This window comes from Pleurodeles waltl, chromosome 8 (assembly GCF_031143425.1).
Source record: "Pleurodeles waltl isolate 20211129_DDA chromosome 8, aPleWal1.hap1.20221129, whole genome shotgun sequence".
Taxonomy (NCBI): domain Eukaryota; kingdom Metazoa; phylum Chordata; class Amphibia; order Caudata; family Salamandridae; genus Pleurodeles; species Pleurodeles waltl.
Window position 1 is genome coordinate 307,917,376 of NC_090447.1, and position 72,089 is coordinate 307,989,464.

The 72,089-nt window shown below is 42.0% G+C and overlaps 1 protein-coding gene across 1 annotated transcript; it reads right to left on the reverse strand.

Moving 5' to 3' along the window:
* Positions 1-2,290: 2,290 nt before the first annotated feature.
* Positions 2,291-59,686, reverse strand: VGLL3 (vestigial like family member 3). Its single transcript, XM_069204146.1, has 4 exons — positions 59,355-59,686; positions 39,408-39,666; positions 33,925-34,428; positions 2,291-4,473 (listed from the first exon to the last, which is right to left on the reverse strand). The coding sequence occupies exons 1-4, from the start codon at positions 59,466-59,468 to the stop codon at positions 4,430-4,432; spliced, it is 921 nt and encodes a 306-aa protein (XP_069060247.1). The 5' UTR covers positions 59,469-59,686; the 3' UTR covers positions 2,291-4,429.
* Between the last annotated feature and the right edge of the window lie 12,403 nt (positions 59,687-72,089).

Here is a 72,089-nt window from a genome sequence, read left to right on the forward strand (position 1 = left end):
AGTAGCTTTTACCCACTTTACCGTCTGAACACCCATACGCAGGAGCAGCTACGCCAAATAGGATAACTTTCAAAACATGAAAATCATATTGGCAAAACTCACGTGAACTACTTGAACGCATTCATCCTACAATCTGCCTACCGTCCTAGATTGTATCCTTCCTGCTGCCTCACTGTGATGGTTTTCCGATTCTAGAGCATTTTATGCACCTAATGTCCTTAGTTCACATAGTAAATAATCCTGCATGACGTCTGTACACAAGTGTTGGATACATACCCAATCTCGTTAAATAGACCTTGTTTGATTCATGTCGTCATAATAGGTGGCAACATACCCTGGAAAGCAAGCACTAGCAAAGCCAGTAGGTCTGGCCTGCATTTGAAGTTGTGATGTTAAAATTAAAATTGCCCTTTGTCGTAAAAAAAAAAAAAAAAAAACAATAAAATGTTTGCCTTCTATATACAACACAGTTATGTGATGAAGAATTTACTGTTATTAAGTTTAATTTATCTGACGTCAAATAATCCCTCATGCAATGCAAGCACTCCTTAGGCAGTGGAATTATAATGCAAATGGCCTATAGCAAGGGAGAGAGAGAAACCTTTCTGGGTGGAACCAGGCTTTAATCTGTATATTTTAAAGAATTGATAACAATAAGTTGTGTAGATAGCTGTGCTGTCAAGCCAGACCTCAAAATCAGATGACAATATTTCTTGTGGTAACCACACAATATTTATTGTTGCAATATTTGACTCAAAGGCACCTTTAAAATTCATTTGAACAATTTAAACAGAAATATTTGAAATGGGCCTAGAAATATGGGCATTTTAGCACTAAGAAAGGCAGCTAAAAGTTACACACAATCATTATGTCACCATATATTTGAGATTTCCCAGCAGCAAAAATTACATACAACATAGAGAATGCAGCAATGACTGGAAATAGTCAAACTTTAAAAGCAGTGGTAGATCACGTCTGAAGTTCACCTTTTTAGCCTACTTTTTTGCATAAATACTATGGGATAATGTCCTGCTTATGGACCATTTCTATAAATCAGAAGGATTATTGGTCTAACTAGTGAATGAATTGTAAAAAAAAACACCCTAGATATGAAATGGCGATTGCACAAAAGTTATCCACCTCAACCAATGACAATCCAATTTCCCACTCGGCCCTGTGCATGCTTGCCTGTGATGACTTATGGTACACAGTCAAGGAGTTAAACTTTCATCCCAAAGCACCGAAGGATGTGCAGTGCCCGGTTGTGACTTTGAGACTGTGAAGAAAACATATTCTGTCCACAGTCAACCAATCTCATTGATGTATTGCTTGGCTGATCAAGTCATTGCACATAAGCAAAACATGACAATATCATCAGCCTAAAACCTCAGTAGAGATCGTTTGTTTCACAATGTGCAGAAGAGGATCTAGGAATAGGATGGTGTGCACTTTTTTGGATGCTCACATATTGTTTCCTTTACCTTTTCAAACAGTCTGTTTCTAAATATCGAATGTTTTTGCTAAATGAAATCCTTTCTGTTTCCTTCGGTCTGTTTGTTTACAGCGCATGATGTATTTATCATTTTTGTATGTCTTTTCTTTGAATTTGGACATAGTGGAACTTTATCATCTCACTTTGCTGATTTGATATTTAATTCCGTGATAAAAGTCTAGTGCTGTTAGCCTCTCATTGTGCAGAAGACCAAGAAAACTAATAGATCACAAAAAAACAAATACAGTTTCAAAAAACAAGTCCATTCAAAACGGCTGGCTCAATTGGCTTGAATGCATGGCACTAGGGAAAGGACTGAAGAATCTTCCCTGAAACGTATTTTTGTAGTCGGTGCAGTTGTTTCTTGTTTGTATGGTTTTGCTAACAATGCATAACGCAGGTGATACTTGTTATTTTATTAAGAGAGAACAGGCGCAAATGAAAGCAGCAACATTTTGTTTTGGGGAGGCTTATTTTAAGTCAAGGGTAGGACTATATTATCGGCAAAGGAACAATAGAGACAATTTATGCAGAAGTTCTCTGCATCTGTGTAATAGTTGCCGTAAACATGTAATTCTGTCATTTTCACAGGCGGGTAGTACTGCTTTGTTTAAATAACATTTTTTAACATGTCAGCTTTTCTACATGATTCCTGTTGCATGTAAATAATAGTTAAGTGCATGAGTAGTGCTCAGCCCGCCATAATTTTTCGGTGCTCCCTCCTAGCTGACATGCTGTTCTAGGGCATTCAAAATGTGAATTAATGATAAAAAGTAGTCAAAAGAAGCACTTAGAGGATAGTTTCAAAGTATATTTATTTCAATGGGCCTCTCAAACCATCAATATACCACAATTATAATAATGAGCCATGTTTTGAGATATACAATGCCAAAAATACACTTTGAATGTTCACTCGGTGCGCGTACAACCAATTTTGCAAATTCGTATATGGCTGCTCGGTTCACAAACACGCTACTGCTATTCCTCAGTTTTTAACTAACAATTTTCTCTATGTGAATTTGTATGGGACTAGCACATTGAACTAGAGAAAAAAGCACTACTTCTCTGAAGATCTGACAAGTGATATTGAAATTGCAGGCTATAGTGGAGCTCCAATGGCTCCCTATTATGAATCGAGTGTCCTTTAAGTCACATTGTTTGGCGTATAAATCTCTTCACGGGCTAGGACCAGACTACCTGAGTAAGAAATGTAGGTGGTACACACCAAGCAGAACCTTAATGTCATCGGCCTCCAGAACATTGTTAGTTTCCAAATGTAACAAGATCTTTTGGGGGCAGAAGTTTTGTGTGGTCCACTTGCACACTTTGAAACTAATTTCCTGGGCATCTGAAAAAGCAGCAGAATATGACCAGCTTCAGAAAACAAAACAAATCTTGTTTTTTTTCACTTTCCCACTAACTTTCTGTTGCTTCTAACCACTCAGATGCCAGATGCCAGGGCCAAACGATGCTAAACGATGGATTATTTCACAAAGTTATGTATAATTTTGCAAAATGTACCCAAAATTTTGCATAAATTGCACATCAGCAAATTACACAAATTTCGCACAACCCTTGTCAATTGTGCCACTTCCATGCAGTGCAAGAACGAAATATATCAACAGAGACAGTACAATAAGCTGTTCTTATGATTTATAATGTTAAGATTCAGATTACAAAGCAAACAAAACACTCAGATTGTCAAATGAAATAACCACGGATAGACAGATGACCTAAAATGTACGTCAATGTGTTGCATCTGACCTTTGCTCTCGCACCAAAGGACCAAATTGTACTACTCAAAAGCATTGGAATGATGCCACAACAATTAATTATACATAATATTTTCCCAGCACCACATCTTTCACACTAATACCGTTTCTTTCGACCAAAGTAAATCCCATGAATTTTTTAATGTAGTATAACAGTAGGTGATGGCTTTATGTATATCATGACACAATACCTCGATATTGGGGTTTTATTGATGCTTTAAAAAACAGCTTTGGCTTCAGTTTTTTGGTTCATCGTCATGTTTCTGGGAGTGAAATACATGGTCCACCCTTACATCTCCTCTGCATATTTTGCTGGCAATGCCTTTATGCTGCACAATGAAAAAATCCCTGAAATAAGTGTAGAGGTGCCAATACTTCCTTACAAAGATTCTGAGGGCCCTTCGATTTTCTTCAAAAGAAGAGATTATATAAAACATCCACAGGTTGTTTTATTGACAGAACACAATTATGCTGGCAGGCTTCGAAGTTTGGTTTTAGCTTAAAAAAGTATACAACCTTCAGTTCTAGGTAAAATAAAAATGAACATATTTTCACCCTTTAAAACCACTTACGCACTTGAGGTAACAATAAAAAATAAACAAATACAGACAACTTCATGTGACCGACAGCTAAAAAACAAGCACTTTTTTAATTGAAACATCCCTTTTTTTCATAGCCAGTGCTTGTCTGAGAGTAAGTTCTTTAAACAGAACTTTTGCATCCAACAAACTTTTTTTTTTGTGGAAAAAAAAGGTCCTTTTGAAAGAGCCTGCCACTGTTGAACTACACTGCCCGCATTTCTACAAAAAAGATACACACAGGGGTGGCAATACTTCATTGTAATTCCTTTTATGAAAGAAACAGAATGGAGGCCTTGGAGTGTTCCAAAAAGACATGGAGCTGGTCCATAAACAGCTTGCAAGCTGAGGTAAGTCAGAATGCACTGGTAAGGCAGGCTCAGGAGAGAAAAGGTACGTTCCCTTCCTTGTTCCACCGGCCACAAACGGCGTCTTGAAGAATTCCTACAATAGTTTCAAAGCCTGAATGATCCACCTCCGTGCTAGGGAACGGCTGTAATTGCAAGCTCAAGTCACGATGACTGCAACATCTCCTTCCTCGCCATATTGATTTCATGTTGGGCCATTTTGTAGAACATTTACGTACTTCAAAACCAAGGGGAATCCTTGCACTTGTCTTGCTGTTGTAAACCTGATAAAAAATTGGAAACTTTTTTTAGCAAAAAATTAAACGCGTACTACATACACAATTTCACAAGCTGCATCAAGACAAACACACCGTATTTGATGTGTTATTATTGTTTTCATTTCTACTCAATTGTAATTTCTACATATTTTCTGCCACTGCCCAGGACAGATAAAAACATATTAATAGTTTAGTCTCAAGTGTTGCTGTTGCACTTACATTATAGTTACAATGGAGATACGTGGAAAGATCAAACTTCAAACACATCTAATTGGTGGTAAACAGTTTTAATGTTTCCTTAAGTCACTAAGTTGTATTTTCCTTTTCCACAGTCAGTAAATTGATTAAACACCTTACAGCGCTAATGTAGATCTCTCTCTGAAAAGCACTATAGAAATGCAAACATTGGCAAAGCCAATAGGTCTCACCTATGTGAGATCGATTGGTGAGACCTATTGGCTTTCTCAATGTTCTAAAGACATACTGCCACATGGCTTAAAGGCAAGAAAGAAAAGTGCTATGATGTGGCCAGAGCTGACCACGACATACAGCTTTTCTTAAAGCCATATTGCACAGCAGCTTGCCATTCTATGCAATATGTTACAAAAAGAAGGGGTGGAAGCAACACGGGAGCGGGAGCAACAATAACTGACATTGGGAGGAGGGGGTACAGGGAAAACAAAATAAATGAGGGGGGAAGAGAGTACCAGACAGAGCCAGGTGGAGAGGGGGGGAAGTAGGAGTACCTCGATCACGTCAGTAGCAGCAAACAGACACTGCTTAAGTTGAGTCTATCTGTACTTAGTCTCTGCTCCACAGAAAGGAATGGATGTTATACTTGGCCGGTGCTAGCCAATTAGGAGGCTGCAAAGAAGAGTGACACTGGGCCAACAAATGGTAAGCAATGGTCAGGCTCAAAGCCCTTTTTTTTAAATACTAGTTTCTCACAAGTGAGAGGGCATACAGTGCATGTGCTCCTAACTAGACAAATATGTGAATAAAACTATGCAGGGCCTGACTGGCCATTAACTCTACTGGCTAATGCACTTCCTTGATCGTTCAGGGCATCTTCGTTGGAGGTGCTCACATTTTTGCTGGCATATCTAAAGGTGGGATGATGGCTTCCCATTTATATGCACACTGCAGAAGACTAGGACATCATGTGGACTGCCAGTTGGTCCCAAACCTCGTCTGATAAACCTCTCTGAGCTCAGCCAGTCCCTCATCTCATGTTGCCCTGGAAGATGGGCAAAATGTGAGCCATTAGGCTTCTCTCACTAGCATGGTAGGGACATGAGCAGACTCCTGGAAAGCAGTACACTCCTGCCAAAATAGAGACAGTTATCCACCCTAGCAGCCTCCTCAACAAGTAAAAAATCTTAATCTACAGTTTGATATTGCAGAGAGGGAAAATACTTTTCTTAGGTACTCAGCCCACATGGAAAAAATCCCCTCACAGTGACAGGAGACGTGGGCCCTTTTTCTACTAGCCCCATGAATCCCCAAAATTAATATTGGTCATAGAAGTACTAGTATTGCAGGATTTGTTTGTTTTTTTGCAAGCACAAGGCTGCCCTGCATTCTGACCTGCCAATTTGAATAACTTTTCCCCTCTCTTGACCAGTGAAAGGATTTCCCAACACAAATTTATTCAGGATTTCCATGGCAAAATTGGGGCTTGGTAGAACCACTGCGTTTGTGTGGTCAGTTTTTATTTTATAACACATTTTATTTATTTCTATGCCAGACATAACAGTGGTTGCAACAGCTAAATAGGAAAATGCTTGTCGTCCAACATGCTCACCACAGCATAAGATCAACATTCTCCAGATGGACCCCTGTGCTGTGGTCAGTTTTGACAAGATATAATCTCGATTCAGATATATCCTTGTCCTTAAAACAGAATATGGATTATTGGCCCATAGGAATGAGGATATGTTTATCATTAACATAGGAAAGGACTTTAATTGGTAAGCAAAATATTCGGCCCTAGGCATCAATGCAGCACATGCCCAATTGGTAATCCAGTTCATTGTGTGCTATGTGCATAATGCAAGGCACCTGTAAAAGAGGTTTGTTTCTCTTGTCTTTGGCAATGACTCACCCAAAATGTACTGCGGTGCACAGTTTTTTTTTTTTTAAAGACGCTCTTTTCAAAACGATTAGGTAACTTTGTGCATTTGCAAATCCCTGCAATTATGTGGTTTAATCTTCAAAATGCCGCAATAAAACTCACTCTGCCAAAGCTCTAGCCAGAAATGTTTCCATTATTTGCATTGTGTTAATTTCGGATAGATTTTGAGTTTTTTCTCTTATGTTGTGGGACAGAGACAACATCGTGTGGAACAAAGAGATGCGCAATAGTACCACTACTATGTATACCTGCATAATAATCTGTAGTTCTGCCTTATTTATGTTTAAAAGTTAAGTGGAGTATTCGTGAGAACTGCGAAGGCGTGGGTGTCAGTTGCACTTCTACTAATCTTCCCAGGTTTTAAGTTGCATGTGTTGAGACTGACAGGGTACGCGTGCAAGCCTCACTAGTGCGCAGTGTTTCACTATGTCCTTCTGGCTGACCCTTGCTTTTCTGTGGAACAAACACGCAGCTTCCAGTTCATTCCTTAGTTATTGCAAGAACAGCTGTTAAGAACAACACGATGATGTGTTTCCTCGGGACTGTCAAAATATTTTAGAAAACAATGGGGATCGCAGTGGTAACTGCGGACACAATTACAAGTGTAAGAAAGTGAGACAGAGAAGGGAGAGAGACGCAGGCGCTTCCAACTGGCTCAGTGAGCTAAAACATCTGTTGCAGATGCCAGCTCCCTGATACAACTCAACAGCCAGGCCCTGAGCTCTCACAGTCCTTGCTATGACATTTCACGACACTCGAAATCCTTAATGAAAGGGGGACCCTCAACTGTTCTGTTCAGTCAATCAGCTCTGCAATTCCAAACTCAATAGGCAAGCAGAGAGGTCAAAACGGAAATGTCAACCTGACAACTTAGAGGCGCAGACAAGAGAGGGGTCTCTTGACCAGGGTGAAGGAGGGAATGATTGTATGATAAACAGGGGGTGATTTGCTCCCAGAATATCGTGTTATCTATAGGGACACGGAGTTCACTTCGGAAAAATGTGCCTTAAATATTCGCACTCCCCTAAAACAAACACATTTTGTTAAGATAATGTTGATGTGACCAGCAGAATGTGCAAGTAACAGTTCTTCTCAGAGCTCAATTTATTGAAAAACACAAGTGCAGGTGCCTAAAATCTTTCATAGGCGGTCGCAGTCCAATTCCACCATTGGCACCATGTAAAGCAAAGTGAGGGAGTAAACTTTATTCAAAGTAGATTCATGCGGGATTCCCCCCCTCAGAAAATATGAAAAAATAGTTGAATTTGTGCATAGGGAAAATTTGAAATCCTAGAACTTTACAATTATAAAAAATAAATGTATTCTGCACTTATCACAGTAGATAGAATTATTTTAGCCCCCCGCCCCCCCACCACCCTCCAGGGCATGGGTGTCATAACTGGGGCCAAAGTGATGTAACAGACCAGTAACAGGTCAAGTCGGCAGGCAGGCCATCAGCTATGCAACAAGGAAAGGTGGGTAATTGCCTGGGCCTCTCTCAGCTCTGTCTCTGAGGGCTCCCTCTGCTCTGGTGTCAGTCTGCCAAGGTCAATTACGGGTCAGCCCAGAATCTGTTTGTTCCCTTGCCTGCTTTGAAGAAACAGCCTGTTTACATTTGCTGCCTACTATGCAGCAGGTTACCGCGGTATACAAGCTACCATGAGGTCACATGACATCGCAGCTCAGTGCCACCCACACAAAGAAATGCATGGGCAAAATGCAAACATGGCTGCAAGAAACACCGACAGGCATTTGACCTTGGGCTGCCCAGTATGTTTTCCATTGAGATGAGTGGACTTAGGTGCGATTCCATACTAATTGTGCCCTCCAAAGGGATAAAATAGGTCCCAAAAAGAACGGCACCCAAAAACACAAATTCCTATTTGGCCATAACTACTAATTTGCACCTGAATCAAATTCTGAGTTCTGTGAGACCATCTCAATCATGAGTTTCTTTCCCCACGTACATGTCTCTAGGAAAAATGTGGTTCAGAATATAAGAAAAACATGCAGCAATGAGGGTGTAATTCACCATTCCTGAGTGAAAAACTCAAAATGACATAGTAATTCATCCTGCTGTACTTCAGAATTTTTATTTTTAAATCGGCAGGTTTGTTGACAATGGACGATTTTAAAAAATAAGTTTCCTTAAAGAGTAATTATTCTTCCACTCTAAAAATAAAAGCGTTTTTGAGACTTCGGGAAAAAAGAAGCTGTTTCCAATTTGTACTTGGCCACATTTGTGTGTTTCCAGCTAGGGCTTTCTGCGGGGACAGTGGAATGGACATGTTTGTTTCCCTAAGTAGTATGCTTACTTGTATATTTTACAGCATGGATGATTGGTACAAGAAAACTCAAACAAATGTTTAGTAAGTTAAAAAGGTAAGTAGATGTAGGTGTAAGGCCCTTCGTGTGAATGTATCAATGTTCAGTCGATATTTATGGAAATTAATTTGAGCACCTTACATCTTGAAGAGGCTCATTGCTCATGGACGAGTATTAAATAAACGTGCCTATTAACATTTAATAGCACATATTTTGTCAACACAGACCCTGAGTGAAAAATGACCAATGACTACTTATAATGAGTGGTAAAGAATGAGTCTGACATGGCCGTTAAGGCTTCTTCTTGAGGTGCAGGAAGGACTTTGAAAGTTGTTGATGACGACTGGCAAGACATATTCATCAACATTTAGAATGTAGGCTACCTTTGGGATGGCTAAAAAGTAACTTCACTGTCTTATTGTTATTTGAGATATGGATAACAGCAAGCACCATACAATCAAATGCAGATGTCGGGGTCAGGCCATAAAAAAGCCTAGTGCTGACAGCTACACATGGTCGATTGTAGGTAACAAGAAAGCAGGCTGAGTTAAAGTGCTTCGTACAGCATGGGCACAGTCTACAATATGTGAAGTATCCTATGAAAGGAGAAGAGCCAATCAGGTGAAATAAAGCAACTGATCACCCTTCAGAAACTACCAATTTAGGCTTTCACTCAAGTTGTTGTGGCCACTGCAGGACGTTTGTGATACCAGCTGGGAAGCCACCACTTAAGAAAGCCCCCCACTTGTACACTTGGGGCCTGAGGTGACAGAGGCCAAGGTTCTATTAAAAGTTGAATTATGCTAGCACAATGAAAGAATGAAGCTGACAAGATCTGGCAATAGGCCCAATAAACCACTCAGTGAGGGGGAGGGGCTTGTTAGAAATGCCCATCAGAATCCAACTGACACCACTTTTTCAAAAGTCATGTACTGAGTCACACCATTTGTTTGGAGATGCGGTTTGTACACAGAGGTGAGGGAGTTGCATTTCTAGTCCATAAAGATTAACCAATTGTTTGGCGTCAATCGAGTCTCCCATTAACTTGAGTAAAGGCAGGAAAGTTTTCTAACTAATAACAACAAAGGCTACATTTTGCTGACTTGAGGGGCCAGGGAAAGGGTGGGTTTGAGGAGAGGAAAATTTCATGGAAAATGTGCATCAAGGTGGCAGTATTTTTCATTCGGAACATGTGACATGCATGGTGTCAGTTTTAAAAAACGTTCTCAACTTTTTTAAAGTGCCTATCTTCAATAATATCTTATTACAATACTTTGATTTTCTACTTAAATACCGTTTATTACTTCATAAAGGCAACTGATTGGTTGTGTTGGAATCTGTAAACATCAGATTTTTACAAGTTTAACAATAGTTAGAATTGTTTGCTACAGTGTTATAAACACGAACTATTTCATCTTCTAAAAAGTTGGGATTGTATATTTAAAAAGTTAGGCAAGTCATTTATAAGCTTGAAAATGCCGACAAAGCTATGAATGTTTTCTAAACGTTTCAAAAATGCTGTCATAAGTTTCTAAAATCGTTGTTAAAATTACGATAGGATAGGATTTAAAAAATAATTCTAAAACTGTTTAATAAAACGTTTACTGCAATGTTCTAAACTTGGAAAGAAAAGGGGAATTGTACAATAAAGAAAATCGGAATACAGTTTAATGACAAAAAGTGTGTATAATTGTTAAAACGAAATGAAATATATTCATACCATTTTAACAATCCTCGGTTTTCAAAGGTACAGAATGTAGGTAAGATGGTTTTACCAAAACCACTCAGCTTTGTACATCTCCTATTTAACGTTTATAATGTATTGCTATAAGAGAACATTTGTATAGTAATAATTAATTCCCCTGTGTGGTGCTGGACTTTATCTACTTTTTCAGATGTGGTTCCTGCCTTATGTGTAGGAAACTTATTTTGTTTAAGAGATTTGCTAAAGGACAGATATTTAGAATTTGACCCTACATCTGGGAATGAGAACCACTGGTAAGCAGCCAGTATCCTGAGCCTGGTCTCTCGATACATAAAAAAGAGTTTCTACCCTAGTGCAAGCAAAGTTTAACGCCTAGCTTAATCTAAGATTTAGTACATAATCTAATAACCATGTCTAACATTATCTGAGACGTTTTCCAGCAGCATGGTAATAATGTTTTCTTCACCTCTACTAAACTCCAGTATCATGTGCAACCCTCCTACAGATGATTAGGATCTGTAGCATGTGTGAACTAGACATGTGTTGGATGTGACACTGAGATGAGATGGTTAGGCGGCCATCTATGAAGAATTTAAAATATCTGAGCAATGGATGGGCAAACAATTGTGCAAGAGTCCTTAATCTCTCTAGACTTTTACTGCTCCTCTTTCTGCAGCGGGATAATACTCTAGAGTCGGCCCAGATTTCTTGTTGTAAGATGAAACCCTTCCCTTAATGATATATATTTTTCCAGTCATTCCACACTCTCTCCCAGCAGCACATGGAGTCTTAGAAAGTGTCACAACAAGCTGATATCTGACTATAGTCACTTCCAAGTGTGTATAGTCTTAGAGAGGTGAGTTTATGTTATTGTCTGATGAGACACCACATGTAGTGGACAAGGTTGTCGTTCAATTTAGGAAAATGACTGTTGGTAATAGAACAAATATTATCATTGCATTGAAGATAGATCAGTGAAGGGAAGAGCTGCAACCACCATTGAAGGGACAGTCAATCTGATTTCTTCCATAATCAAACATGTTTAAGAAGTTACAGTAAGGAACACTAGCAGATATTTCCTTGCTACACTAAAGTGTCTCGCTCTAGTTTCCATGAAAAGTCAGAAACAACACAATTGCTTGTATCCAATGAACAAGCTAGAAACTTGAAGTACCTCAACTCTAGTGGATCAAGAAAGAACAACGTGTTGGCTTGCTACACACCTTCTAGTCATGCTGCTGCCATTAAACTTTTTCCACAAAAAGACAAGGGTTGTACAAGTACACCCTGTAGTAGATTGTTTGCTGCAAACTGGTAATGTGTCCTCTTGACCACTCAGGGCCTGATTTAAAGTTTGGCAAATAGGGTCATTCCGTCACAAATATGATGGATATCCCATCCGCCATACTCTAAATCAGGACCTTAGTACTAGAACTGGGTATGCTGTTATCTTGCAAGTTAACTTTCAAACTGTTTCAAGAGTGGATAGATCTTTGCAATCTTCATTTTTCTAACTACATAAAAGCACATTAAAATCCTGGTTTTAACATGAAAACCATTCGGAAAACGTAGCGACCACCAGATAGTAATTATGGTAGTTGTGAGCATTGTGGGAAATTCGAGAGAGAGAAACTGTGCAACTCCGAACACCCCAATGGGAACCCACCCATGCCAACAGAAAAGTGCATTTGTGGACTACACTGCAGGTGACACAATTGAGCCTTACCAATCTATTTTACAGAAAAAGGCCTGTAATGAACATCTGCGAATTGAGCAATCTATGTGGTTTTTCCTTTGTAAAGTAACTCTGCTATTGTTGTGTGACTCACTTTTTCCACATTTGCAGAATCTTGCTATTCTATGAAACTCCAGTTCTGCATCTAATTATTACCACAGTAATGGTCAGCTGTTCTGGGGAAATGGGAAATGAGCATGCTGGGGTTCTAGTTGGATGAAAGAGCGGGCCTGCACGCAAACTGCTTTTTCCATTGGAAGAGTTTGGAGCAGATGGAAATAGTGTGATGCAGGCTGCAAATATGTGATCCCTTTCACTCTATAAGCTACAGAATTCCCTTTGAGACAGTCGGTATGCAATGGAAGCGAATTTTCTTATTCATAGGTTGACATTTACTATCTTTCATTTACTCATCCACATAGGCCTGAAAGATTTTTTCAGATTTATTTTACTATTGCAAATGCAGAATCGCATTTACAAAGTCTTCTGATTCTTCAATAATGTGAATTGTAAGTTTGTCCATCACATTACAAATTTCAAATTTCATAATGTGGTTCAATAAAGACATTTTTTGTATTTTTGTTCAAGAGGAACTTTATTTTTGTCATTGGTGCATTGTTTATGAAGATTATTTTTTTGCAGAAATGGATATTGAGTTGTAATTTACAAGTTTAAGTTTTGGATTCGAAATCTGCTGCTTTCGGCTAAACATTTACATGAATGCTATGTCTACCTAGGTACTGCCACATACCAAATACAATGCAGGGTATATTATTTATCTGCCCAGTACTAGACAAAAAAGTGTCATGAAAAAATCGGCTTTAGTGAGTTTCGTGGCTGGTAGCACTTGAAATAATGGTTGGATGTAACTGTAACAACAATGGTTCGGGTCCCCTGCACTGCCCATGCCAAGTGCATGAGCAGTGCAGGGGCCCCCAGGGGCCCGTGACTCCCCTTCCCGCCAGCCTTTCCATGGCGGTCTCTACCGCCATGGACAGTCTGGCGGGAAGGGGAGTCGTAATCCCCTGGGCAGCGCTGCAAGCAGCGCCGCCCTGGCGGATTGAAACCGCTGGGACAACGATGGCGGGAAACCGCCGGTCCCGGCGGTGCGACCGCGGCGCTACCACCACGGTTGTAATACGGCAGATTATACTGCCAGCCTGTTGGCGGTACAATCGCCAAAACAGCCCTGGCGGTCTTTGACCGCCAGGGTTGTAATGAGGCCCATAGTTTCACTTATTAAGGAAATTAACACTTTGGTTTACAAAACCCTCCCTTCTACCTACAAACACCTTTTAACCCATGGTATTGAACTGATAAAATGTAATTTTCTGAACCACTGACAGAAATATGCCATACATTAAACCGCATATTTGGGCTGTTGAATATTCTGCCAACTTAGTGCTATCAGCTAAGACGTTAAATGCTAAAGTGGGTCCTAGGGTCAGACTGGCCTTTAGGGCAATCGGGATGTGTCAGAAGGATAGTCTAAATGTCAGCATGTGGGATGTTTCTTTCTGGTTGTTGGCCTGTTTTTTCCTGTTTAGTGGGGCAGTTTTCACTGATGATTTCCCTGCTATTACCTCAAATATTGCCTGCAGCAAGCACAAATGCATTCAATCTCCCATACCTTTCAGAACACCTGTACAGTGAGTATTGCAAAGGCCGCCCCCAAAGGGGGCATAAAGGGCCGGCACCATAACGTCTGCCTTGGACCTGAAAGGACCGGTTAGACCAGTTTTGGGGGCCAGTCGTGCCCCCATCAGGAGACACCTGCCCCACAGGTAACTGGGGGGGAGGCGCAAAGCAAAAAGTGCCAATGGGTGTGTTGGAGTGATTTGAACCCCCCCTAATGAGGTCGTGGGGGGACACCCACAGATGTTGGGGGGTGTCTAGTGTGGGTTGTTGAAATGCGCACTATCCCCTCCAACGGGGACAGCATGCAAACAAGGACTGAAAAGAAACCCACCCTCCCACCCCGTTAATAAAGCATCTAGTTGCGATGCAGGACAGACAAGGGGCAAGCGGTTATTGAGACACAGTAATTAAAGGAGGTTTTACTAATGTTGATGGTAAGCACACCTAGTAAGATGGTGTGCTATTGAAAGGCCACTCACCTGGGGATGCCTTACGGCAGGGTGAAAAGGGGCCAGCAAAGGGGAGTAAGCAGAACATGGCTCAGAGACACGCAAGGTAGCGAGTTGAGCCTAATCCAAAAAACAAGAGGCTACCCCCTCGGAAAAGCATGGTAAAACGTACATTATGGAGTGAGCCCCCTCCAAGACAAAATGTGGGATTGCCTACAGGAAAGTGTGTCAAAGAGACATGACAAGCAGAGGCCACGGCTCAAAGGCCGATCAATCAAAGGCCGATCAATCACTATTACTCGTAGTTTATGACCTGAACGAATTTTTGATTTATGATACCAGCAATAGCTTGTGATGATGTGTCAAAAAAGATTGTTTTTATGATTCAGTGATTTGATTGGGGGATATGTTACAGAAATCGATGCCTCACCATAATAATGATTAATAATTTATTAATAAATAAAAGTGGTCAAGTTATATTCCGCAAAAAGAATTGTGGAGTATTGGTTGCTTTTAAGAGTGGTAACTGGGAATCATGGGCTCAGAAAGAAGGTACTGGGGTGAGACACGTGCGGGAGTTAGGTACAAGTTGAAAACTGCCCCAATTTGGAAATGTGGGGCGCTTTTTTAGCTCCCTCATTTGATAGTGGTGAATGTTTTGATTTTGGTGCCGGGTCCTATTTCCTGTCCCAGTCCGATCCTGCTGGGCCCACGCAGGACAAGCATACTGTATTTATCTACACTGACGACTTAACTGCTGAGAGACCTAAATGACAAATTTGCAAATCATTAATGGCTTGCCAGCAGAACATGGCTGCATACAAAGAAAGGTTCACGAAGCACATTCATTTCTTCATACAATGTTTCATGTAAAGAAATAAATTGGAACAATACACAACTTCAATGCAAATATGTCCATGTGATATCCAGAAATATACATGCAATTGTTGATTGCTTCGTCCGTTTTATTTTCTGGTCACATGATTAGCCTGGAAATAGCCATGTTTATGAAGAAGGTGTACGTATGTAGAGGACACCACAAAATGAATAGTCGAATGGAGCTTCAATAATAATGTTATTAATACCCACATCAATGTTTTCCTTTTATTGCTAAAGGGAAATGAAACGGCGAGTTAGCTCTGCTGGGGCTAATACCAGCATGCCACATTTCCTTCTGTGTTTTATGTACGTTTTAAGACTTGCTGTTATATGAGGTAGAGATCCAATGCACAACAAGAAGAAAAATCTATGATATTTGATATCGTCAAATCTATCATAGAATCTCATCATACTTGATTTATATTTATGTTACTTCTGTTGAATCTGGAAAGTGTAAAAATACTACAATATTGAGACCTGTAGTTATTTTTAACTCCACTTATTTCTCATGCTTCCTGGTCGCCCTGCAGCATGCATCACAGCAGATGGCTCCGTGCTGTTTTCAACCTCTCAACTTTTGGCATCTGCCCTGGACTTGTTCTTTTTTGACATTTGGTACTGCTTTTTTCTACCTTTTAGGAATCCCACTTTCACCCCAGTCAAATTACCTTTACATGGGTGGAAAGGCTCATTCCGTGGTAAGTTTCATTTCTCCCTTTAAACTGCCTCCTTTGGTGGTATTATGTAATTATTTGGGTCCTCCAATCACCTTTAAATGGATGATGCTTGCACATTTTTCTCATTTAAAACCTTCAACCCCCACCACCAAATGTGTATCTTTAACAGCCGCCTGTCACCGGATCTCTCTTTAGTCCACTATGCAAATTCTCTAAAAACAGAAATCTTCTTTCCCAACTACTCTGTTCCCATCTCCATCCCAGAAATCTCGTCCTGCTCAAACGTGCTTCTTGAGTCATTCTTATCCAGCATAATGAACACCATGTGCCGGGTGTTAATAGTATGAAAATATCTGTCCTTTCTCTACCTCCACAATATTAAAGCCTCAATCAATGTAATAGTGATGTTTACATTAATCACTGCACAGACTTTTAGCTGGCCTTCAACTATGCCCCCATTAAACAATGTTATAAATGTTGCCCTCCCCACGATATTTAACTCCAACAGGCACAGTCCTCTTCTTACTGTTAACAGTTTGGCTGAATGTCTATCAAAATGTTTTGCTCTCTATATCTGGCCCTAGGCTTTAAGAAAGTCATGGGAACATTTCCCAAATACCTCTTCCACACACTCAACTGATATGTCTTTATATAAAGCCAATCTACCCATACTTGCTGTCCCCAGGCATCCAAGAGCTACTTCCAAATTCAGGCCCTTCGAAATGCTGGAATCCTTCATCTGAACCCCTGTTACAGCTAACCTGCAAGCTAGTTCTTTGCTAGTTTTGATTCAACGGTAACTGGCCTTGGAGATGGAGCGAATCTTTACTCCTTGTTCGAGCTACTTTAAATATTGGGCCTAAACTGAACACTTCTGCTATTCTCTCTTTAGCAGCAAAATTCGAAATCTCGTCTCCTAATTTGCAGTATAATGCAACCAAAAACTGAAAATAAGTTTGGTTTCCAAAGCAGGTGTAACTCTCACATTTATATCTAATCACTGCTTTTCCACCCACAAGAATGACAAGTACTAAATGATAACCAAAATCAACTGCTTGAGATGTTGTGTTATAGCCTAAGGAACTCACTAGAAGAGTCCTGGTTAATTCTAGTTCTCGCTTTGCAGCAACTACTATATACCCCACACTTTTTCGCAAGTCAAGTTTGCCGAAAGTTTCTAGGGAATAAATGCTCATTAAATATTTAGACATGCAGGATTTGATGAAAAAGCATGAATTCGGTATGTCATTACAAATGATAGTGTTGATACTCGAATTAAAAGTAATTATCAAACCCAGTAAATTTTGAACCCAGGCTATCGAATTTCACCTGATGAGCTATTTAACACAACTTACTGCGGTCACTGGAAATGAAGGCCTGCGTGCTAAACCAGCATTGATCTAACAGTCAAATTGATAAGTATTTTACCACTAAAATAAATAAATCATGAAACTTGTTTTTTTGTACTTCGTACTTCAGTTTTGCCACCTCAAAGGGATGGGAACTTCATATTAAAAGTATCGAATGTAATGAACTCCATTTATGAATTTAAAAAGGATGACAGACTTAAGTGGTCTTGCTGGGAATTGAACTTGCGATCTGCAGGGGACCTCAGTAGTCTGCACCAAGCAATTATCTTGTCACTAAACTATTTATTACGAAGGTATGTATGATATAACATTTAGCCTTTACTATACATTGGAAGAGTATAGAATAGTGGATCCTAAAATGAAGATGTGGTGTAATTGGCAAAGCTGCTGACTTTGGAACTGGGGAAACAGGTTTGAGTTTTGCCGTCGGCTCAACATCATGTGGTTCTGGGCAATTCCATTAATCTCCCCGTGCCTGAAAAAAATGAATGAATTCTTGTGTGATGTAACTGGTGCTCATGTAAAGCACCCCAATACTTTCGGGTCCAGTTTTCACTATCTAAAGAAAACACACACTTAGGAAAAAGATACTGCATGATGAGCTTTCTTGTGTTTGGCAAATCTATCACACCATCTTACTTGGCCCAATAAATACTTCATCGTCAAACCCAGCCTCAAATGTTGTCACCTGCTAGCTTTACCAGTAGTGACAAGAAAAGATCATTACATATGTCTGTAAACAAAACCATCCTGTATAAGTCAAGCCTATTTAATGCAGTTTGCAAACATGGAATTTGAAGTGGAACCCCAGAAGAATGGCGGGAATTCTAACAGTGCAGCAAAGGTGAAGGGGCCTCCAGTACTCCTAGATTGTAGATTTGATTTACAACCCTTCACATACACCGCTTTCCTTGTTCATAGGCATGCACTGCATGTGGCATACAAAGACCAAGAAGATGTAGCTGAGGGCCAATCAATTTTCTTGACCTTAGTCAGTAAGAAAATTTGGTAGTCTAGATGCGATTAAGCAACTGTGGCCTATTGTCATCTGCTGTTGGGGAATAGATAATTTATTAAGCCTCGACCACAACTACCTTTTTAACTGAGACAAAGTTTTAACCGAGTATTGTCACAGACATCATAATGTGCACATATAATCTAGAATCCAACTATATTACATGTGTTATATCACATTAAAATAGTATTGCATATGCATCATTTACAATAATGGTTTTACCATGAAATGCCTTTGCCTTGAAGGTAAATATTGGTGCCTTTATCAAGAATTCCTTTAACATGATGGGTGGGATGTGATAGCGGTTGGTAATGATAGTTTTAGGGTTTAGGAGTGGGTAGCGATAAAGGGTGGTAAGGGTAATTTCAGGGTTTATGGGTGGGTAGTAATAAAGCATGGCAAGAGTAGGTTTAGGGATGGGTATTTGTAAAAGAAGGTAACAGTAATTTTGGGGTTTATGGTTAGGTAGTGGTCAAGAGTGGTAAGGGTTAATATAGGACTTAGGGGTGGGGTAAGGGCAATTTTAGAGTTTAGGGGTAGGTGGTAGTAAAGAAAGTTTAGAATTAAATTTAACAAGCATTGGTAAACGCAATAGGTCTCACTTATACTCGAGCTATTGACTTTGTCAATGTGTTTTGCCATGTTGTTCACCAGTGTGGGTGCTCCTGAGCATGGCTAAAAGCAAATGGTGTGGAGTGTCAGAGTGGAGTGGGGGTGTCATAGAGTGGATTTGTTGGAGTGTCATAGAGCGGAGGAGTAGAGTGTTGTAGAGTTGAGTAGAGGGGAATAGTGGCAGAGAGTGTTGTAGAGTGGATTGGGGAGGAATAGGGTGGAGTGTATTGGAGTGGAATGAGGTAATGGGATGGACTGGATTGGAGTAGAGTGAGGTGGATTGGAGTGGGGAGGATTGGATAGGGCTGGGTGGTTTGGGTTGGAGTAGTGTGGATGGGGTTGTGTGGGTTGGACTCAAGTGGGGTGGATTACATTGGAGTGGGGTGTGGTGGAATGGATTACATTGGACTGGAGTGGGGTGGATTGGATTCACTGGAGTGGAGAGGGGTGGATTGGTGTAGGGTGGGGTGGGGTGGATTGGATTGGTGTGGATTAATTGGGGAGGGATGGACTGGATTAGATTGGAGTAGATTTAGGTGATTTGGAGTGGGGTGGATTGGACTGAGTGGGGTGGATTGGATTGGAGTGGATTGGAGTAGGTTGAGCTGGATGAATTGGATTGGTGTGGGGTGGACAGAACATGGATGGGGTGGGTGGATTGCATTGGGATAGAGTGGGGTGGACTGGAGTAGAGGGAGGTGGATTGGAGTGTGTGAGGTGGGGCTTCAGATGGAGTGGGCTAGATTGGATTAGAGTGGGGTGGTTCGAGTTGGGGGATTAGATTGGGGTGTGGTGTGTTGGATTGGAGTGAATTGGAGCTGGGTGGTTTTGAATGGGATTGATGTATTGGATTCAATTGGGGTGGAGTGGACTGAATGGGATAGGGTGAGGTGGATTGGGATGTAATGCAATGTAGGCAGGTGGTTTGGAGAGGATTGGATTGGCTTGGGCTGGATTGGATTGAAGTGGGGTGAATTGGAGTGGAGAGGCTGGATTGGATTGGAGATAAGTGGGCTGAACTGGGGTGGGGTGGATTGGATTGGGGTAGAGTGGGGTGGGTTGGAGTAGAGTGGGTTGGAGTGGATTGAAATGGGGTGGATCTGGGGAAGGTTAGACTGGAGGAGGTGGATTGGATTGGGATGGCATGGCATGGCATGGCGTGGGGTAATTGGGGTGGCATGGAGTGAATTGGAGTGGGGTGGAGTAGGGTCAGTAACAGTGGGGTGGATCAGATTGGAGAGGAGTGGATTGTAGTGAGACGGATTGGATTGAGTGGGGTGGATTGGATTGAGAGGGGTGGATTTGGGGAAGGTTGGAATGGAGGAGGTGGATTGGATTGGGATAGCATGGCGTGGGGTGATTGGGATGGCATGGGGTGAATTGGAATGGGTTGGAATAGGGTCAATTGAATTGGGGTGGATCAGATTGAGTAGGGTGGGGAGAAGGGGATTGGTGAGAAATGGAGTGGATTGAGAGGGGCGGATTGGATTCAAAGGGGTGGATTGGATTGAGCAGGGTTGATTAGGGTGGGGTGGATTGGATTGAGTGTGGTGGATTGGATTGGGGGTATTGATAGGAGTGTGGTGGACTGGATTGGGGAGGGCGGATTGTACTGGGGTAGATTGGATTAGTATGGCATGGATTCATTGGAGAGGGATGGACTGGATTGTACTGGAGTAGATTTAGGAGGTTTAGAGTGGGGTGGATTGGACTGAGTGGGTAGACTGGATTGGAGTGGGGTGAGCTGGATGGATTGGGTTGGAGTAGAGTGGACTAAAATGGGATAGGGTGGGTGGATTGGGTTGGGATGCAGTGGGGTGGGGTGGACTGGACTAGAGTGAGGTGGATTGGGGTGGGGGTTGGGATGGAGTGAGGAGGATTGGAGTGGGGTGGATTGCAGTGGGGTAGGGTGGATTGGAATGGGGTGTGGTGTGTTGGATTTGAGGGGATTGGAACTGGGTAGATTGGAGTGGGGTAGATGTATATTATTTGAGTGGAGTGGAGTGGACTGAACTGACATGGCATGAGGTGGGTTGGATTGGGATGCAATGGAATGTAGTCATGTGGATTGGATTGGAGTCCAGTGGGGTGAACTGGGGTGGGGTGGATTGAATTGTGGTAGAGTGGGGTGGATTGGAGTGGGGTGGAGTGGATTGAAATGAGGTGTATTTGGAGAAGGGTGGACTGGAGGAGGTGGATTGGATTGGGGTGGGGTGATTGGGGTGGCATGGGGTGAATTGGATTAGGGTGAAGTGGGGTGGAGTGGAGTAGATTGGAGTGAGAGGGAGTGGTTTGAGGGGGTGGATTGGACTGAGGTGGGTGGATTCAATTGAGTGTCATGGATTGGATTGGGGTGTGTTGGATAGAGGTGTGGTGGATTGGTTTGGGGTTGCGTGGATTGGAGTGGAGTGGATTGGGTTAGTGTTGGGTGGATTATTTGTAGAGGGTTGGACTGCATTGAATTGGGATACATTTAGGTGGTTTGGAGTGGGGTGGATTGGATTGGATTGGAGTGGGTGAGCTGGATGGATTGGATTAGAGCAGGGTGGACTGAACTGGGATGGGGTGGGTGGATTGGATTGGGATAGAGTGGGGTGGACTGGAGTAGATTCAGGTGGATTGGAGTGAGTGGGGTGGATTGGCGTGGGGGTTGAGATGGAGTGGGGTGGAATGGATTGGATTGGAGGAGGGTGAATTGCAGTGGGATAGGGTGGATTGGATTGGGGTGGATTGGAGCTGGGTGGATTGGAGTGGAAGTATTGGATTTGAGTGGAGTGGAGTGGACTGAACTGGGATGGGGTGAGGTGGATTGGATTGGTATGCAGTGGAATGTAGTTAATGGATTGAAGTGAATTGAATTGGCTTGGGTTGGATCGGATTGGAGTGGGGTGAATTGGAGTGGAGAGGCTGGATAGATTGGAGTGTGGTGGGCTGAACTGGGAAGGAGTAGGGTGGATTCATTTGGAGTAAATTGGGGTGAATTGTAGTAGAGTGGGGTGAATTGGAGTGGGGTAGATTGGAGTGGGGTGGAGTGGATTGAAATGGGGTGGATTTGGAGAAGAGTGGACTGGAGGAGGTGGAGTGGATTTGGGGAGAAGGGTCATTGGGATGGCATGAGATTAATTGGAGTGGGGTGGGTTGGATTGGGGTGGGGTGGGGTGGCATGGAGAAGAGTGGATTAGAGTGAGATAGATTGGATTGAGTGGGTGGATTGGGTTGAGAGGGGTGGATTGGATTGAGTGGGGTGGATTAGAGTGGGGTGGATTGGATTGAGTGTGGTGGATTGGATTGGGGTGGGGTGGAATGGAGTGAATTGTGGGGGATTTGATTGTGGTAGATTGGATTGGAGTAGGGTGGATTGGATTGGGGTGGGGTGGAATAATTGGAGAGAGGTGGACTGGATTGGAGTGGGGTAGATTAAGTTGGTTTGGGGTGGAGTGAAATGGAATGGAGTAGGGTGGATTATTGTGGAATGGATTGGACTAGTGTGGGGTGGATTAAAGTGCATTGTATCAGAGTGTGATGGATTGAGGTGGTGTGGGTGGATTGAGTGAAGTGGATTGGGTAGCAATGAACTTGATTGGAGTGTGTTGGATTGGATGGATTGGTTGGATTGGATTGCAGTGGGGTGGGTTGTATTGGAGTAGGGTGGGTTGAACTGAAGTGGGGTGGGATGGATTGGAGTGGGTTGGATTGGAGTGCAGTAGATCAGAATGGAGTGGGTGGATTGTGGTGGACAGGAGTGAGGTCAATTGGGATTGCGTATGGTGAATTTGAATGGGGTGAACTGGAGTGAGTAGATTGTTTTGGATTGGAGCGAGATGTTTGGGATTGAATTGAATTGGGATACATTTAGGTGGTTTGGAGTGGGGTGGATTGGAGTGGGGTGGATTGGATTGGAGTGGGTGAGCTGTGTGGATTGGATTGGAGCAGGGTGGACTGAACTGGGATGGGGTGGGTGGATTGGATTGGGATAGAGTGGGGTGGACTGGAGTAGATTTAGGTGGATTGGAGTGAGTTGGGTGGATTAGGGTGGGGGTTGAGATGGAGTTGGGTGGAATGGATTGGATTGGAGGAGGGTGAATCGCAGTGGGATAGGGTGGATTGGATTGGGGTGGATTGGAGCTGGGTGGATTGGAGTGGGGTGGATGTATTGGATTTGAGTGGGGTGGAGTGGACTGAACTGGGATGGGGTGAGGTGGATTGGATTGGGGTGCAGTGGAATGTAGTTGATGGATTGAAGTGGATTGGAATGGCTTGGGTTGGATCGGATTGGAGAGGGGTGAATTAGAGTGGAGAGGCTGGATAGATTGGAGTGTGGTGGGTTGAACTGGGAAGGAGTAGCGTGGATTAATTTGCAGTAGATTGGGGTGAATTGTAGTAGAGTGGGGTGAATTGGAGTGGGGTAGATTGGAGTGGGGTTGAGTGGATTGAAATGGGGTGGATTTGGAGAAGAGTGGACTGGAGGAGGTGGAGTGGATTTGGGGAGAAGGGTCATTGGGGTGGCATGAGATTAATTGGAGTGGGGTGGATTGGATTGGGTGGGGTGGGGTGGCATGGAGAAGAGTGGATTAGAGTGAGATGGATTGGATTGAGTGGGGTGGATTGGATTGAGTGGGTGGATTAGAGTGGGGTGGATTGGATTGAGTGTGGTGGATTGGATTGCGGTGGGGTGGAATGGAGTGGATTGTGGGGGATTTGATTGTGGTAGACTGGATTGGAGTAGGGTGGATTGGATTGGTGTGGGGTGGAATAATTGGAGAGAGCTGGACTGGATTGGAGTAGGGTAGATTAAGTTGGTTTGGAGTGGAGTGAAATGGAATGGAGTAGGGTGGATTATTGTGGACTGGATTGGACTAGTGTGGGGTGGATTAAAGTGCATTGTATCAGAGTGTGATGGATTGGGGTGGTGTGGGTGGATTGAGTGAAGTGGATTAGGTAGCAATGAACTTGATTGGAGTGTATTGGATTGGATGGATTGGTTGGATTGGAGTGGGGTGGGTTGTATGGAAGTAGGGTGGGTTGAACTGAAGTGAGGTGGGTTGGATTGGAGTGCAGTAGATCAGAATGGAGTGGGGTGGATTGTGGTGGACTGGAGTGAGGTTAATTGGGATTGCATAGGGTGGATTGGAATGGGGTGAACTGGAGTGAGTAGATTATTTTGGATTGGGTGAGTTGTTTGGGATTGAATTGAATTGGGATACATTTAGGTGGTTTGGAGTGGGGTGGATTGGAGTGGGTGAGTTGGATGGATTGGATTGGAGCAGGGTGGACTGAACTGGGATGGGGTGGGTGGATTGGATTGGGATAGAGTGGGGTGGACTGGAGTAGATTTAGGTGGATTGGAGTGAGTGGGGTGGATTGGGGTGGGGGTTGAGATGGAGTGGGGTGGAATGGATTGGATTGGAGGAGGGTGAATCGCTGTGGGATAGGGTGGATTGGATTGGGGTGGATTGGAGATGGGTGGATTGAAGTTGGGTGGATGTATTGGATTTGAGTGGGGTGGAGTGGACTGAACTGGGATGGGGTGAGGTGGATTGGATTGGGATGCAGTGGAATGTAGTTGATGGACTGAAGTGGATTGGATTGGCTTGGGTTGGATCGGATTGGAGTGGGGTGAATTGGAGTGGAGAGGCTGGATAGATTGGAGTGTGGTGGGCTGAACTGGGAAAGAGTAGGATGGATTAATTTGCAGTAGATTGGGGTGAATTGAAGTAGAGTGGGGTGAATTGGAGTGGGGTAGATTGGAGTGGGGTGGAGTGCATTGAAATGGGGTGGATTTGGAGAAGAGTGGAATGGAGGAGGTGGAGTGGATTTGGGGAGAAGGGTCATTGGGATGGCATGAGATTAATTGGAGTGGGGTGGATTGGATTGGGGGTGGGGTGGCATGGAGAAGAGTGGATTACAGTGAGATGGATTGGATTGATTGGGGTGGATTGGGTTGAGAGGGGTGGATTGGATTGAGTGGGGTGGATTAGAGTGGGGTGGAATGGATTGAGTGTGGTGGATTGGATTGGGGTGGGGTGGGGTGGAATGGAGTGGATTGTGGGGGATTTGATTGTGGTAGATTGGATTGGAGTAGGGTGGATTGGATTGGTGTGGGGTGGAATAATTGGAGAGAGGTGGACTGGATTGGAGTGGGGTAGATTAAGTTGGTTTGGAGTGGAGTGAAATGGAATGGAGTAGGGTGGATTATTGTGGACTGGATTGGACTAGTGTGGGGTGGATTAAAGTGCATTGTATCAGAGTGTGATGGATTGGGGTGGTGTGGGTGGAATGAGCGAAGTGGATTGGGTAGCAATGAACTTGATTGGAGTGTGTTGGATTGGATGGATTGGTTGGATTGGATTGGAGTGGGGTGGGTTGTACTGGAGTTGGGTGGGTTGAACTGAAGTGGGATGGGATGGATTGGAGTGGGTTGGGTTGGATTGGAGTGCAGTAGATCAGAATGGAGTGGGGTGGATTGTGGTGGACAGGAGTGAGGTCAATTGGGTTTGCGTAGGGTGGATTGGAATGGGGTGAACTGGAGTGAGTAGACTGTTTTGGATTGGAGTGAGTTGTTTGGGATTGGAGTGAGTGAGGCAGTTTGGAGTGGAGCGGATTGTTTTAGATTAAAGTGGACAGAATGGAGTGGGGCAGATTGAAATGGATTGGAGTGGGGCAGATTGGAGTGGGTTGGTTTGAAGTGGGACAGATTTTCTTTTAATTGGAGTGGGGTGGACTAGAGTGGGGCAGATTGTTTTGGATTGCAGTGGGGCAGATTGGAGTGGGGCAGATTGTATTAGGGTGGATTGGATTGGAATGCAGTGGATTGGGTTGGTTTGGGGTGGATTGGATGGTAGTGGTATGTATTGGATAAGAGTAAGAGAATTGGAGTGGAGTGAATTGGTATGGAGTTGGGTGGATTGCACTAGATTGGGGTGTGGTGGATTAAATTGAAGTGGAGTGTATTGTTTTGGATTGGAGTGGGGCAGATTGGAGTGGGACCAATTGTTTTTAATTGGAGTGGGGCAGAATGGAGTGGAGCCGATTGTTTTGGATTGGTGCAGATTGAAGTGGGGCAGATTGAAGTGGGACAAATTGTTTTGGATTGGAGTGGGACCGATTGTTTTGGATTAAAGTGGGGCAGATTGGAGTGAGGTAGATTGGAATGAGGCATATTGTTTCGAATTGGAGTGGGGCAGATTGTTTTGGATTGGTCTGATTAGAATGGGCAGATTGCTTTAGAGTGAGGCAGATTGGAGTGGGGCAGGTTGTTTGGGTTTGGAGCGGGCAGATTTTTTTTCAATGGATTGGAGTGGGGCAGATTAGATTGGTTTTTTTTGGGAGGATTGGAGTAGGATGGGTTGTGGTAGATTATAGTCGGGCCAATTGGAGTGGGTTGGGGTGTACTGCACAATTATGTATTAAAACATAATTTCAGGAGTAACACGTAATAAAAAACAATGTTGTTTGCAAAGTAGAACAAGATAATCATCATCTTTTCAGAATAGATCCTACGAGCAAAAAATAAATAAAACATGAGTGCAAACTGAGAAAAGATGACTTGGGAAAATAAAAGAAAGTTAGCTATAAAAAATAAAGCTCTGCAATTTAGTTTGACCTGCTGGGCACATTTTTGCCATTTACAAGCCTTCTGTTTCCATGGCACTAGAAGTAAAAAAGAATAAAATAGTACCTCAATCATTTGGAGAGTAGTGGATGGGCACTGATTAAATTTAATCAATCAGTGCTTGACCCCTGCTCCTCTGCGAAGAGAGGAAGTTATACCATTCCTGCAGTGACAAATTATGAGGCTGTAAAGAAGAGTGCCACGCAAACCAACAAATTGTAAGTGACAGCAGTGGTGGTTGCCACTGAACAGGGGTGGTCGGGTGGGGCAGGGTGCGAAAGAATGGGGTAAGAGGGGCATTTAAAAAAAAAAAAATACTTACCTTTGAGGGGAGATGCGTTTGTCTCCCCTCCCTCCTCTTCCCGGCTGCACAGGCTACCTGCCAATCATGACGCTGCTGGTTGCAACGTCGTGATTGGTCTGAGTGGCGGGCTTCACTACTCAGTCTGGAAATGGGAGCCTGGGCATGTTCTCTACCCTGCTGTGGTATACAGCTGGGTAGAGAACATGCAAAGTGCGTATGTCTTTTTGGCCTGCCCAACACGGCTGGTCAAGCAGACATGCACACTTCGTGTGCACATAGCCCTCCTCCGGCCTTCTTCCTCCAGTCCAGCCCCACCCCTCCCTGCACTGCAGGGAAAAATAAAATGATAATAACATAGTGTACGTCATTATCATTTTATTTTTCCTTTTTGGAAAATCCAACGGGGCGATGCTCCTCCGCCTTAGCAGAGGAGCCACCCCTGAGTGACAGGTGGGCTGTAAAACCCTTTACTGTACACAACAGTCTCGCAAGCAAAACGCATGCACTAGCACATGCAACTGCAAAAAAGTTAGTTTTAGGGTTCACCACAAAACCAAAACAAAATGACTTCAAAAATAAATTAAACAGTTTATTTGTGGGCTGTGGTAAAGGAAGATATGGGTAATTTTATGGTTTAGGGGTTGGTAGTGGTAAAGTCAGGTTAGGAGAAAAATGTAAAAATGGGGAGGTGCATGGTAAAGGCCTCCCTTTAAAAGCATTGTACAACTGCCAAGAAGAACTTTCACTCTCCCTTTCAAATGAAAGAAGTGTAGATTCAGAGTACCTGGCAGTATCTGCCCATTTAAAGCACAGATTATGCCAGTGAAATGGTCGACCATAGACTGGATACAATTTTACTATACTATGAAATTATCAACCTCAATATAGTATACAACCAACCACATCAAGAGGCTCAAAACTGTTAAAAGTGGATAGGTCGTATTTTTAGCTTTAAACCTAACAAATGCATTTATGCTGTGAAACGTTTTGGACACAGAGGTCTTCTGCCTAGTATTTTATAGAATCCTTTTACATAGTATCCTCAATAGGTTATGTAGTCACAGGTGACACTTGCTTATGGTTGATCTCAGTGACTGTCATTTCAGTATTGTTCCATGGTTACTGTGAGCAGGGGCAGCTCCTCCATCAGGGCGGAGGAGCGTTGCCCTCCCCCACCAGCAACAGAAGCTGCCAACCTTTCCAAATGAAATGATAATAAACTATGTTTATTATCCTTTCATTATGAAAGGGGCGGGCCATAGTGGTGACTAGTAGTGAGGGGAGTGCACAGCACTCCCCCTCAGAGCCATGCGTGTTTGGCTGGCCGTCTTGTGCCAGCCAAACACACATGTGCAGTAGGCTCTCTCCAGCCCAGCAATACAGTTGCCAGACTGGATAGAGCATGCACAGGCTCCCAGCCAAACCTGACGCGGCTCTAAGCAGTGTCAGGATTGGCCGAAGGCAGGCAGCGAGCCTGTGCCTGCAGCGATGATGGAAAGGAGGGCGGCGCGGATCAGCGGATCAGGTAAGTTTCTTTTTAAGAAATTTTAAAAATGAATTGTACCCCCACTCTTGCATCCCTCTCCACCTCCCTCCCCACCCTTTTACTGCACCCGCCCACCCCTTTTAACGCAGCAAATTGCAACTGACTCTGAGTGTAGGATTTGATTAAACTTAATATGTGTGCTTCCACTGAAAAGACTGATTGTATTGCACGTTTTGGCTTGTGGCAAAGTTTATACTCTATTTCGCAGAACTGAGTTGGTTATGGTGGCAAGCAACTAACCATGGCTATAGGCCTGATCTGTTTATTTTGAAATGGTATGATAAAGACACTAGGCATATTGTGAAAACCATATACTATAGTTGGTAGGCATTTAAGTGTTGATTATCAGTACCCTCTATTATGACACTTGCTCACTGTTGATCTCAGTGAATGTCATTTAAGTATTACTCCATGGGATGGGTCCACTAGAAGTTAGAATATGCATTCTTAAGAAGTAAGAATATTTAACTGTAGGAAAGTACCATCTTTCTTGGCATGTTACCCCCAATTTCTGCCTGTCTGTCAGTGTGTTTTTACTGTCTCACTGGGATCCTGCTAGTCAGGAGATCAGTGCTCTTAGTTTGTGGCCTATATGTCAGCATGTTTTACTGTTTGCATGTTTTACTGTTTGTCAGTATGCTTGACTGTCACTGGAGTCCTGCTGATCAGAACTCCAGTGCTCATGCTCTCTCTGTTTCTAAATTTGTCATTATAGTCTAGTGACCCCATATTTCACTCAAAATTGGCATAGTAGACCCTGCTTATAAGTCTGTAGTATATGGTACCTAGGTACCCAGGGCATTGGGGTTCCAGGAGATCCTTACGGGCTGCAGCATTTCTTTTGCCACCCATAAGGAGCTCATACAAACACTTCTTCAGGACTGCTATTGCATTAAACACTATTTCACAGCCATTTTCACTGTATCAGGTAACTTATAAGCCACCTATATGTCTAACCTTCGGACCCTGAAGGCAAGGTGCAAAGTTTCTGTGTGTGAGGGCACCCCTGCACTAGCAGAGGTGCCCCCACGTTGTCCAGGACCAATTTCCCAGGCTTCGTGAGTGCGGGGACGCCATTATGTGTGCACTACACATAGGTCTACACATATATGTAGCTTCACAATGGTAACCCCGAATATGGCCATGTAAAGTGTCTAGGATTGAGAAATTGTACCCCCAATCTGATTCTGGTATTGGGGGGCCAATTCCATGCACCCTCGGGGCTCCACCATGGACCCCCCATACTGCCAAACAAGCTCTCTGAGGTTTCCACTGCATCCCCAGCTGCTGCCACCTCACAGACAGACATTGTATTTCCTTTAGGAGAGAGGTGTTACACCCCCTCCCTTTGGAAATAGGTGTTACAGGCATGGGAGGGGTATCCTCTCAGAGCCTCTGGAAATGCTCTGAAGGACACAGATTGTGCCCTCCTTGCATAATCCAGTCTACACCAGTTCAGGGACCCCCAGACCCTGCTCTGGTGCGAAACTGGACAAAGGAAAGGGGAGTTATCACTCCCCTGTACATTACCACCCCAGTGGTGGTGCCCAGAGCTCCTCCAGAGTTTCCCTGGGTTCTGCCATCTTGTTTTCAGGACGGTCAGGGAACTCTGGGAGCATCTGAGTGCCCAGTGCCAGCAGGTGACATCAGAGACCCCTCCTGATAGGTGCTTACCTTGTTCGTTGACCAATCCCCCTGTCAGGGTTATTTAGGGTCTCTCCTATGGGGGTTTCCTCATATTCAGTTTTGCAAGACTCCAACAGGAATCCTCTGCAGCCTCTGCTTCACCTTCTACCATCGAATCAACTGCAGAACTGCTCCAGCAACTCTACAGCTGCAGCAAAGTATCCAGGAAAACTACTGCATCTCTGTAACTTCAGCTCCTGCCAGCAACTGCAACAGTTTCCAGGTTGTGCATGCTCTGAGGACTGCCTGTCTTCATCCTGCACCAAAAGGACTGAAGGAATCTTCCGTGGAGTGATGGAGTCACTTCCCTGCTTCAGAAGGCACTTCTCTGCAGCAACGACCGGTATTCTAGGTCCCCTCTCCTGACAACGAGTGTGGATCCTGGAACACACGTGGTGGACCAAAGTGACCCTGACTGTCCAAAGGTCCAGATTTTGTGGAGGTAAGAGCTTGACAGTACCCCTGTGCACCGCATGTTTTGCAGCTCCTTGTGCACTTCTCCAAGGAATCCTTTGTGCATAGCATTGCCCAGGTCCCCAGCACTCTATCCTGCGACGCTCAGCTCCCTGAGTTGTTCTCCGAAGGCGTGGGATCCCTTTGTGTAGTGCTGCGACGACCACAATTTGCAACTCATTTGTCCCCATGAACTGGGACTCCTGTGGGTGCTGCCTGGTCTTCTGAGGGCTCTCTGAAGTGCTGAGAGCTCCCTCTGTCTCCTCAGTCTGAGGTGAGACCTCCAGGTCCCTCCTGGGCCTGGGTAGCGCCTTTCCCCGCCAAATGCGTCTCTTGCATGAGCAAAGGCTTGTTGGCAGAATCCAATGACGAAAACCAGCCTGCATCCTTCTACTCGATGGGGGACATCTCTTGCACCGAACAGGAACCCGCAGCTGTCTTCTTTGGTGCGTCTCAGACTTTTTCTTCCAACTGGAGGTTCCACTTTTGCACCTTCATCCAGGTTAGCAGGTGCTTCTGTTACTCCTGGACTCATCAGCATTTCTTGGACTTGGTCTCCTCTCTCCGCAGGTCTTCAGGTCCAGGAGTCCATCATTGGTGTCTTGCAGTCATGCTTGGTTTTTGCATAATTGTTTATCACAACTTCTAGTGTGTTCTGAGGAAACTTGCTGTACTTTACTCCTGCTTTCCTGGGCTCAGGGGTGGGGAATGTTACTTACCTTTGGTGTTTGCTTACACTCCCAGCACCCCTCTACACACTGCTCTTGCCTAGGTGGGAAACCGACATTCACATTTCACTATTTTAGTATATGGTTTGTGTTCCCCCTAGGCCCATTGTAACCTATGGTGATTTTCACTATTTGCACTATTTTATGACTTTACTTACCTGATTTTAGTTACTAGTGTATATTTTATGTATAATACTTACCTCCTAAGGGAGTATAGCCTCTAAGAGATTTTGGCCTTGTGTCACTAAAATAAAGTACCTTTATTTTTGGTAACACTGAGTATTGTCTTTCTTGTGTGTAAGTACTGTGTGACTACGGTGGTATTGCAAGAGCATTGCATGTCTCCTAGTTCAGATTTGGCTGCTCTGCTTACAGCTACCTCTAGACAGCCTGGCTTCTAGACACTGACTACATTTCACTAATACGGGATAACTGGACCTGGTATAAGGTGTAAGTATCTTAGGTACCCGCTACAAACCAGGCCAGCCTCTTACATTAACCCACTGTATGGCACATCATAGTTTATCTATCCTTTGTCAGCAAGAAACTGCAATTCTTTTTCTTGAAATGTGGTACAGGAAAGTAGACAATTGACGATGACCATAAAATATGACTTAATGTGTTTTAAGATGTTTTATTGCGAGGCAACATATAGATGCAACGGGTTCTCCCTTGTATGATGAAGGCCATACGAACAGCTGGAATTACCTCTGATCCAAGACTGCTCAAAGCCCTATTCAGACTAGCATTGATCGCATCTGATTATTGTAGCAAATGTTGCTGATTGACTGACACCGGTTTATAGAAATCCAAATGTAGTGATGTTATAATGCACATGTATTAACTCCTAATTCTTTATATATTTAAGAAATGATAAATCCAAATCATTTAATCGCCTATAACAGCTGCCTAGCTCAATGATTATCTGAAGACACCTTCTGTCAGACAGATTGCAACAGGTTCATCAATTTCCTAATTTACGGTTCTGTTATATCCCTGATAAATCTGGCTCGTTTATCAGAAGCAGTGATAATTATTTCCCATCAAGAAAGATTGGGAGAGGTAGAGAAACCTCAGTTTAGCTTCCTCAAATCATACTGATTCTGTGTGTTATGATTAAGTATTCATGCATGACCCCAGTGTTGAAAACTCCACGTGTATCACTCAACACATAATGGTGGAGCATTTTTGCAAAAGTCTTCTCCACCAGTAATATTATACATGAAAAAACAAATCAACATTATTAGAAAATCAACTACCTACATTCTGTTCTTCAACATCCACAAATCCTATAAGCATCACACTCACAACATCCATTATTGTGGGTACCCATCTTTAGAGAATGTATGCCTGACATGTCACTCTTCAAGAAAGGCTGAAAAAGACAATTAGAAACTGCATATTCATATTTTGCCTTAGTGTTTATTTGGAAATATGTGGTCTGACCATTTACCAAACCCCTGACCTTGTATTCACTGTCATTTTTGAAAAAGTGAGTATGGAGCAGGACCTTACTTTACTGTTGATGCCTCGACCTTCAGCCTCTGTGTCTGTTTTGCAGAATTTAGGGAGATATTTTGAAACTAGTCTCACTTTATGAAACATGGCTACTTCCCTATTAATCTAAAATATTGTTACAATTTTAAAAAGACAATATTTACATGAAAATATTAACGTGATTTCTAGCACACTGTTTTTTTACCAAACTGCCTGATAGAGATGGGCTACCTGGCTGAACTGAACTGTTTCAATTTGAATCAAAACTGGACACAAATAACCATAGCACAATTTGAGTACCATGTTTGGCTGGGGTAGTGGTTGTTGGTATTCCACTTACAAATTAAGTCCACAAAATGCCTGCATTAAAGAGTAATCTCTGCAGTACATAATTTGACAGTAGCCTTCCTAAAGAGTATCAGATCCTGATAGTGTCATGATCAGCATATATATATATATATATATATATATATATATATATATATATATAGGAGTTACACTTTTGTTCCTCCTGGTTCTAAATAGATGGTCATTGCCCCATTGTAGATTGGTGCATGATTTACACCCCCTACAGATCTTGCAACTTATCTGCTAGCACAAAACCCCACTTCAAGCACTTTCTGCATTTGTCAAGAGTCCAAATCTAATTTAATCTTTTGGCATCTGAAGTTCTTCACAAGTAAGATCAAGGATATCTTACAGATAATGTTTTCTATTAATGCTATACCTAACTATTGCCTTATATCATCCAAGATAGGCAGGCTTTTCTCACCATGGGTTTCCTAAACAACCTTGGATACCACCTTCCAACAGTGTAAAACACACAGAGTATTGCTAACTGCCACTGTGGCCTTAGATACTGATGAATCTCTAGACTATTTGAAGACTTTGAAACACATTTATTGCTCAGCATCACAAAACAACGCCTCCAGCCTTTAACGCTGATTGTTTATCTGCACAGTTTATGGATTATACAATGTCATGGGGGTCCCGCATGAATGGGGTGATTGATGAGGTCTGATTATACATGATTGTATCACAAGCAACATGAGGCAGGCTATATAGGAAATACACACAACTATAGAGACTCACCTGTGTCAAAGCTAAAATTGGGAACAATGTCCACTGTGCCATGAAATGCTCCAGCCCAGGTGGAGGTAGCAGTAGTAGCAGTAGTGGGGTCAGTTTTGGCAATGTCGCATTGCGGAGCAGGAATCCTGGCTGTTCGTACAGAAGGCATCAATAAGGATCCATATCGTGGGTCTAGGTGTGAGCTGGGATGGTGATGGTGGTGCATATGTGGGTGAGAGCGGTGATGATGCATGTACACGTCATGCATGTGAGCATATGAAGGACTCGCCTGAGATGTCAATGGATAATGCCATGTTTCAGATACAGCAGGAGGATGCGATGGTGCAGTCTGATGAAGGCTGTGTCCAGGCCAGCTGCTAAGATCTGCTGATGAGAAAGTACCTCCTACAGTCACTGGTAAGTCAGGGTGTACTGCACCCAAACACGGTGGTGGTGGAGGCTGGTACGAACTGGTCCAAAACGAAGAAGGAAAACTGCTACGTTGACTTGAAAAGGTTGAGCTCTCTGATAAACAGACGCAAAAAACAATTATTATTATATATATAGGTATGTTTTATAATAGAAGCAGCTTTTAACATTTTTGAACTTGCCAGGTCCCTCCACCACGACCACTAGAGCACTACATCACATTCCATTCAATAGTCGCAACAGGAGCCATTTATTCACTGGGAATATAAGGAGGAGATGCATGCTGTTCTATTCAAGGAGTCTAGAAGATTCGGACTGTCGTTAGCATGTTTGGGATCTGCACTTGAAAGCATGTAACCTGTGACATTGGCGTAGATAACGAAGTGGTGCTAATGGAAGTAATGAAAATGAAAATCACACGCGGTGGCTTGGTGTGGTTTACACACCTCAAGAAAGACAGCTTTCTGCTTAGAAATATTGCATTTAGAAAACTGTGTCTGTATTGACTGCAAGATAATTTCATTAGTAAACTAGGTGAATTAGTTTGTTGTGTGGTTAAGAAAACCCATTTCAAAAGTAAACATAAAATTAAAACAATAAAACCAACTGGTAAATAGCATAATTTAAGTCTGAAGAAAGATAAACCAAACGCTCCTTTTCAATTTGTATGTTTCACGTTTTACTTACATGTTGCCGTGTGCAGTCTTGGCGCTGCAGCTGTTTACGGTATTGAAGTAATAACCACACTCATAACATCTTATGGGGTGAACAATTCAAGCAGACGTCCACCGCTACAACAGTAGTATGGACAGAGGCAACACGAAAATGGAACTTTAAGAGACAGTATTGTCCATAAAGTAAACGAGAACACCGGCATAAATGTACTTGGAAGAAAAAGAATTACTTGGAGAGAGTAGACTTTGTGAGGATGAACAGACCAACAGGTTTAGCTGTTGAATACAGGATAATCGTGCTATCCTACCGCATCTCTAAAAAGATGTAAAGATAACCGGCTCAGGCAGATAATTACTCCAGGGTCAAGAAGAAGGAGCTACGATTTTTTTTCTGAATCATATCCCAGACCAATGCTTTAATACACTGAGTAGGGGCAGATATTGCCCTGTGGCAGTACTCTACAAAGTACTCTACAAAGCTTCTCATCACCTTCAGTGTTTGCTCTCCCTGGCTCTATGAGGCAGTGTCAGATACGGCTAGAATTTGTTCTGATCAGGCAAACAGGCACCTGAAAAACCCGGATTGTGTTAAGTCAAACCATTTGGCAAATCTGCCTGGAAAGCCTTACTGTTCAAAAGTAATAGCTGGAAGGTATTTTGCCTCAATGATTTTAAGAATATTCTCAGAACTGAATAGAGAATTTAGAGTGTATTCTGTGCATGATGAAAATGAAAGTGAAAACTCTGTTTCAACTGTTGTTAAGACTGTGGAGTGTCCAGCTGCCACGATGGTCTACCCAGACTCCAAGATAATTAAACATGTTTTCCACCTACGAACCATGAATAGCATTTTAAGGTCATTTCAGAGAAAAATATTATCTTGATTTTGTTAGTATTAGCCTCCAGTCTGTAGAGCTATTGCGAGTACAACTGTCAAGTGATATCGTGGCCCTTTGAAGCGCTACTGCAGTAAGACCAAATTAGACCATGTTGTCCACTCACTGCAGAAATGTGAAGCATGTGTTGTACGATTTTGTTGAGCATGTAATTCAAAGTAAATGACAAACTCAGCTAAGTATAGGCTTAATAGCAAGGGAGGGGCACATATCCCTGCTTTAAGCCGAGATTGATGGTGATTTGACGTAATAGGTTGCTTGATCTCAATTGAGTTTGCATCCAAGTGTTCTTGTCCAGGCCCGTGCATTACATATGTGGCTTAGACCAAATAAGGATCCTGCAGACACTATCATAAGTGTTCTAAAGTCGATAAATTAAGCAAAGAGTGGAACCAGTGCACAATGGATATACTAGTTTAATGGCATATTCAAATCCACTATGTGTCTAAAGTCACAGAAGAGAGGGGAAAACCATAGATCATCACTGATTACTTAGTTTGGGTGACAGGATGAACCAGCCCTGCATTTGGTTCTCACATTACAGGTTACCCAACCGGTCTTGTCTCTATATAAAAATTTAATTTCTTCAACCTGAGAAAAAGAATTGAGAATGTCAATATCTGTCCAGTTTCATGCGTTTTTTTTTATTCCAGCTACTGATTATGGTTTTTAAGCAAAATGGAATGTTATATTGTGGTTTGTGTTATTTATTGCACATAAATATGATATAAGAATAGGTTTGTGGTATTTTTATTTAAGAACCCTGAAGAAGCAACAGTGGCACTAAACACATGTTGACTGTGGCTGTATCCATTGTAGAAAATATTTACATGTATGCCATCAACTAAATTTTGGATGTAATGACTGGATGTTCCAAATCAAATAAACATCTAGTGCATCAAACAATAAAGTCAGATTACTTTTGAAGAGGAGTTCTTTTTTTCAGATTAAAGAAATGTAATCTGCATATAGAGCATCCCTATATGACGTAAAATTAAGGTAGTTGTTTGATGTAATATGTTATGTAAGTTCATCAAAGCTTAAAATGCGGAGAAGAAAAGGATAACTTCTCAATAGAATGAAATTCACAGACCTTATTATAATAACCTTCATAAAAGGTGTCCCGTTAGTGGAAAGGTAGGTGTTCGTTCCTTTGCAGAGAGCTATGTCAGATGTGCACGGCTTCTATCTACAGAGTAATAAGTATTCACAATGCCACACAATCAAAGACTGACAGATACATATTTAGGTCAGTAGATTTTATTTCATATTGTGTTATCTCAAGTTTATTTAATGTATTGTGTGCCGTTACTGTTTTGTTGGTGTGGTGAGGAAGCATTGGACAAAATAAGCAGCACTATGGTGGAACAATTATTCAAAATCAGGGTTTTCAGAGCTTCTTATGAGCTAGGAAGAGGAGCCTATCACATGATAGTGCTGTTTGAACAAAAAATGCAATGCTTTCTAAGAAATCCGTATTTGAATTTGGGTACAGTAGGCAATATTGCAGTTAAGAGACAAAAGAATGTGGTTGAAAAATAGTTTGTTTTTTTAATCGAAAAGGGTGATCCACCCTGATGGAATGGAAGGTGAGTTATGTAAAGTACCTTAACGTCTATCCTGCTTCTAATTTGCAGCCGGATTTTCCAGATGATCTAAAATTATACGGTCAAAGAACCTGAGATCGAGGACATTTTGCAAGAGTTTTTTTGCATGCCCCTTAGACAGCGAGTGAGTTGTCACTTCAGAATGACTAAATAATTAAAACATAGTCAGCTCTAGAAGTTGGACCACTGGCATTTCATGTGCATTACATATGTTAATAAAAAGAAGGTGTCTATGAAAATGAGGTCTGAATAAAGTAAGTGAATCTTTGCAACGTACTGCTGGGTCTCCAATTTCACAGGCAGAAGAGAGTATTTTCAGCTAAGGCATTTTGCTTTACTGAGCCTTTTCAGTAGACCCGACAATTAGGAAGAATGGTTCAGTGCACTTACTGTCCTCTCTAGATAATTTTTAATTTGTCAATTAATATGGAAAGAGTTTTATTTTCCATCTCTGACAGGGATTTCACACTAGTCCACAACACTTATCTAGAGAATTGTTGATGGGGTTTGAATTTATTTTTTCTGTCAGGAGACCTCAAATACTCCAACGTGAAATATTCCCTAAGGACATCTGATGGCTTTGCACAGAGCACAGGGTGTCCCTTCAAACATAATTTAGTCTGTGGCAAGGTAATAATAATATGCTATGACTACTGGGCCTCATCTATAATAAAGAACTGACACCACGAACATTCCAATGAGAGGAAAAGAGAAGGTAATTTCGCCTCTGAAATACGGTGTTACAAAACTATGCATCAAAATAACTTGAAAATAGTGCCAGTGTCTTTCACTGTATGCCTTTTAAGGCTTCCGAGAAAAGAGACAGGAGGATACATGCACATATTAGCAGAGTCTTCGCTGATGCATGTAAACCAAAGTTTGTTGAAATTAGTTTTTGTTCTTGTTTACAAGACTTATGATGCATCGTTATTCCGCATATAAATACAGCATCACAGTAGTTTACATTAGAAATTATCTGCGAAGGGCTGGGCACTTCGTGTCAGTAACACCCTGGCAGCTGGGAAAAGCATGCCAACAGACAATGTGGTGGGTCTACATGTTCCACTCTCCTTTCATAGCTAGATAATGGAAAGGCAAATATGCAAAGAATGTACTTATGTGCTCTCCCGGCTCCTTAAAGTGCAAGCTGTCTTGTTTGGTACTAGACAACCAATTATTTATTTGGGTGGGTGGTGGGAACCAGTACTAATTGTTGGGGTCTAGGGCTTTTGTTTTTAATCATCACACTTCAACCCATAACAGGTGTGTGAACGGTAGACAGGGAGGAGGATACATAAGAAATGGTGACAAAGGGTGGAAGCAGGGGTGAAAACGATGGCGAGAGTGATATTAAATGAGAGGAGGTGTTGTGTGGTGGAAGGAAGAGGCATTACGTGGAATCAAGACAAGGAAACCTTGGAATTCTCCAACCCTGGCAATTGGCAGTGCCCACACCTGCATCCTTAGAAAAAGTTTGAACCACTTATTTACAAATTAAGCACTGCGGGCAAGTTACAAATAAAACAGAAGAGTGATTATTTCAAGACGCAATAATCCACTGAGCAGCCTGGCTACGCTTTGACTCTCTTACCTGGTATATTCGAATGTCAGAACTCCTAAAACGCTGCTGAAAGAACCAATTTACGACTTTAGACAATTCTGCATGTTAATGACCTCTGACAAGAATATGTGGTGTCATACCCCCTTAACGAAACTATGCAGTCGCTCGCCATTCGTTGCAAGCTCTGTGCAAGACCAAGACTGCTACACTGTTCGTACACTTAGTATAATTTCCAGCTATTTCTCCAGATCATCAACTTGCAATTAAACTGTATTTCCCCTACTCATCTCACTTCACAGCATGTGCATGGTAGTTGTAGAATGATGCAATAGCTGACCTCTCCACAGGGGGCTTGTCCCCATCTTGGGTTTCGGGCTGGTGCTTTCTGGGTTGAAACTGCTGGCTTGGCTCAGGGCCCTTGAAAAGTGTTCATCCACCACCGACCCAATGTCTCCCTGGAAGTATGTGAAAAGAACGCAGCGGGAGTTTAGGTACTCCATTTCCGCCGGCTGCTCTTTCTCATCCTCTTCTTGCTTGGTGGTGGCAAGTGTTACTTCCAGAGCTTCCTGCATTTTAGGGTGCACAGCTAGCTTCTTCTGAAAGGAGAAAACAAGTATAGTATCACTTTTGAGCAGTGTGAAAAGCGTTGTATGCTGACATGATATATCCTTAAGCATAGGTGAAATATGGATAATCTCTGCATTTTGGTCACAAGGATTTATTTTGCACTTAAAAAGTACAAAATTGCACATGACATAAATAACAACCATTTATGGTTGGTTCAATTGTTTTTTTCTTATGCTCCTGCGATAGGATTTTTACTGAATAAAATATCAAATATGTGATGTGACATGATGGCATAATATGGGGCATTTTGTATAGCAATCGCAGCACGAAATACCAGAAATGAAGTGAATTACACCAGCGTAAATGAAATCTTGCCCGAGTTTAGTCCTCAGTCACATTAGCCTAGAAGTCTCAAGCAATCCCCCATCCATATACTCGCATCATATAATTGTGTGCATCTGGTTGGCTGCTTGCCTGGGTACAGGACTGCAGAAGATCGTAGATGCGTGCATTCAGCGGCAACATACTTTCATGGTCTGTTAATGCTAATAACCGTGCAGCCTTGTACCCAACCCACTTCTCCTCACTGTAGACTAGAAGACGAATGATCTCATTGCGAACCAGTGGTAATTTAAACCTATGTTTTTCCCTTCTCAGAAAGAGCGTGTTATCTTTTAAGACACAACCAAATAGACCAGCCTACGGTGCTTGTCTCTTTTTCAGTTTGTGACATCAGTATGCGTAACAAGTATTAAATGTTGAATATTGAGGGTGTTCCTCTATCCACAACATAAATTCGGCCTCTCCGAAAGCAACGTGTAGAGAAAGGATCCATCTTTCTTACTTGGGAATTAAGCACCCAAGTATAGCGATCTGGATCAAAACCACGAGTTTGTAGCAATGGCCTTTAAACAATACATCATACCTAGGTTAAATGGTGTATTGTGCCACTCGACTGAGCTATCTAACCACTGGAAAACACAACCAAAACGTCAATTTAACAACATATTTGGTTTGCTGCCTATGCTTGAAATTCACAACAGAGACTACGAATGTTACAAGGAACGCATTTAAAATTTAGAGATGAAATTCACCACTATAATTTTAGAAATGTGAACCTAAACTTTTCATCATATCGAAAATCATACGAAAACACTTAGACTGCAGTTTTTCAAATACATGTATGATATATTTGTAAACATTTCACAGAAGCCTAAAGTGTGTTTTGATTCATGAAAATGACAGCACATTGCGCATTATTACTCATTATTATTTTACTCTGTTATTGTCTATACTTTTGGTTAAATGTTGTCTATTTTTAATTTCAGGACTGTTATTTTAATTATTAACTCACATTTTGGATCACCTTACATGATTAGCTACTTCACTCACAAAGCTACTCAAAGCCTGGACAGTTTTGCCCCAAATAGTTCATGTGCATAAGGCAACAACATAGGTGGACACGAACCCCTTAGGGTGCAGAAGCCCTAAAAGTACAGCCTGTTTATAACTTAGATCCTGGTTCGTAGAGATTCTGCAAACATTTGTTAAAGTACATATCATACATAACAGACATGTCTAAGTTTCTCATAGATGTATGTGTATTGGAGATTTTACAAATTATAAACAGGATTACCCCTATAAATGTAGGCACTTTTAAGTTTTACCACCTTACTACTTCTCTCTTTCATTTACTCCATTGGATTATCAGCAGTGATGGCAGTGGTGTAAATGTGGGTTTGCAACTTTTCTTTTTTTCTATTCTATTCCACGTGAAGAAAATGAACATGCAGATAAAAGCCTCCCCATAGAACGTGTGCTTGTTTTTTTTCACATCCAATTTATTTCCTAATAGCCTGATTATAAGTGGTCCTTTAAATTGTGATCCCTGCTCAAACATCAATTTGAACAGGTGTTACAATTACAGGTGGTGTGATATTTATTACATTTGATAATTCAGAAAAAATATATCGCCTTTGTTAACTCTGGGCATGTTAAATCTCCCAGAATTTAACAAGGGAAGAAGCTAGTATTTAGGGGAATATGCTGATGTTGGTGCAGCAACAAACAAAATCAGCATATTATTTCCCATAATTCGAAATATGTGATAATTATTTCACTCAATAAATTCAGAATGCCCCAGTGTCAGATTTTTATCAAACACAATATTTATTGCATCCAATAGAGCCTACTAGTAATTAGAGGTGGGTGGAGCTTGTGGAATTTTACTCCACGTAATTCCACGGAGTTACATAAAAACTCCGTGAGACTCCTCAGAATACTGCAAATGGGTGGGATTATGCACATCACCCTGCTCGAGCTGTGATTTAGTGCTTGTAGTGCTTTCCATGCTGAAGAATCAGCATAAACTGCACCACACTGTGCTCAACAGTGCGTAGCCATTCAAGCTGATTTTGCTGCCGCTCGAGTAGAAAATCTACTTGCGACTGCCAGCATTAGAAAATCCCACTGGAACTCCTCTTAGTTACTGGAAATTGCCAAGAGGATACCAAATCTCCCCGCGCGCATTCATCAGCTCGCAGCTGGAGCCCCGCAGAAGACAAAATTCCACAGTGCGGCATAAGGCGGAATTGTCCAGAACACTTTACAACAGTAATGGGGAGTCGCCCAAATTCTGCCAGTTGAATAAGCATATTGAACTTTTCCACCCAGGACTACTAGTAATCAGACCCTTAGTTGTGTATTTTGAACACTAAAGTTAAACATGCATATTTGGAGTGATCATGCAAACTATGGGGATTTGTGCATACCATAAAGGTAGGACATTGTGTTTTGACCACATTCACAGTGGTCAGTACCATGTCCCCTCCCCTTTGATAACACCTCTCCAAAATATAAAATCGGGACTGGGGAAGTCTTCTGCATTGGTGTATTTTTTCCACCAACAGTAATCATTATTTTGTCTTAGGATGGCCTACAAATCCTGATTCATGTTTTTGGAATTCTGGTTGTAAAGTCTATTTCAGAGTATAAGTTAAATGTTTTTTTTTAATCCAGCTATTTGGCCACTGTGGAAGGATGTTACAGTAGGACTATGAGGCTTGTTAATAATTGTTTTGTGGAATTGAAATCTTGGGCATGTGAGTTAAGGATTGAGTAGAATGGCTTGTTTGGTGCAAAACCAATATCATGTGTAAATGTAATATTAAAAGGAGTTATATTAGCATAAGAAGAGTTGATGAGGGTTGAGAGTCTATTCAAAATTATAACCTAACTGTGAGACAATAGTCCCATTGTGTAATCCACAAGAGAGTTAGTAGGATTGCTTTACTGTCCATAACTACTGCTACTTCTTAAATCAGGCAACATATGCCTCTTCTGAAGGTGAAAGGCACTATATGTACTACATAATGGACTAATTTGAGAAAAAAGGATTGCATTAACTTGGTAATGATTAGAGACCAGATTCCACTATTCACTTTAGATAGTGATCTGCATTTCTAAGCTGAACCCCCTTTGAGTGAAAAGGTTAGCAGTGAATGCTGATGTCTGAGCTCTCAGCATTTTTGACAAACAAACCATAGCTTGGCCTAAAGAAGTAAGCAGGACCAAATTGTGTCAGAAACAGACCGGAAGTTCACAAGTTATTTGCATCAAACATTGACCCACCAGACTGGTTTCTTGGGCCAAGCAGTACATGTCATGCTGCCTACCTTCTTGGTTGCTATGGCATCAACGAAATTCGAAGGATACATAATGCTTGTTCTCCGAGTCAAACAAGTCATAGTTTGCTGTCATCCTTTGCTGACGCCAAGCGGTCTTTGATAATCTCTCATCTCTTAGCATGCATGTTTGCTGGTAAAACGACTTCATCATCGCTTGAAGCTTCTGAATTCTTGCCTGTTGATTGGGCCATGCTTCTGTCACTTTGAATTCACTGTTTATTCTCTGTTGTCTGAGCCACTGCGAATGTTCTAGTACAGCTGGTGGTGTGGTAGCAATAAAGCATACAACTAAAGTTCCTTCTCTTGCTTTCCCATGCACACATTCTGTTTCTCTCTCGATCTTCTCTCAATATATATATATATATATATATATATATATATATATATATATATATATAGATAGATAGATAGATAGATAGATAGATAGATAGATAGATATATATTATATCATTTCCCTTTTTCAGTTACAGATTTATGAGAGCTGAGTATGCGGGAAAGAAGCACATTTTCAACACTTTCCCCATTTTCTCACAATGGTGTAAATATTCTGTAGGCTCCCCTTAATAGTTTGTTTAATACATCTGTACAGCTCCTGTTGTTTTCAATTGCTCAATAAAGATGTAATTTCAAATCTACAATTATCTGTTGACTGAAAGGTGAACCCATTTTAGAGCGCATTTCAAATCCATTCACCGTGCTACATGAAAGCACAGTTTTCCTCTTATCCTGCTGTTGAAGTAAACAAGGTCACTGGGGCTTCGACTGCAGTAAATATCTCTTGTTAAGTGAATTAACACTGGCACTTTTCTAGGCGTGTAATCTTGAGCATGGAATAATAAAGTCAATCCATGGGCTCCCATGGAAAATAAAGAAATGCCAACACGCATAAGGGTTTTTGGCAGTACCCTCTAGATGAATGGCCCCAATTCCATTCCCTCAAATCAAACCGGAACGCTGGAACGAGATGCACTTTTCACAGAAGATATTTTTCAGATGTTACACTTTGGGCCCTCTCAGGGCAGAAGAACGTGTATCACACATGGAAGAAAACTGCATGAACTTGCAATGCCGAACTCACAAATGTTTTTTTCACACTGAAGCAGCAGAGGTACTAACAACACTTCACAAACGCGGCCTTCCTAACTCTGCGTGATTTCTTTACTGGAAATTGATGCTTTTCTCTCTCGAAATATGTGGTGGGATTTCTAACCTCAACTTTTGTCTTCCACTCTCCAAGATGTGTGTGCTCTAACTGTGATGTGTATAGGCGTTAAGATGCTTTTTCGCCAGGGGTTATAAAACTCAAACTAGGTTTAGAACGGGCCTAAAATTTCGCATAAGAGGAAAATGCCAGGTTTCCTCTCGGGAAGAATTACACAGACAAACTCCATCATTAAAGGAAGCTGCAGCCTCCTGCACTAGGCCGTGGTAGAAGTTAGTGACATTTTAAATCAGATGATTTAAGTGCACCCAGACTTTGAGTAATTTGATTTAAAATTTGCTGGAAAGGAGAAAACAATACTGTGAATTGAATTTAATTTGTCTCTCAACTTTCAAGCAATGCCTAATTCTCATGGTGTCCTAGAGGCAGAGACGTTTTAAGGCATGGGCAAAGTATGTTCTGGCCCAGGGCCCCTGCCTTTCAGGAGGGCCCTGATAGAGCCAGCTCTGTTCTTCAGGAGGGCCCTGATTAACTTGAATAATTCTTAATCAGATGTTTTAAATATCGTTTTCCTTTAACTTATTTTTAATGTGGGTGGTGTGTGAGAGCCCATTACAGACATTACACAGAAAAATGTTGAATTTGTGTTTCATGCAACATCAATAAAAAGATTTTCTTTCAGATCAAAACAGGACCACACATATGAGAACATGAAGGGTGTCACAGACATTACTTGCAGTAATATTAGTAAGTTGCTGATGTGTTACAATACTGAAAACACACATCACTATCCCTGAATATTTGATGTAAACACATTTAGCATTTGAACGAGTCTGTGCAGTGTCAGTGACCTGGACAAAGATGGCATGAAAGAGCTGAAATTGGATGATTAATTCAAAGTAGATCTGGACATGGGCCCCAATAAGTATGTTTGGCCCAGGGTCCCCAACATCCTTAGGGCGTCCCTGCCTAGACGTGCCCCACACTTCCTTAAACTAATAATTATTGGAGCTGTAGAATTATGGGATACAAGTGAAATTTAGAAATTGTTTTGTAGCCCCTATGTGAACGACATGAAATGGTCCAAACTTGAGTTTACCAGAGACCCCTTCCACGAGTCGGGTCAACTGATAAGAAATAAGGATAAAAGTTATCTTGCCCAAAGTTGTTGAAACACTATGTAACAGGCTTCTGAATTGTGAGACGAACCACTCATTACAAAATGGCTGAGCAGTTTGGAATGTAGCAGGCCACTCATTGCAACAATGCACTTAAATGTATTTTATATTTTTCATTGTGCTAACATGCGCACCTGTGGCCACTTCCTAGCATTTTGAAACACTGTAGGTATACAGGGCCTCAACACCAAAGTTTTTCGAAACTAGGCTGAGGCACCTAAAATGGAAATATAGCATATAAAAGAGGTCCAAAGGGCACAACCAGGGCTCTTCTACTCTGAGGAACTACTAGGAAGCCACAAGTGCAGACTAGACTCCTCCTTGGTTCTACAAATAAGGCTCCAGGCCCTGGGTGTGACTAATATCACTTCCTGTAGGACACCAAAGTTCTTTGCACTGGCCTTTGCAGTGACCCCACAACCCTAATTACAACAGATATTATGCACACAGAGGGAAGGCTCCCTGGCCCATTTAGTCATCCATTTTCATCTCTGTCGAGGTGTATAGAAAGGTTACTTAGTCGCTAAATTCATCCATTCATCAACACTACTTCAAATTTCACAATGAAATTGGCTCATTAATCCATTTTGGCTACTATTCCTCCTTGGTGTAAATTTCAGGTGATAAATGGTCTCAGTGAATAACGTCACTGGCATGTGACATTGATTAAATCTTAAGACTGGTTATTGGTATCTAGGTGTGTTTTTTTTTTTTTTACTTCAAAACGTATTTTTAAAAGAGCAGTAGAATTTTACTTGTGTATTTCCAGTGGACATATGGTGGCTAATTTCCAAAGTCGTGTAAACTGCAACTAGGTTCATGAGAAACTATTTGTAAATAGTCGACTAGAATTTTGCCCTAGGCGATCTTCAGCCCCTCCGGTGTTTACAATTCTCTTACTATGTTAACCAGCTTTCCAAATGTTTTCATCACCGATCCTTGCGATTGCATGGGCCTCCTAGCTGCTCAACTTTCCAAAATCAGGTGTTTTGCCCTCCTGAGTGGGAACTGATCAGTTATCAACCATTATTTTACAAGATCTAGTTTGAATATAATGAATAATACATTTCGTGAATGTGCTCATTAAAAATATCTTGCTTTTATCTTTGCAAATTGCTGATTTGTTGCTGTTTTTATTGATTCTCTAGGAAATCATCTAACCATGCTCACAATGCTGCACCCAGACTGTCTTACTAACGTGCACAATTTCGAACCGAGTTCTTGTTCCCATGGTGCAACCTACAGACAGAATTAGGTGGCACAGAGCTTCATAGATCGACTTCACTTATACGACATCTATTTTGGACTTCAACTAGCAACTCAAGTTAGTTTTTGTGGCCCTTCGTTTTGCACATCTGGTGTTCCCGTCCACCCTAAATCACTGTTATTACTATTACCCAATTATTGGCACGCAATTTGCTGAACTCTCAACGACAGAAGGCTAAGTCACCCTGCTGGGAACTTTGTGAACTGCTAACTGGGCTATGCTGACATTGCGGTTTGGAGTCTTATGACGTGAATTGTCTTAAAGAATCAAAGTTTATGACCAAACCCCTATAGACGGTGCCTATGCAATGAAGGATTATGCCATCGCATCAACTTAGCCCATCTTGTTAGAGTTCTACAAACTGAAAATTATTATATGGCACTGTATGCTATGGCCATTTAGTGAGAATGGTTTCACACAGTTTTTTAGCCCTTGTTGCTGGCACACAGTTCCAAACTGTGGAAGTTATGTTTCAGTATTACGTGACTTTCAGTAAAGACCTACACATCACAAGGCCTCATGATTTTTTTATAACTCCACGAAAGTGGCTACATCACCCTCAAGCGTTACCTTTGCCAAAACAACTCCTTAAAAATTGCGGAGCATGCAAACAATGTTTATCACTAGTCTTCCTCGAAGGAGAAAGCATATTCATCAAGTTTGTTATAAGTGATCCTTACTGTAGAAATTGTTGTGTGTTTTTTATTTTTTATTAATAGATGTGGCCACAAGGCGGTTCGACGAGCACAAAAAAATCCATTGCTGATATCTGCTGTTGCTTGAAGGTCACAAGTTCAACTTACAACCAGGTTCATTCAACCAGCTGTCCTTCCAAGGTCGGATTTAATACTATTGAACTCACTGATACAGCCCGTCATTTGCGGGACCTTTCAACTGTAAAAAATGTGCTATTTAATTTAAAAACAAGGTATAAAATCTATGCATTTAAAACAATGTTGTGCCTCTATTGTGTACCACCCGTCCCACTCTCTCGGTGAGATGATGATTTAAATTATTTAAAAAGAAACTGACGATTGTATCGCGCGTTATCCAAAGACCAACGCGTACCATATTACCTGCTTTGATAAAGGGGTGCCTGCCCCTGTTTGTGAGTATTAATAACAACAACAATAATTACTTAAGAACTTTCTGAGCCTTTTAAAATTATCAATAGAAACATTACCCTAAGAGGTATTAAAATTAGTCAATTTTGCATTGGGAAACGCCTTGTTCAAATGATGCTGTTTCGTCTGCAAAATCAGAGAAGTGTTCCACTTTGTAAGCATAAACCACCAGATCTCAAATTGCAATTCATATGAAATGTCGAAAATCTGAGATAAACACATGGTAAAACAATCGTCATTAAAACTATACGGCACAAACAATACAAACACTTCGAAGGAACGTGTGAGGGGAAGGTTCACATTTTATTTAATAAAAGGATTCCATGTTCCATGCACCTTGTCACAGAATCCTACTGAGTCAGAAAGTTCTGTCCAGTAAAGGATAGTCCAGCTGAATACCACTTTCTACCAGGTTACGTACGCCCCATCGATGACCATTTCTGAAAGCACATGCTGTCCCTGCCCTGCCAGAATAGATCCTTAAAAAAACACTTCTTTAAGCCTCTCAGCAACTCCACAGTCTGTCCCACACGGTGATGTTTAAAGCACCAGCAGAGAGCATCAGTCCTTAGTGCCACCTCATAGATGAAAAGGATATCATAACTCACTAAAGTACTTACGCCTTTCCAGAACATGGGGTTGGTTGTCCTCACAGCGTGAGTGTTTCTTCACTGCGTTTCTTGAGCAGTGTATACGAAGCACGTATAGACGTACAGGCCGTGGGTACACTTGTCCTACCAGAGGTGCCAGCCACATGGCAGCTGCTCTCCTGCGCTGCAGTTCATTGCATCTGTGGGTGATCCTGCGGCGCACTGAAGACACGACGCAGGCACTGAACCCCGCAGAACCTTCCCAGAAGCGTCTCCACAGTGGAATGTTCTCCCTTCCAGCCCGAGTGAAAGTGATTCATTTTTCCAGCTCAGCCCTTCCCACCGGAGAAAGGAGTTATCATTTCACGTTACAAGGCTACTCCGGCAGATGTTGGACCCTCCGCAAGCGTTGTGTAATAGCAGCAAGGCCAGTGTTCACTGACACAGTGCGTTCCTTTCCGCCAAGCCCCCTCGTGGCCCTGCGGCGAGGCACCGGTGCGCAGGAGGGTTCTGTAGCACCACTGGAAAGCTGCACAGTGCTTCAGACGAGGTTTGTAGAAGCCATTTCCAAAGCATGACGTCTCCGCGAGAGGTTTTATGCATTATTCGAGGTCTCTTTGTAGGCCCTGTCCTTTACCAGCCTTCAGTAGCCTGTAAGTGTAATGCGCGTGGCTCACTTTACGTTAATAAAGATATTTATCCGCGGAATTAAAGCGCGTGGGCACATGCACTGCCTTGGTTACTGCTGAAGGTATTTATAGCACAGGCTTGATGAGGTTTTAGAGTTGAGGAGCATGGTTAGGCGAAGACCATGGCAATACATGGGCGTCGATGAGCTCAAGACCAACAGTTATCAGAAGGGCATAGATACGTTTGGGTGTGTTCCCTCTGTCTGCGTGGTGTTAATGAGGAGGGAATATTACATAGGTGCATCGCCCTTTTGGTACAAGTAGCTGAAATTAAAATTACATTTAACTTCAGCTACCTAAAATGTCCTTGTTTGAGGTCAAATATATGCATTTCAGCACTTGTTAAAGTTTTGCACAGGCAATCCCATGATGCAGTGTGACACAGGACATAGCATAACATTAGGTTGGTTGCATCACGCGTCTGGCCACATAACCATTAGTAAATAAGGCCTCTGTCTTTTAACACAAAACATCGGAAAAATCACTAGATTTGCGGTAACTTCATGTTTTTAATTGAGTCTCCGACATCTTGGGATTGCTTCATAACTTCTGATGGATAATTATCTAACATCAGTCTTTCCCTTCTGCTGCTTTCAGAGGCATGAGACTGATTTACCAGGTGTTGTCATGGATTCTTGGAGGCATTGTGCATTTTACACTTTTTTTTTTTTGAATGGCCATTTAAAAACAAGCTAGTCTCGTTGCTAATGGTCTACAGTCCCAAATACTCAGTTATTTTTTGCGAAGTTGCTAATATTTTGCGTCAATAAACTGGTAATATTTTCCATCATAGAGTCAATCTTTTAAACAAGGCAGGGCAACGTCTGTGTGGAAGTTCTAATTCCAGTAAAAGTAATTGACTTCACAAAGCTGTTTCAAATTAATTTTCAGAGATGCTGATCGCTCAGATCAGCGTTATACTTAAAAATTAGGCAGATTGTTCTTTCCTCTGTCTTGCAAAACTTGACCAGGAAATTTGCTCAATTTGATCCTATTGTGATTCTGGCGTCCTTGAAGATATGTTCGATGTTAGCGATTTCCTGTAAGAATCACCCATAGCAACATACACAAAAGATACTGAACACTGTAAATACAAAAATAATCAAATATTGGGATTCTAACACTTTAATCCCAGCTCTGACGTCACCTCCTTTGCATTCAGTCAAAATTCACACTCAGACTATGTGTTCATGTATGATGAGTTTCGGCTCAGAAATGTTCCTATTTCTTTCACGTCTCTAGTACTCAGCAAACAATACAATGACAGCTGGTATTTTTTATCACAAATATATTTGTTAGTCGGCCCTAACAATGGTCTATGGAATGTACCTTGGGACCAACTGAATATACCATCACATACATAATTTGGCATTGCAGTGAGTGACCAAAGCTTTTGGTCTTGTGTATCTCAACAGTGGAAAAAGTCAACTGATACACACAAAAATCATATAGCTAGCACAATCAAGGCCTACGGTTTCTGGTTGTAGATAAGTGGCTATCCAGATTTCTGTGATGCTTGTGTTTTAGTAACATTAGGCAGCATAATAAAACATAATGCTTTTGCCGATGATATTTTTTTATATGTTGCAGCAGAAATCAAGTCAGATTTTCAGCCACTACAGTACACTGCATTGTTTCAATAAGTGGAAAAATAAATAAAGAGGCAAAAGTAAAGTGGAAAAAATACTGGAGGTGGACAACTCGTGAAAAGCCCTTCAATCCCATTTTCACTAATCAGCACTGGACGTTAATATTTGTTCTTGATTTTAGTAAGCCTGTGTCAACTATTTTCGTTACCTTATTCCTCATTCTGTATTGTTTACTATTCGGTGTCACAGAAGAAACCTCTGGTGTGTCTAAAATTATGATTTTACTCATATGTCCTCTACTTGACACCTTACATAATTTTAAAGAAAAATCTCAACTAGAGCACCCACTGTAAGACAAAAGCCTGATATTGTCCGTAAATAGCAGTGCAAATTAAATTTGTATTGGGCGGACTCAACCTCTTGGTAAAGCGAACACAGAGGGAGTTCTTATATAACTCATCATGCTAGAATAGACAGTTAGGGTAACTAGGCCCTGATTACTGTCCCACAGTATTTTTAATTACATCTTTGGGCACCACCTATAAAAGTGAACAACACCAGTAGTCCAGGAGGTATTTTTAACGTAGATCTGGATCCCTGACTTTATCCAGTAGTCTTTTATATGAGAACGCACTCTGTTGTAGGTATTACCAAGATGCTGAGTCCGCCCTAGTGGCATTGCCCTACCAGGGTAGGGAGAGGTGGTCAAGGATGAAGCATGACACTTTTAGTGTGTGAGACCATTTCTTCCACTAAGAAAATATTCTGGTTGCTAGATGACAGCCACATTCTCGAGACGAATTGCGACCAAGGGTTTCGCTTATCAGAAGTTGACAAAATGTCACACTTAGAGTCCTATGCCACCACACTATTTGTGATTAGCATTTTCTTAAGTTACTACTGTGGCAGTGTGTAATCTACATAGAGATAGGGGGAGCTTAAAACAAGAGAAGCCGCACCAGTGAGCTGGTGGTGGGGAGGGGGCTAAAAGCCCTTGTATTTGCCATTAGGTTTTTCAATTTAATGAAAGCATTCTAATAGGGCAGAATGTTCTAATAACATTATAGATCGCCAGAATGGACTATACTAACAATTTAAGTCCCACTCAACTATGTTTTTCCCATGCCTTTGTCATGTGGATCAATAACATTGCAGCTTTTAATGGCCGGTATAGCATGCTGCAATTGACTATAAGACTTCAACGTCACACATGGATGATGAGAAGTTATCATTGATCTAGAGTGAGGTGCATCAGCTCTGGGAGACAACAGATTTCTCACTGTCATAGGGAATGGTTTTGCTATGAAGTAAGGCGTGAGGTTGTTTAAGTTCAGATGCCTTTATTAACATCTCCTCTGCTCCACCACATATACCGGTTTTCCATATCTCCTCACAGCCTTTCTTCACTCCCAACATTCTAAATGCCACTCTTAGATAACTGAAGGAATGTAGCATCATTATGAGGGTGGAGGGGAGAAGGAATGTACTATATTTTCTTTAACTCGTTATAACAGGTTTTATATCATAGGGTTGAATTGAACATTCACACATCACATCATCTAGCTTAAGTTAGCATACCTTTTCTTAGATCCACAGCAGTTTCTCACAAATTGTTTGAACTACTGAGGGACATAATGCATGTCTATCAAAATACCGTTACATTATGCGATGAAAATTATATTGTGGATGTTCATGGGTTGAGATGAGTAATATATTGATGAATTCCTTTGCACTTTTCTTATTTTCCAGTTCACAATACTGACATTCTTGTCAAACCCAAGGATTGTTGGATTTCTTGATTCTATATTTTGATTAGTTTAGGGAGAGTTGAGAACATAAATATAGTTTTTACATGAATCATTGTAACATTTTGTGAGACATAATGATCCATGTGACTTGTCATTACAGACTCTAAGGGAGAACAATAGCAAGTAGAAAAGGCTAATCACCTTGAATTATAAATATGTGTTAAACATATAAGGGTCTATGCAGGGAAAAAGTAGCAAATCTGCACCAATAGATTGAAGTCTACCAGTGCAAATGGAGGCTGCAAATTTACTTTTTCTTAGTCACAAACATCCCTTTTATTATGCCTGAACAGCTGCACCATATACCTGTGGAAGGGTGTGATAACTTTAAGAAACACTCATACTCCCTCTAATAGGGGTTCTCCATTGCAAAAAAAAAAAAAAAAACTCTACACAGGGGAAATAGAATCCCCTGTGCAAATACACATTCTTTTGTGACTGTCAACAAAGGTGCCTAATTGTGGCTTTCACAAACTACCGACATTAACAACATCTTGAAACACCCACTTTCACACCCTTTGAGTGGAATTGTGTGTACATTTTTGACACAGATCTCCACATGTCAATAGTTTATGACAGTCCAAAATCCCTTTGCAACTTTTTAGCAGGTGTAAAAAAGGTAAACTCAGTCATAAATATATTTTGACAAATTTATATTTGTCAATAGGGCTCCTAATATTTAACAGATGAAACTGAGCCCACAATGCCAAATATATTTTAGTCCTTCATATAAATAACCATGAGCAGGTGTACTGTTTGTTGAAGAAAGCTGTTGAAATATAGTGCTGCAAACAGATGAAAGCGTTCTATTATACTAGACCATTTTACTGTATATCAATTATAGTGAAATGGCAAATGTGTTTGAGATTCTATAAGGCAGTTTATTTAGAAATTTTATTTTACCAAAATAATTTAAGAGATTTTACAAGATAGTAAACATTTTGGGCTGAACATTATGAGATACTTAATCGGGAGCTTTTTATAAAGCAATAACAAGTATGATTGTGTAGTCAAAAATATTGATTTCTGTTTGTGGATCCCAAAAAAAGTTGATAATTTTCTCATAAAATTCAAAGATATGTTTTCTAATAATATTTCTCTGATACTAGGTAGTGCTCGTGCAGTCCAGAGAGTCACCACTCTATCCCCAATCCTATCCCTTGTTACATGTGACCTCATAATTATTTTTCATGTTGAGATTTGCAAGAATATGTTCAGGTCTGCCAACTTCAAAATGACTGCCAGAGCAAAAGTCTTCAAATGCTGGAAAACAAATGGATGCTAGGTTCACATTCAGACCTGGAAACAAATTGCCATACACACTCATTTAATTTAGGCCCTCATCTTTTGAAAGCTTTAAAAAACTATTAACATTTTTTTCATAAAATTAAGAATAGTTTGTAAATTGGACTAGCTGTGACCTTATGACCAAGTAAGTTTTCTCTCTATATATATATACACACACACACACACACACACACACACACTCTTACACACTTACACTTAGCCAGATAGCTAGCCAGCCAGCCATCTTCATCCCAATGGTAGCTGGAACTCAATGGGGGTGGTGTGGCAGGACAGGAGAGGGAGGGAGAGAACATTTTTTTTTTAAAAGCTTACCTTTGGTGAGACACATTTGTCTCCCCTCTGTCCTCGTCCTCTTCCTCTTCCTGGCTCACACAAGCTCACAGCCAATCACGACGCTGCTCTCACCAGCATGACAGCAGAGTCATGATTGGTCTGAGTGGCCTACTTCACTGCCCAGATTGGGAGTGGAAGCCTGTGCAGTTTTTTCCACTCAGCTGTGCAATACAGCCAAGTAGAGAACATGCAAAGTGTGCAGGTCTTTCTGGCCGGCCCAACACGGCTGGCCAAACAGACATGCACACTTTGTATAGCAAAAGCCCTCCTCTGGCTCCCTCCCCCCAGCCCAGTCCAGCCCCTTACTTCCAGGAAAAAAAATGATAATAACATTGCGTTTTTATCATTTTATTTTTCCTTTCCCTACAATCCAGTGAGGCCTTAGCGGAGCATCCGCCCGATTCATCCATTGGTGTTTTGATGTGTCATTCCATTTTACTTCCACCAATTACCCCGGGGGCCAAAGGGTCAGAGCCCACTTTAACAAGTGGCTAACTTCACTGTGATCGACGGCACTCTGATCTTTCACTAGTGGCACATCCGCACACAAAGCAGTTTCCTTCAGTTCCAGGGACTACTATGGCAAGGAGTGCTTTTTTAGATAAAAAAAATATTTTTGCCTTTAGCTAATGTTTATACTTTTTATGATGGTAAAGGCTCAGCAGCCCCCCCCCCCCCCCCCAACAATAATGTTTTACAAAAACATGACACAGCAACACAAGCATTGACAAAGCCAAAAGACTGGCACCCAAGACCAGACCTATTGGGTTTGCATTGTGTGTTTACTCTTCTAACGGAAATTTTACAGGAAGGTGATAACCCTAAGGCCTCACCAACATGTTGACTAGTCTACACAAACCTTTTTACTTAGTTGAACTTTGTTAAACTGGTCCTTAGTTATAAAGAATAAAAAATATTTTCTTAAGGATTAACTTTAATTAGCAAAATATGTAACAGCCAGATGTTTAAATTGAAAAGAAACAGCTGTGAAACATCAGAACATTTGTTTTAGCTGCATGTTGATTTCCCAGCAGGTGCGATGTCTCTCCCTTTAAAACGGTGGATTTTCACCAGTTTGTTTCTAATTTGTCAGCGAACTGGAAATTCTGAGGAAACGTGGGTAGCAGGAAGTGAATGGAATGGATATGCAAACTGAAACCATTTATTGCTTGGGCTTCTGTGCTGACTAGTGCGTTCATAATTTTATATATTCTAGTGGAAATGGATCTCTCTGCAGGATGTTGTAAATGATGTAAGCAGATGTATCATCTCTCAAGGATTACAGATCCTCTCTGTGAACAATAATGAATGAAATGATGGCAGTACTAATTGCGAAATGCCCTTTATGCATTTATTTTGTATTTATTTTGTATTATTAATATTGTGACTATTACTACTAATAATGAGTCAGTCAACGAGAAAGCGTTTTGTTATTCCTGTTTTCATAAGTTGTTTGGCTTCATAATTAGTGCATCCGTGTTAATAACTCTGTAAATAAAAACATCAAGAACTCTATATTAGTTCACACCTATGCAAAAGATGAGTTCAGGATAGTGTTAGAAAGACTTGATGTCTGTTATGTAACCTATTTCCCTTCTTTTGTCCTGAGGCCTGATTCAGAGTTGAATAACAGCTGTGATTTTTATGGGAAGTGCTAAGTCACATAGAAAATTCACAAGTAGAGTTTCTCCTCCACCTAGGAGATAGTACGATTGAGGAAATCCCAATGGTGGATTCTCTTCCAGGTTCAGCACTTACTGGAGTAATCGCTGAACTTTTCATCGCCACCCCAAGCCTTAGTCAGGTCCCTAAGGAAAGCTGGCTATTGATCTACTTTGAGGTAAACATACTTTTCTCCAGGGGCTGGTTTCATTTTACAGACATCATAACAAGGTATTTATGCAAATCACGACCATGCTCAGTATATTCTAGCAGAGATTGATGTAGGAACCTATGTTTTGAAGATCAACGACTTCGAACATATTCCTTATCTATTGATAGATTGAGCAGATGGGTCACAAAGCTCGTTATTCTTAATGCTAAGTAATTAATATGTTTTTCAGCAGCAATATAGAGTTGTCTTTATTGAGGTGTGTAATATATTTATGAATCCCCTTAAGTAGGATAGTATTGTGACGGCGATGTCACTGATTTTGCTCTGAATGTACAATTTGTTCCATAAACTGAAGGATTTAATTTACCACCAATTTATGCCCTAAAAGTTTTCATTTTCAAAGCCTGTGCCAGCAGAGACATGTAACATCCTTCTAGCAGACAGTGAGAGCCCTGCTACACTGACTACTGCGCAGCAAGTAGGACTTCGAACTTGAAAGTAGGAGTGAAAACTCTAAAGGTGGCCAAATTTGCACATTTTATTCTGTGCATGATATGCATTTTCTGCTCAAGCCAGTCCTCTTGTAAGTAGAAATGATGTCAACAGTGAAAGAAAAACAAAAGTTGCACAAGATACAAGAAACCCAGGAGTCGACGTTTACACGAGAAAATAACAATTACTGACGGTGAGTAATACAATTTTGCACAGACCTAAATTACATTCTCAAATACCCTAAAAGGATGATGACATCAAGTCCTTCAGAAATGGGAATATTTAAGTTAGCAAGATTGTTTGTATAACGTTGTGTGGTATCAGTAGCAAAAGCGTTAACAACACAATGAGTTGCAACTTTTCAGGGATGTACTTAAAGTTGTTCATTACATTGTTGGAGAGGCAGCTGGTATGTGAGAATTGTGTGTCTCAGAATACAAATATGCAACTTTAAAACAAAAACATCTGTACTGTGAGCGTGCCTGGGGGTCTGAACACAAATGCCAATCGAAAGAGTTTGAATTAACTTCTTAGGGGAATGAATAGGGCTCCTGACAACTTCATATTTACATTTCCTCGAATGTGTGTGTTGTCACTGTTTAAAAATCCAGTCCTATTTTGCGTCAAGGTGAGCAGTCGGCAGCAGCGCTTTTGATTTCCATTCGTCCTGCTGATGCAATATTACATACCTTTAGTTTTTCACCACACGTATTAATTGTCGGCAACCGCAAAATACCACTGAGGAAATCTGTGAGTTGCCTAAAATGCTACGAGGGACATCTTCCACTTGGAATAGTGCAGTGGAAATTTGCAAAATATGTGAACGTCATGGCCCAAACATCTTGGATCCCGGGGAGACGGAGGCGCGCCAGCCCTCACCACAGAAAGGGTGACACGGCAGAAACGCGCTCACGAAAGTGCAGCGTAACTAACAGCATTCAATCTCGGAGGAATGTGTCTGCGAGGGGCTGGGAGCAGCGCGTGTGAGCGTCTGCCAAGGGCCGGGAATGCGTCCGCCCACACGCATACTTAGCATACGTGAGCGCGGCCTCGGGGGAGCGGAGACTTCACTTCCAGCTCACGCTGCGGACTTTTCTACAGCCCCAAGTGGCGCGTTTAGTATGGCTTTCTCCGTTGGCGAAACCTCGTATCGTTTACTCAGCTAACGCCACACCGAAGCCTTCGCAATAAAATGAGAAGGAGTTTTCCAACGTGGGGCATCTGTGCGGTAAATCGGGGACTGGAGTAAAGCGTATACAGTCAACTCAATGTCACTCTGTTTTCCTCGTGAAATATTGCTTTTTTTCCCGCCATCCTTAAAAATATAAAACGAAGAAATAGGCATAATTTTCACAATCTCACTTCAGCAAGTTACCATGTGCCATACTTAACACCTAATTCTGTATAGAGCTTACATTGCATTTAATAGGCAGGAGCTGTTTCCAGGTCGGTCAATACAGAGCTATTAGTTAATGTTAATCATGGAGCCCCCCCCCCCGCTGCACTTTTATTTTAATATTTAAACACTCCTCGTCCAATGAGGATGTGTTTACTTGCCCAAGATCACACTCAGAATAGTTTGAGACGACAGGACACTCGACTCGAGGGCCTCCAGGTGCCACGAGCACTGGGCGAGCAGGTGCACCCAATCTGGCCCGCTCACCAACACGTGTTTGTGAGTTGCGAACAGGAAACTCTGCCCCCTTCCTCCAGACTCTGTTATTAAGGGGCTGCCTCCCATGTATGGTGAAACCGGTCTTCATGGAGAGTTATGATAAAACCGCACGGAATGCAGCAGCCGCAGGACGCCTTCATCCTTGGCTGCAAATGGCAAGGCAACGTCTGCTCTGACTCCCTCCCCCGAAACAGAGCTCTCTAAAATGGCACCAAGCCCATAGCACTTTTAAGAACTTTTCAAAAGTCCAGTGGACACACAAACACATACATATATGTTGTCTGTTAAGGGCCGGGTATTACATATATTAAAGTTTTCAAGAGTACTATATTTGGATAATATTTTTCCATATTTTCCATATGAATCTCACTCTCACTATTTTCAAATGAGTTGGCTCCATTTATTTCCAATCAGGTTCCGATGGATAGAACGTCTTCAGGCAAGCCATATATGTAATCCCAACCAGCGAAAGGAATTTCTTGGGCTAGAGCGGTGTCTGAAATGCTCATACACAATGACGTGCAAACAACCAAACGCCCGGTGTATTCCCGTTACGCCCACGTGCGTGTTTGATGTTTTACACACACGCACGCGCGCGGGCTTGCAACAGACAGTGATAGTGCTACAATACTAACACATGCACATTCTTTTACTTTGTGGTTCAACCACACATAGATACATGCAGTAGTTCTTCAGATATTGAGGTTAAAAGCAGACGTATATTCTTTATAGCTCGACGAAACAGAATGACAAGCAATAACTTTAATCGAACGACCAGATGTAATAATTAATATCACTTGCTACTTCTGACTCCCTCTTTATCCATTGCCATCTTCAGCATTTTTGTGGCCCCAGAAAAACATATTTAATCTGTTTCGTGTGCCCCCTCTCCCCATTTCTGAAAGACTTTTTGGCATAATTCCATCTTCACCTAACTCCCCCCGCCTCTCCCTTCCTCCCACACTCGGTGACAGGCTCTCACCTGCTGGCTCTGGTGCGGCTGATGACAGTAAGCTGCGGAACGCGCTGACGCCGGGGTAGGCAGGTACTGGCGCACTCCATAAGTCTGGTGGTACATAACATCCAGACAACTCATGGCAGGTCCTGAAAGTCCCAGGCAAAAACTTTCCTCGTCCCTCTTTTTGTCCTGAGATCTAGTGCTCGAAGCAAGCTTCCACGTCCAGTAAGCGAGCCTGCTTGCGGGGTTCCACCTCCTCTTCCAGTTACCCCGCGTCTGTCCCTCTTATATAGAGCCTCTTTGAGCGGCTCACTCTTGACAGCTCCCGCTGCACATGCCGCGGCCGCTGAGACAGCGGCGAGAGGCTGCAGTTACTGCTATTTACATGTAGACAAAGGGAGCGCACGTCCTGGCCAATCGCAGCTCCGCCTCTGTACAATCACAGACTTGGCTTGTCCAATCAACGCCAACCATAGACACACCCCTGAGAAGATGAAACGGTCCCTGATTAGAGTGCCCTCATCTCCCGCACTTTGAGCATCTTCGAAACTTCTCAAACTAGAGGTCTCTCCTCCTTTCACCAGACTCCGGATTTGCTTACCACGCTGAATGCACTACCCGAATCCTGTTTTTTGCGACTATTCCATTCCGTTCTCTTCCATACCGCCGCCAACCATGAATTCCTCGTCTGAATGTTTGCTTACCCTTAGTCCCTCCCCGAGGACCAGTCACACTAATATCCCAATTTTCCCCGTATTCACCGGCCGTCTGGCATGTTGCCAGTTTATGAGTGTCCCCCTCAATTTACGAGCGTGAAATCGAAGTGTCAGTCCAAGCGATTAGAGATAAACGTCTCAGCACATAAAACCTCATTATTAAACTTGCTTCATTTGGGCTTCTTCCCTGGGGGCCTGCCCCAGCTAGATGTCCCTGGCAGAAGTTCTTGCCAGCAATGCTTATCTTCTCCCATATATGGAAACCCAAAATATTCTAATAACATCCGCTGTATGTCTTTAGTGTCCTGTTCAGCTTCTACCGGGATGACTCAATCTGCTTCGTATACGTACTGTATGTTCCCCGCTTTTGATTTCACCTTGATATTCACTCCCCTTCACTGAGCAACAAGAACGATTACCATAACTACGTTTAATGGCATTTCTGTTCTTAGCGCTGGAATAGATTGCACCTGTCCAATGGTTATCCAATAGTACTGAAAGGATGGAAAACCGGTTTTTCCCTGTTGATATGCAAGCCTATAATGTATTGGTCACAATTAGAACTTAGCAGACAGCATTAATTGGATGAGCTGACTTAGCCTTCACAGTGGCCTGCTGCCAGGATGCCTCCCCAGGGTTTAAGTAGATAAAAAATATAGGCGTCTTTATTAAGGCTGTAGTTGAAGATCCTTTACAACAGGTGTGGCCGCTAACTAAAAGTCTGTACTAATATATGAGGTGCTGACACCTCAGGTGTAGGTGTGGTCCTCTGGCTCTGAAGGTGCAGGACCTTAGATGTGCCTGTGAGAATATAGCTCATGAAGTGATGACCCACAGAAGTAGATGTGATTCTGTTTCCCTACAGCAGCTGCCTCCTTAGAAGTTGACTTTTTGCTCGTTGGGCATTGACCCTCCAGATGTGGTCCTCTGGTTCCAGAGGTGCTGGACCTGTAGATGTGGCCATCTGGTTCCAGAGCCGCATGGCCTCCAGAAGGGCCTGTACTAATCTGGCTTATGAAGTGAGGGACAACAGATGTGATCCTGTTGCTTCTTGACAGCTAGCACTTCAGAATTTGCCCTCTTGCTCAATGGGTGATGTCCCTCCAGATGTGGTCCTCTGGCTTGGGAAGCCCTGGCTCTGACTGGTTTCCTGGCTTATGTTGTGCCAGCTGTCAAGAAATGGTCTGCCGGCGCATGTGTTGCTCATGCTTGAAACATGGATATTGCTTTCTGGCTTCTGAGGTGCTGCCTCTCTAGATGTTTCTGTCTGGCTCTTAGGCTGCTGAAGTCACAGCAGCGGTTGGCCCACTCTTCTCTCCCGTAACGTTTTATGCATGGCTGTAGTCCCTGATCTCCCTCTGCAAGGAAGCCCTGCAGTGACTGTTGTCTTGGGTTGTGACCACAGCCATGAGCTGCTTTCAGTTTCTCACTTCTGACCCTTCTCTTATGTGTCATCAGCTCACAATAGCACCATGGCCTCTGCCTGCCTGGAAATGCCCGGCTGACATTGCGTGAACCCTAGCAGACTAGCACTGGTAGGAGGGAAGGATGGATGTGCAGATCTCCATTCAGATGTTTCCAAGTAGGGTGGGCTTTAGGGTGGTGCACCGGTGCGGCTGCACTGGGTGCTGACCTGGATGAGGAGACGCCGACCTTGGGGGGGAGGGGTGCTGTGTTTAGCAATAACTTACAAAACTTATGATTTAAAAGCACCTGCTGAAAAGTTCATTGTGCGTCCAGCCTTCAGGAAGCAATTAAAATGTTAAGATGACTCTTTGTCCAGTGGGAGGTTTGGCTCACCATAAAATAGCACATAGGGTTAATATGCCAGCAGTAAAAACAGAACTGTATTTTATGCGGACAGCTGAGTGGAGTAGTAAAGCCAACCTTTACAGGTGCTTTAAAATGAAAGAAATGTATGTGAAAGATGGGGAAATGAGGGGCACTTTTGACGGCTGGTAGTGAGGGAATCCAAGGAGGTGGTCATGGAGTGGGAGGGAGCCAAAAAAAGATCGCTGCACCAGGCGCCACCAGCGCTAAAGACAGCACCTGAGGGCTTTAACGAGCTGCAACTTGAGAGACAGTCTGTAGACTACCATCTCCCACTTACCCCAAAATGAGGCATTTGTGTTGTTTACATTTCAATTACTATTCAGTTATTAGATGGAATTTATGAAGGACAGATTATTCACTTGTTCAAAAACTCTCTAAAATTTATGCAGATAACAAAAATGAGGCAGCAGGCGCCTACGAGAATTTCCAAGATAACAAAACAATATAAGGTCTAGTACATCAATTCCAGCCAGTCAGCCAGCTATGGTAAGTTTCAGGTGCTGAGAGAAGCCCCAGAAGAAGGCCCCGTTCCAACGCACATGCGGTTTGCAAACACTTGGAACAGCCTAGAAAGTTGTGGCCTTACTGCCTGGCAACTTTGGAAACGGGGAGCAAGGTTAAGTCTTGGCGTCCGCTCCACCTCTTGTGATTCTGAGCAAATCAATTAATTTCCCTGTGCTTAAAAAAATAATAATAATCTCACCTGGTGTAAGGTAACTGCTGCGCATGTAGAGCGCTCTAATGCCCATAGGCCGAGTTTGCGCTACATAAAACTGCAAAAAGAAAAAGAATGCACAAACTTTCTAAATGTCAGATACCATCAACTATGAAAGGCAAAGGGGCGAACGAACAGCTGGCCAATGCTTCAAAATGACCAATCTTTTGACTACCAGCTTCCAGGTGCTTCACAGGTTATTTTCAAAATGACTTGGAAACAAACACTGAAACACAGATGACGTGATGATAAACGCACCTTTAGAACGTTTCCCCCTTTGGAGTTTCCAAGCGGAGGAATATGAATATCTGAAGGGAAGCAGCCCTGGTACCGACGGCAAAGAGACACTGTGCAATTACAGTGTATTCAGTTAGGTACCAATCTGCCTCTGCCTCCATTTCTGTTACTCAGGTTTTGCTTTATGCCGTTTCGTTGATTTAGGAATAATGTTTTATCCTTTGGGAGGCCATGACAGAAAAATAGAGCCTGGTGGGCTTCCTCTTTTTCGTTTTTTTCCTTTTTTAAAAGGTCCTGTCAGCTGCACTCGTCTACTGGGAAGTTTGCTTTCTCCGTGCAAGCATAGTTATTTTTTAAAAATTTACATTTCCAAGATGGCTTTTGGCCATCTTGAAACATAAATTAAGAATAAAGTAAAAAAAAAAAATCATAGATTGAGTGCTGCATATAAGTGCACACTCATGGTAGCGAAATAGGAATAAAGCATAAGAAAAACCATTGTAGCACTCACATATGTATGCACTGTCAGCAATCATCTTGGAATCATTCATTTTCTTTTGGTCGAAAGCTAGCTATAAAAAATCACTCCTTACCTAGCTCAGACCAAATGTATCCTCCCCATAGAACATTGCAAACACCGGCTAGACTACACAAGCTGGGCCTATTACCGACCAATTACGGAGCTGTAAATCTAATGTTGGCAACTTTACACATATGTTCTGTGACTGCCCATTACTAGGCCCGTTCTGGGCTATGATATATTCACAAGCATACGACATCTCTCACTTTTCACCCCCCAAGAATTTCTCCTATACTGCCACAGGTCTGTTAGCGTGTCAGAGGCTTAATAAGTAAACTTACAAGGAGACGCGTCTAGGTCGACAAACCTTTGGACCGCGGTTGGTGACTTCCCAGTACGAAGTATTTTCTTTTATCATCATTCAAACAATATCAATAAATAATCAATAATGACAATCACTAATCAATGAACAATCAATAAGAATCAAAATTTGAACACACCATGACCCTTCAGTCATGAATAACCACACCAGTTTAACTTAGTGTTAGGATATTTATTTCCCTATTCGTTACAATCTAATATCATGTCTATTACTCTCAATAGCAATAAACTCATCAGAAAACACTACCGATTAGCAATCAGAGCACAACTTAATCAATGCATAGACTTTATTCATTTTATATTTAGGCACATCATTAAGTTGAACCAACTTAGTAGCGTCTCATTAGTGCATGAATCAATAAAGCAAGATCTCAATCATTTGTCTATTTGCACAAGGTATTAGTGACGCCTTAACTAACCTCAAATTACCATTAGCATGTTCAGCTTCATGCAAAACATTATGTGAACACAAATTTGGAAAACATCTAAACTAAGGCCTCTATCAAAATAGCAGTTGGTACCTAGAAAGAAAAGGCAAACAGACAATCACAATTTGCATCGGATAGTTACCAATCCAACAGATCAGCAAGCAGCATCAGTCTTCGTCCTCAGGACATCAGTCGATTCACCATCAGCAGGGATAGGACGGGACAAAGTCTCAAGATAGCACAGCCAAGGAATGGATTACTTCCCTCAGATGGAGGAGAAGTTAGCATAAGGCAAGAATGGGATAGAGGATGGTTTAAAGTGACGGGACAACTACACTATAATATGGCAACTGGCAAAGTCCTCTAGCAAAAGTCTCATAGCAAAGGAATGGCAAATGGCAATGGTAGAAGTCTCCATTTTTCCTTGGGTCACGCTGTTAAATCAAAACTGTCTAACTATGTCAGGGAGACCAGATCACCGGGGCCTGCGCACATTCCCAACATGTCCACCACTAGACAGCTCCAAAGCTCCGATAGAAGTATCACAGAGCCTGAGAGAGTCCAAGTGGGGGAAAAGGGGATTAGGTAGGGAACAGCTGGGAAGGAGACCTGTAGGAAGCAAAAGGTTAAACAACTCAATATCAAGATATAATCACATTGAATTTTCATAAAAACTCCCTGTTGAAACTAGGGTTCAATGATGCTCAGAACATGAAATAGCACTCTGTTGAATCTAGAGTTCAATGATGCTTGGAACATGAAATAACACTCTGTTGAATCTAGGGTTCAATGATGCTCGGAACATGAAATAACACTCTGTTGAATCTAGGTTTCAATGATGCTCGGAACATGAAATAACACTCTGTTGAATCTAGGGTTCAATGATGCTCGGAACATGAAATAACACTCTGTTGAATCTAGGTTTCAATGATGCTCGGAACATGAAATAACACTCTGTTGAATCTAGGGTTCATTGCTGCTCGGGACATGAAATAACACTCTATTGAATCTAAGGTTCATTGCTGCTCGGGACATGAAATAACACTCTATTGAATCCAGGTTTCAATGATGCTCAGAACATGAAATAACACTGAAGAAACATGAATAGCCTAGAACTAGACTCTAACTAGGCCTCAAGAAATCTAGGTACCTGGAAAAAATCAAGAATGGGTTAATACAATGTTTCATATAAGCCTTTTATGAAATATCACATACGGTCTAGAAATGCAAGAACCTTCTAGAATAATGTTTCAGAACAAACATTGCATTTTTACATGAGGCCAAAAGGCTATCTGAAGCATTCCCTGGAAAACAATAGGAATTGTACTATAAATGTGTGCACCTCAACAAACACAACACCCCAAAGTTTTAAATGCCATGAAATGATCGCGCACACTGTTGCAGATCTTAACATCAAGTTTGACATGCTGGAAATGAATCACATACTCTGCCGATTCTAACAAGAATATGCAAATGCCATGAAATGATCGTGCAAGCTTTTGCCGAACTGAACATCAAGTTTGACATACGGGAAATGAATTGCGCACACTGCCGATTCGAACAAGAATATGCAAATGCCATGAAATGACCGCGCAAGCTTTTGCCGATCTGAACATCAAGTTTTACATGCGGGAAATGAATTGCACACACTGCCGATTCTAACAAGAATATGCAAATGTAATGAAATGATCGCGCAAGCCTTTGCCGATCTGAACACCAAGTTTTACATGCGGGAAATGAATCACGCACACTGCTGATTCTAACAAGAATATGTAAATGTCATGAAATGATCGCGCAAGCCTTTGCCAATCTGAACACCAAGGTTTACATGAGAGCAATGAATTGTGCACTCTGAAAGTTTTCGCAAGTAGGTCAAAAACTCGAGAGTCTTTGAGAACGGGGTCGGGACCCAGCCCGACCTCTGGCTTACCGCCCTACTCAAGGATCACCAATATAATTCGGGGCAGGACTGGAACACCAAGGTTGGCCTCCGGAACAGGAGCTCAGGAAGTTGCTGCTGCTCTGCACCGGGACCTCTGAATAGTGAGCACGTGGAGCTGGGCTGGCTCCCTTGTATAGAGTCTGGTCCAGCCCACAAACCACACCCAGTCATGCTGCAGGGAAAGCTTCCAGAACGTCCTAGAAAGGGACCACACCCTGATACACTCTGTAAGCCTGCAGCAATACCTTGCAAATGAACATTATTTTGCAAACATCATTAATAGTGGTTTCAAGGTAAAAGTCTGCAATGCAAAAGGTTAACAAACTGCATATAAACACAATGCATGAATTATGCTCTTGCATAAAGTCTGGGTTTTTGCATTTTAGTCGCCCGTTGAGCGCGCACTGTCCTGATGTTGACAGTACTCCCCTCTCCCAAACGTGCTCTAGTGCCTGATTTGTCTGGGTTTAAGCGATAAAAACACCTCACTAATCGTGGAGCATGAATGTCAGAAGCGGAGACCCATGAGTTACTCTCAGGACCGTAATTTTTCCAAGAGAGCTGCAGTTTATAGGTTATTGGGTTGCCTTGCTGAAAGATGGTGTAAGGACCTGTGAACTTGGGACTAAACATGTGTCTTTTCTTGAAGTCAATGTGTCGTGTAGAAAGCCACATTCTATCACCTGTTTTATATTGAGGTCCTTCACAGTGTTTCTTGTTGTGATGCTCTGCATGCTTTTGTCTGTCTTTTTCTAGATGCGGTTGCATCCGTTTCTGGGGTTGATGGAGTTGCTGAATCGTCTCCAACACAGTTGATGCAAGAGAACTTTCCGGTGGAATCGTGATAGGCTGGGTATCCGGATAATAGCCAAATAAACCCAAAAAGGGTGAAACACCCATGGAGGTGTGAGACGAGTTATTGTAGGCTAATTCAGCTAACCAAAGGATTGATGTCCAAGACCGAAGTGCTTTCTCAGCATAATCACACAGATATTGTTTCAGGGTCTGCCATTTTTCAATGATGAAAGAATTACAGATTTCTTCAAAGAAGTCTTCAGCTTTGATGATGCAAAGGAACTTGTCTGAAGCAATGATAACTCTGGAAGACTGAATTGAGGGCTAACATGGTAGATTCTAATCGGGACAAGGCATCCGCTTTGTGATTGTCTTTATTGCGTAGCGATAACATGGCACCACTTGTTCTATCTGAAGCACCTGCTTCTATTATGACTGGATGGTCAAAATCAGGATGAGTCAAGACTGGGACGGTGGAGAAGTCTTCTTTTTCAGCATCCTTGGCTATGTGCGCTTGTTGGGGATCTATACCACTGGATGTCTGGAGACAGCTTTCTGTGACAATGAGACTTTCAGCCTCTGAACAAGTCAAGATAGGAGTACTGGAAAAGACTTCCTTTGAAACCGAAATGGCCTTATTGGCTTCTGGGAACCACAAGAAGGGCTCTCCTTTCTTCCTTGACCCCTCCACTCCAATACATGATATGTTTTGTGAAGGCAGTGTCTTTTCCTTTGTAGCGACAATAGCTAACTGAGATTCACTCAGATTTGGAACATTCAAAGTTTTAAGACATCTTGCCTTACAAAGGGATGACTGGAATATTATCTTTCTCTCCTCCCAGTCTATCTGAGGATTATGGTAATTCAACCAGGGCATTCCGAGGATGATTTCATACTGAGGAGCGTGAATAACATCAAAGGTTACCAACTCGACGTGTTTAGTGTCATAAGTTTGTCCATTACAAATTACTGACAAGGGCAGGGTCTGCAGAGTCACTGGACCTCCTGTTAGGAACTTGCCATCTGCGGTTTCCACTAGTTCTGGTGTTTTCTTCTTCTCACACGGGATCCTCCATGCTTCCACCAATTGAGTGTCTATGAAATTCTCAGTAGCACCTGAGTCCACTAAAGCTTCTCTTAGGTAGGTGTGTTCTTCTACTTGAATTTCTAGATCCAATTTCAAATACCGTGATTTTCTTAACAGTTGTGTATCTTCCTGAGATGGGTCTGTGGTAACTCCCAAGACTAACCCTTCCTTGCACTCTGGGGATTTTAGTTTTTCCTGTTCAATATTTATTTTTTGTCACAACCTTTTTGGCAACAGCCAATTTGCTCTTTGGTTTTACTGGACACTCTTTAACAAAATGATCCTCCTGGCCACAATACAAGCATTGTCTCTTTTTCCGGCGTAGGTCTTTCTCTTCATTCGTTAAGGACAGCCTGAAAGTTCCAATTTCCATTGGTTCCACATTGTTTTCTTTCTGAATTTGTGATTCTCTATGATCATGAACACTCCAGGAATATTTCTCAGTTTTTTTGTGTGTTTCCCTTCGTTCTGCAAGACGATGATCCAGTCTCAAAACAAGGTTTATTAGATCTTGACAATCTGTAGTCTGTGGGTCTATCTGGGCAAGAATGTCTTTTAACTCATCTTTGAGTCCTTGGTAGAACAAGGCCGCTTGCTTTTCTTCAGGCCAGGATGTCTCAGCTACCAGCCGATTAAAATTGGCTAAGTAGGAAACTAGATCTTGGTTACCTTGTCGCAAGTCTAATAGTTCACAATCTGCCGACAACGTCACTGGTCTTCGATCAAACACTCGTTCAAACTCACAAACAAAATTTCTCCACTTATAGAACAAAGGACTGTCTTTACGCACAAGAGGATCTGCCCAGGTGGCCGCATCTCCAGTCAGATAAGATAGCAAGAAGGCCACCCTGGATTGGGCATCAGGGAAAACACTTGGTCGACAGGTAAAATGCAATTCTACTTGCATCAAAAAGGATTGCACTTTCAAAGTATCACCAGAGAACCCTGGAGGAGTCAGAGGAATGGCTGAGGGAATGTTGAGAGAAATGTTTGTTGGATGATTACATCCTATACCTTGAGGAGGAGTACCAAGCCAACCCGCACCCAAAGGACCTTGCTCCATCTTTCCCACTCTTTCCTGCAACTGACTCACTCTCTCAGCTAATCTGGCTGCTATATCCTTTGATGACACAACCTCTGCTTGGAGCTGCGTGATAACTTTGACCAGCTCGTCCAATGTGGCCATGCTGAGAACACACGCAAACCAGGAGGATAATAAATTTGTTGGCTCACTATTCTGTCAGGGAGACAAGATCCTCGGGCCTGCTCACGTTCCCAACATGTCCACCACTAGACAGCTCCAAAGCTCTGATAGAAATATCACAGAGCCTGAGAGAGTCCAAGTGGGGGAAAAGGGGATTAGGTAGGGAACAGCTGGGAAGGAGACCTGTAGGAAGCAAAAGGTTAAACAACACAATATCAAGATATAATCACATTGAATTTTCAATCTAGGGTTCAATGATACTCGGAACATGAAATAACACTCTGTTGAATCTAGGGTTCAGTGATACTCGGAACATGAAATAACACTCTGTTGAATCTAGGGTTCAATGATGCTCGGAACATGAAATAACACTCTGTTGAATCTAGGTTTCAATGATGCTCGTAACATGAAATAACACTGTTGAATCTAGGGTTCAATGATGCTCGGAACATGAAATTACACTCTGTTGAATGTAGGGTTCAATGATGCTCGGAACATGAAATAACACTCTGTTGAACCAAGGGTTTAATGATGCTCGGAACATGAAATAGCACTCTATTGAATCTAGGTTTCAATGATGCTCGAAACATGAAATTACACTTAGACTGAAGAAACATGAATGGCCTAGAACTAGACTCTAACTAGGCCTCAAGAAATTTAGGTACCTGTAAAAAATCAAGAATGGGTTAATACAATGTTTCATATGAGCCTTTTATGAAATATCACATACAGTCTAGAAATGCAAGAACCTTCTAGAATAATGCTTCTGAACAAACATTGCATTTTTACATGAGGCCAAAATGCTATTTGAAACATTCCCTGGAAAACAATAGGAATTGTACTATATATGTGTGCACCTCAACAAACACAACACCCCAAAGTTTTTAATGCCATGAAATGATCGCGCACACTGTTGCAGATCTAAACGTCAAGTTTTACATGCTGGAAATGAATCACGCACTCTGCCGATTCTAACAAGAATATGCAAATGCCATGAAATGATCACGCAAGCTTTTGCTGATCTGAACATCAAGTTTTACATGCAGGAAATGAATCGCGCACACTGCTGATTCGAACAAGAATATGCAAATGCCATGAAATGATTGTGCAAGCTTTTGCCGAACTGAACATCAAGTTTTACATGCGGGAAATGAATCGCGCACACTGCTGAATCGAACAAGAATATGCAAATGCCATGAAATGATTGTGCAAGCTTTTGCTGATCTGAACATCAAGTTTTACATGCAGGAAATGAACCGCGCAACACTGCCGATTCTAACAAGAATATGTAAATGTTTTGAAATGATCACACAAGCCTTTGCCGATCTGAACACCAAGTTTTACATGCGGGAAATGAATCGCGCACACTGCCGATTCTAACAAGAATATGTAAATGTCATGAAATGGTCACGCAAGCCTTTGCCAATCTGAACACCAAGTTTTACATGCGGGAAATGAATCGCGCACACTGCCGATTCTAACAAGAATATGTAAATGTCATGAAATGATCACACAAGCCTTTGCCGATCTGAACACCAAGTTTTACATGCGGGAAATGAATCGCGCACACTGCCGATTCTAACAAGAATATGTAAATGTCATGAAATGGTCACGCAAGCCTTTGCCAATCTGAACACCGAGTTTTACTTGCGAGAAATGAATCGCGCACACTGCCGATTCTAACAAAAATATGTAAATGTCATGAAATGATCGTGCAAGCCTTTGCCAATCTGAACCCCAAGGTTTACATGAGAGCAATGAATCAGCAGTGTGCACAATTCCTTTCCCGCATGTAAAACTTGATGTTCAGTTTGGCAAAAGTTTGCACAATCATTTCATGGCATTTGCATATTCTTGTTCGAATCAACAGTGTTTGCGATTCATTTCCTGCATGTAAAACTTGATGTTCAGATCGGAAAAAGCTTTGTGAGCATTTCATGGCATTTGCATATTCTTGTTAGAATCGGCAGAGTGCGTGATTCATTTCCAGCATGTAAAACTTGACGTTTAGATCTGCAACAGTGTGCGCAATCATTTCATGGCATTTAAAACTTTGGGGTGTTGTGTTTGTTGAGGTGCACACATTTATAGTACAATTCCTATTGTTTTCCAGGGAATGTTTCAGATAGCCTTTTGGCCTCATGTAAAAATGCAATGTTTGTTCTGAAACATTATTCTAGAAGGTTCTTGCATTTCTAGACTGTATGTGATATTTCATAAAAGGCTCATATGAAACATTGTATTAACCCATTCTTGATTCCAGCTGTAAAGAGTCCGGAACTCTTGAAGACTGCTGCTCCCTGCATGATCAATACATTGACTAAGTGACTTAGAGGCTGATTTAAGAGCCCCTAGCACCTCCTTGCGCCACATTAACGTCATTATTTCTTACGCTAATTTGGTCTAACTAGGCAAAATCACTGCATCAGATTTACAATGCACACATTTTGCCACTTTGTAACGTTTTGCGCTACATTATGCTTGAGTTAGGCATAATGAATGCAAAGGGGGCATTACCCCATTATGGGGGGAGAAAAAATAGCGCAAAGAAATCTAAGAGATTTCTTTGCGTCATTTTTTTCAGCACTTTTAACGCCTGCTCAGAGCAGGCGTTAAAAGGAGGCACACCATTGTTTTCAAAGGGTCTCAATGAGCTTTGCAGGATTAGAATCAAAAGTTATGACACTAATCCTGTAAGGCTCTGAACTAGCATCAAAACTTTGATGCAAGTTCACCTAACTAATGCCATGGTGAGCCGTATCTTAGATAAGGCGCACACATGGTGGCATTAGGGGGGCGCTAAGGGGTGCAAGAAAAGTGGCGCTGAAGTGGGTGAAGTGCCAGTGTTCTTAAATCAGGCCCTTAGTCTTCTAAAGTGTAAAGCTTTAGAAAATAAGCAGC

Bases quoted from the DNA above. Each gene is read 5' to 3' on its own strand.
- VGLL3 (XM_069204146.1), bottom strand. From the start codon at position 59,468: ATGAGTTGTCTGGATGTTATGTACCACCAGACTTATGGAGTGCGCCAG. The intron at 39,667-59,354 runs GTGAGAGCCTGT...TTCTCCTTTCAG, and splicing joins AGCCGCACCAGAGCCAGCAG to AAGAAGCTAGCTGTGCACCC. The intron at 34,429-39,407 runs GTCAGCTATTGC...TCTGTTTATCAG, and splicing joins GACAAGCCCCCTGTGGAGAG to AGAGCTCAACCTTTTCAAGT.